The following is a 72089-nucleotide window of genomic DNA, read 5'->3' as shown; positions in this document are numbered from 1 at the left end:
GGAATCCAACTAAATGCAAGACAGTCCTGGTCCACGTGGAACTTAAAAAAAATCACGTGAGGAGACCAACCACAGATAAAGAAAAAGTTAAATAACACAACACATACACCCATAAATCACACACAAGAGCGGTTATAAGTGGTACATGACTAATTGGCAAATGAAAGACACGTTCATTCTCGGTTTGCTCCCACACTGACATTTCACTGAACGACCGGAACTAAAGGATAAAACGCCACTGCTGCTGGGGGAGGCAAAGAGAGGAGGTGCTCATGGTAGAGCAGCTTGTCATGGCTGGGGCTACCTGGACATGTCCCCTGTTCTACTGTCGGGAAGACTTGTTTTCTGAAACGGACTAAGGCCAACTTTGCCGTGCTCTCAGAAGGCCCTGGTTGCGTCTTCTTACAAGCCATCAATCATACCTGCTCATGTTGGCCCTTTTTCTCTCCTGCCCCACCACAGGAGGCTTTCTCCCTTGTTCACTGTAACACCCTTTGATATGCACCAGCAGCAGCTTTTCTGTTAGCACCTTGGCTGGGTCCCTCTGTTTTCAGGCCCATAGGATGGATTTCTGTTGAACTCTCAATAGAAATGCATTGAATTTAAAGCAAATTAGTTTGGGAACAAATCCTAGCTCTCCCACTCATTAGGTATGTGACCGTGACTGTGGGCCTCAATTTCCTCATCTGTGAAGTGGGTACAAAAAGAATATCTTTATTGTATGATGAGTATAGGATCAAAAGGATCATGAATGTGAAGCGCCTGGTGCATGTCTGGAGTCCATTGCTGTGTGGAAATTCACCAAAGTCTGTGCTGAAGCAGAGCTTCTCGAACCTGCGTGGGCATGCAAATCCCCTGAGGATCTTGTTAAAAATGCAGATTCGGATTCAGTAGAACTCAATGGGGCCTGAAATTCTATATTTCTGGCAAGTTCCCAGGTGATGCAGATGCTGCTGGTCCTAGGACAGCACTCTGAATAACAAAGTACAAAGGACTTTATGATCAAAATCCTGCATTTCCAGGATTTTCTTGGGTGTCTACCCTATTGTGTATCTATTGCTTACGCTGACTCTTGCCTTCTCTGTTTGAAACCTCCTGCCTCATCCTTCTAGTCTCTATTTTGCCCCACCCCCATTGCCGACCTTTTGGGCACCTCGTCTACTTTCCTTTCTGGCTTCTGACTCTACACCTGTCTCTGTTTGACTTTGCTCTCTAGAGTGACATTGTTCACACTGACTGTTCCTCTAACGTTTCTCCTTTAGTCTCATAAGACTCTCTTACAATTTGCTAGAGGGCACCTTTGGCTTAAACCCATCCCATTTTCCTTTCCTCTTAGGCTGCTAGGAAGCTTATAGTTAAATTTGTGGTGAGTTTTAGCAGTGGTCTCTCCTCAAGTTTTCTGATAAAGTTAGTTTCTTCCTACATGCTGTCCTTCTCTTCTTTTACTACTTTGTTCTTAAAGAATTTATTTTTTGTGTTATTGTGTATATTGCCAATTGCCAGCTATGTAGTCTTGGACAAGTCACTTAACCTTCCTGGGATTCTGCTTTCTCTCCTATAAAGTGGGAATAAAAATGGTACCTATCTCATAAGATTTTTGGGAGGATGAAAGGAGTTAACGTTTGGAAAGTCCTTAGAGCAGTGCTTGGCACATGATAAATACCACGTGAGTGTTATTTATTGTTGTTATTTTATAAAATACCTCAAGTCCTTTTGAAAAGCAAGATGGGTATAATCATCATCACCATCATGGTCAGAAAAACCATGTTGACATTAAAGTGGTGTACAATATACCATGAAATTATCATGTTATACTGGAATACTTGAGTTATGGGACAACTTTTAAGCTAGAAAGAAAGAAACTTAGAACAAATTAAATCAAATACAGTGAATAGCGAACTTTAGGGCACATTTTTTTTATACTTTAAAGTCAGGTTGTTCCAAGGTGGGTTAAAATGAAATGGAATCTGTCCTTTCCAACTCTGTGCCTTTAAACCAGAGCAGTCCACTGAGGGAACCACATAACCCCCACGTCTTCAGGTGGCCTTTGAGCATCGCAGTCACTACTGCAGCAAGGTTCTTGAACCCACTCACATCTCTTTTGCTGTTGTTCTAGCTTTCTGGTCCATTCTAGATCCTGACTCTTGGACCTCGCGTCCCACAGCTGGCCAAACTCGTTTATTAATGACATTAATGACTATTAAGGACCTAATGACTGGATTCACCTGAACTGATTTGGCCCTGTCATCTCCTCTGGTTTTATTGCATTTCTGTCTGCTTCAAGAATCCCACTGGATTCCACTCCAGCTTCTAGAACTTTACTCAATAGCTTTCTGGGGTTCTGTCCATGCCTACTCCCTACCTTCATTGGTTCCCACTTTCACTCATTCAGGGAAATTTATTTCCTGTCTATTCTATGTCAATTACTGATCTAAGTGCTAGGGAAAACAGAAGTAATAAAACAGACAAAGTTCTGGCCTCCATGGGCTTACATTTTAGTTGGGGGAGACAGACAATAAACAAATTAATTCATGCTCTATACTCTACATTCTTGCTTCTCAAAGTGTAATTCATGGGCCAGCAGCATGTTAAGTTGGCAAATGCTTACTAGAAAATCAAGTAGATATATCAGGGAGACAGTTGCTGGTATGAGTCAAAGTTTAGGGGCTGGCCTGTGGCTGAGTGATTAGGTTTACGCGCTCCGCTTCGGCGGCCTGGGGTTTCACCGGTTCAGATCCTGGGCGCGGACATGGCACTGCTCATCAGGCCATGATGAGGTGGCATCCCACGTTGCACAACCAGAGGCACTCACAGCTAGACTATACAACCATATACTGGGAGGTTTGGGGAGAAAAAAAAGAAAGAAGGTTGGCAACAGTTGTTAGCTCAGGTGCCAATCTTTTAAAAAAAAAAAAGATTTTACAGGAGACATTTAAAGTGTGATGGACTTTAATGATCATCCGTTCTAACCAGCTCATTTCACACATGAACAAAATGAGTCTGTGTGAGGTGAAAAGGCTTTGACCAAGGGCGCACAACTCCGTTGGTTGTACAGCTTATTTTTCGTCTTTTCTGCTCATTACACACCATTTTTTCTTGCATGGATTCTAGGTCAATGAATTATTAAGTAAACTTTGTTTATTTAGGGGAATTCTCAAACCTTATGGTGTTGTGGAAATGTAGGAAAATCATTTCTGATATTTCCTGTCAAAGCCTCGTTTTCGGACCAGAAGGCTCTTGGGCTGGCTCCCACGTGGCAATTCTTGACTCTCTAATTATATCTGCTCGAAACAAGGAACACTTAGGGCTGAGGGAGAGCAATGGTGCAAGTTCCTGTCTAAGACCCTGATAGAAGGCTCTGTGCAAACTGAGATTACGAGAGGGTTTCAGAAAGACTCGTAGATTCATTTGCAAATAAGGAAATTGAGGCTGAGAGAAGTGAAGTGACTAATTCAAGATCCCGTTGAAGGTATAGTAGCAGAGCTGAGACCAGAGCTAAGTCTCCTGATTCACGGCGCAAAACTTAAGATTCGGAGCTGGAAGATCTCCATTTGACTCCCAGCGTTTCCGTTAGCCACGCATGTCCCTTACCTTCTTTAGGTCTCCATTTCTGCAGACGTGTGGCACGGTGCAAGTCGCTTATCTCCTGGCTCCCTCAGCATCTTCATTTGTAAGGTGAGGTTGATCAAATGAAATAATTTACACACAATTGCTTTGCAAAACTGCTTTTTTCTTACCATAACTCACAGCATTTTTTTATGCCAAAACCATCCAAAAGAGAGGAAACAATCAGAATCCAATCTGAGTTCTGCATTAGGAAGGGGACACTGACGTGGGAGAGTTGCACGCACCTCCCTAACTATCTGGTCAGCTCCTTTTCCAGTTCCCCTCATCTCCTAAAGGGGTGATTTTTAAACCTTGCTCTCTTCCACCGCCTCTTCCATCACTCTCACAGAAAATACTGGCCGTCAAATGGGAATTTCTTCAACTTCCTGTCACTTCAATGGACAAACATCTGCACAAACCCTTCTCTCCTCCTTTTCCTCCTTCTGATATGGCGTCAGCTGCTGCTTCCCTTTGTTAGCTGGAATTCCCACTTACTCTTCACAAGTCAACTCAGGGGTCACTGCTCCCTCCCTTACCCACCATCCTTTGGCTGATGGGGTGCTCCTCTTCTGTTCTCCCATTGCACCCCGTGTCTCCTCCCTCAAGCATGAATCCCATTTGTCTTCCATATTTGTTTACTCAAAAGCCTCCCTCACTAAAATATAGGGATTCTATTTACCTCTTTTCTACCTAGTGCCTGGCATATAAGATGTTCTTAATAAATGCTTTCTGATAAATGCATGCACACATGATGCTTACTTGGCTTGCCCTGAAGATGACTTTACTAGCTTCTGTTTTATCATCTCTAGTGGGTCTGAATTTCCCAGTTAGAGGAGTCTCCGGGTTGTCCAGGCTTTCTTTGCACCTCCCAGCCTCAGGCGGAGACAAATGAAAGCAGACCTGCTCTGTTGTGACTGTGCCCTAGCTGTGCGTCTGTCCCCTGTTTGTCTGAAATCATTTCTTGGTGGAGGTGAGGATGTCAAGAACAGCTTCCGGAGGAGGCAGGCCTGGCCTAGCCGTTGGCTAGACTCTCCTGGTTCTCTCAGCAGTAAGCCTGCTTCTTCACTCACTTCTGCTGGAAACCTTCCCCGAGGTGCTGCAGCAGCCTCTGCCCACAGAGTCTTTCCCGGGGGCAGTGAGTCAGGCTCACAGACTCTGAGTAGGTCGTGGTATTGGGTATCTCACCAACAAAGAGACAAGAGGAAGTGGAGAGTGTAGGAGAGATAGAAGAGAAGAAAGGAATGGCTTCCTCCCTCCCACTGCCCCATCAACCAAGCATGGTTCCCAGCTCCAGTGACTCGGCATGAACATTTCCACTCGTCCTCTGAGACTCACGTCTGGTCTACAACATGAACTTGGAGGCCTAGGATGGGGAAGGCTAAGTATTATATGAGCCTGGCGCCAATGTATGTGAGACTGTGCAGTGTGGAGGGGGCGTTCTTCCACGTGCCCTGAGAGAGTCCCTTCACCCTGGCGCTGTTTCCTGGCTGTAGAGGCCTCCACACCCCTCCCCATGCCTTTCCCACACACTACACGTTTCCTGCCCTTCTGATCTGCATCAAAAGTCACGCGTCCTGGGGAATAAGAACTTATACTTTGGAGGCAGTCTGACCCACGTGCAACTCCTGGCCCCACCATGGACTGTTGCACAAGTTACTTACCCTCTGAGGATTAGCTTTCCTCATCCAAAATATGGCCGATATTATAACTCATGGGGTTTGTGAGGATTATATTAGATAATGCTTATGAAGGGCTTAGCATATTTTGAGCCCTCAACAAGTGGTGACTATTATGCTCTTTTAAAACTACACTTTCTCTGACCTTCCTTCTCAGAAATAATCACTCTTTCCTTAGTGTTACTGTAGAACATTGTAATAATCATATATAGTTATTTTAATAATAGTTTATATAATAGTATGTTATATATAGACTATATAATACATGCATATTATATACTTGTATGGTATAACTATATATAGTTTATATTCTGTATACTATATGTAGTATATACCAGGCATATACTATGTATCTAATAGCATATAAAATATATAATATAACGTCACATCAATAATAATAGTAATAATGATAACTAACTTTTATTAAATGCTTACCACGTGTAGACATTGTCCTATGAGCTTTATATGCATTAATTCACTGAATTCTGACAAGGTAGGTATAATTGTTGTCTAAATTTTGTAGACGAGAAACTGAGGCACAGAAAAATTAAGCAAGTTGCCCAAGGATATGAAGTTAGTAGAGGGAGAGCAGGCTGTGGAAGGAGGTAGGCTGGTTTGGGTATTAGAGTGTGCTGTGCACGGGCTTTGCACCTGTCCCGGGGCTGTGGGTCTCACGGTGCATTGCCTGTGTGTGGTTCATCCCGTAACCTCCCCAGCAACTTGCTCCAGGTTGGCAGTGGTCTTGGAATGCCTGCACAAAGCAGACGCCATCAGCAAACATGCCATCAGGAGCTAATAGCCTGGGCAGGGAGGACACTGGCTTCCTGGAGCCCAGGTGCCCGCAGTCCAGTGCCCAGAGCCCAAAGCCCCAGCCTCCTGCTCATTTCTGGCCCTGGTAATTAAGCTATATCAGAGCCCAATAGCAGGTGGCAGAAGTTTTTATCCCAGGGAAAAGTACTTAGAGTACAAGGCATACTGTAATGGGACAAAATGACCACCAAGCTAATCAGAATAAGAAAACTACAAGTTCATTTTGCAGTTTGGGACTGAATTTGAGGAGTGAGTAGAGGTGAGTTGTTGGGCACAAGCATAGACTTAATCACGTGGTGGTCAGCTGATAAAGAGAGACGATCTTCAGTATCAGCCGATTGGGCCAGGAGGGCCATGCTGCGCCATCTGCTCTGCCCCATGCCAGGCCTGGCAGGACTGGACTGTCATCTGAAGATCACTATCAGCACCATCATCAAAAGACAAGAACGGTGCAGTGAAATGAACACAGGATGGTTAACAAGTCACTTAAGCCTTCTGATCCTATTTTTCTATTATTTAAAGTGAGGATAATAAAATCTGTCTCAAGAGTTTTTTGGGAGAAAGTGAAACATACATTGTGAAGAGAAGTAAAGATACCTCATATCTGCAGAATGCTTTAATAATAATAATAAATAAAAATCATAGCAATAATAACATCTAACCCATATTACAGCACTTGCTATGTGTCAGGAAGTTTTCTAAGTGCTTTTTGTATATTTAATCCTCACAACAGTCTTATGAGATTAGTAGTACTATTATACCCATTTTACCGATGAAAAACTGAGGCACAGAGAGCTTAAGTAAATTATCCAAAGTCGCACAGCTAGTAAGTAGAACAGCTGGCATTCAAAGGCAGGCAATCTGGCTCCAAGTCTGTGTTCTTAACTGCCGTGCGGTTAAGATGAATGTGAGCACGAGCATTTATAAAGCATGCCTACATCCATCAGCTCAGGTAATTGCTCTTGCTCCCTGAACAAGGGAACTCCTCGGTGAGGGGAACTTGGGCCATTCTTCACAGTGAGTTGAATTTACCTCTTGGAAAAGGGTCTTGAGTCTTCCCAAGATCCCAAACCTTGGGAAAGCTTGTCTGATGCTTGCACAAAAATATTAAGAGCATCATCTTTGTTCTTACAGGGAGGCCAGATTATCTTTATAAACTTTCTGTGTTCTCATTGTTCTGACATCTCAGTGTCCATAAGAGTCCCCAGTAGCTGACCCTGACTACAGTGGAGATGCCTCAATAAATCAGATGACAAACATTCATTAGGCACCTACACCACGCCCAGCACAGTGCAGGAGCATGGGGGCACGATGTATAAAAGAAGCAGGATTATGGTCTCCATCCACCAACAGTTAGGAGCCTATCTGGGAAGATCAAACAGATTGAAACAGTAGATTAAGATAACAAGACAATACTACTAGGCAATAATGTGAAAACACATGAAATTGTTGAATACTGACAACGACACTGTTGGAGATGAATGCAACATGTCACTAATTGTGTTCCATTCGTCTCCTGGTCTTTTTCTCAAAGTTCTAAGTTTTCTTAGGGACACTGTACCCAGCATGGGTGACCTGTATACCCTTTCCAGGGAAGAAAAGAAAATTCCATTTAGAAGAACATTCTTCACCCAGCAGCTCCTGCCATGTTCATCAAGACATGTGTTTGTCTTTTCCTATGTATTTCTTCATTAGAAGTGGTAGAGAAGTCAATTTGAGGTCTGTTATGCCTGCGTAATAATAGTCACGTGATCAGAGGCGACTTGAGGCCAGGGGTTAATTCAGAAGATGTCTCGCCTTCTACTCCTTTCATGGTGTGCTCTTACGTCCCCAGGGACCTTGAAATTGCTTCCTAACCCTGGAAGCTTGGGGTGCTTCAGCTAGGGCACCATCTTAAGTCTTTGGTGGGCTTCAGTCCTTCTCTCCTGGCTAGGTGACCTTGGGCAAGTTGCTTAAATCTCTTTTAGCTTAAGTTTTTCTCATGTATAAAATGACTATATAAAAGTGAATGGGAGGACTGAAATAGTTAATATAGAGTCTTCTCAAAGTGACTGGGACATAATACATTTTCCTAAAATGGTATTTTCCTGCTATTATTAGCTCTACTACCAATAACCTCACATCACTATCCCCACCATCATCATTGTCATCAGTAACATCGTCACTCTAATCATCAACACCACCACCAAACTTATGGACACCGTCATCACCACCATCACCATCATCACCACCACCATCATCATCTAACCAGTACATCCCATATCCCATCCCCTTAGGACCTTTTTAAATGACTGGTTGGCTAATCTGATAAATACCAAGCTTTCCCAGTGTGACAATGGCTTAATTTGTCACCCCATTTAGATAATACCTTTATTCAAGTTTTCAGAGGCAAGGGAGTGACTTGCTGAGAATTAATGCTGACAACTTAGTCCTATGGTGGGAGAGAAAGGAAGTTAGTTTTGGTTGGATGGACTCTTGGATGCTCCTCAGATTGCCTCCTCTGCAGCTGTGAGGTCTGTCCCAGAGGTAAATGCTTTCACTGAGTTCTCTCCATTCTCCCGTGACAGGTAAAGGAGATCTCAGTCTACTAAAATCATTTCCCTATTTCCCATTAACAATAGTATCATGGTGAAGAGAAGATGCTTCATGTCAATTTTAGTCCCTAATAATGGGAGTACTTGGAGGAGAACAACAGAAACGTTTGAGGTTGTGATTCTGAGGCATAAAAAGGACAGAGTTAATTACCCCTGGCTTCCCAGACAGATTTCTATGTACACAATCGTGTTGCATCTTTGTAACCTGCGGTTATACTTTGAGGGTTTCTGGAGGAGAGAAATTATCCATGCTGTGTCCAGAGTCATGCCCAGTTAAGAGCTCATAGGAAGATGGACATAAATATCACTTGGGGACCCCACAAGAGAAGCCTTTCTCTGGAGAGATGCTCATTTGGTGATTCAGGAGGGTAAGGGACTCATTCTGCAATTTTTGCTTGGGGCTGTCCTGTAAAGTTCCAGTTTGCAAAAGGGCATTCAGTTCCGCTGAATTTCTTCACCAAGTCGACACAAATTGCAATGTGGAAATGAGTGTGTGGAGACATTTCCGATGTGGCGTTCTTTTTTTACCTTTGGATAAAAACACAGTCAGACCTTTGTACCCAATGAGGATACTGAAAGACTGTGGAAGGCAGAGTGGGAAGATCTCTCCAAGGCATCTCAGAGGAACATTTAGCACAAACACAGCACATGCCAACTTGCCTCAAGGCTGGGAGACCGAGGGCTTCGCTGCACAGCCCCACTCTTCCTACACGCTTACCTGAAAGGAACTGGAAGGCATCCCCTTGGCTTGTACATGAGGCTTGATCTATTCATCCATTGAACAAATATTCATTGAGAGTCAGCTAACGCCAAATCTATTCTAGGTGCTGAGCATACAGCAGTGAACAAAAATAGGCAAATATCCCTACTGACGTAAATTCACTTTTTCTTAGATGGGCTTAATGTTATTATTGTGCTCACTGTGATTATATATATGTGTGTATATTTTTTGTACGTACTCACTGTGATTATATATATGTGTGTATATTTTTTGTATGTAACTTCTTAGATTTTATGTATAAATCTTGGACGTCTCAGATTTATATATAAATAATATAATAAAAATAAAACTATATTTATATGTAAATAAAAAATTTAAATGTCTTCTTAGATTGTATGTTCCAAGAATTCAAGGATTGAGTTTATCTAATTATCTATGTACAAAGCCCAGAATGGCATCATTCATTCATCCATTCATTCACTCAACACATACTTCCTGAGTGTCTACTCTGAGTTAGGTGATGGGGATACAGTGACGAGTAAGACAGAAAATCTCTCATACAGATCATAGTGTCATTTAATGAATACAGAGACAAAAATAGTGATGCTATGGTTTTTTGACATTTAATTCAGGTTTAATGATGTACAAATTTCAAATCTTACATTTGAAAAGATATATCTTACATCCAAAGAGAAATGCCATATTCATTGCTAGTTGACACATTTTTAGCATTAATGATTTTGCCCACCCCATGTATAGTCTTTTTTATTTTGAAATAATTTTAGGTTTACAGAAGAATTGAAACAACAAAGTACAGAGAATTCCTGGATACCCTTCACCCAGCTTCCCCCAATGTTAAGGAATTATATAACTACGGTACATTTTTCAAAACTAAGAAATTAACATTGGTGTAATACTATTAACTAGATTACAGACTTTATTTAGATTTCACCAGTTTTACCATTCATGCCTTTTTTTTGTTGTTCCAGGATGCAATCCAGGACACCTCTTGCCTTTAGACATCATGTCTCAGTCTCCTCTGATCTGTGAAAGTTTCTTAGTCTTTGCTTGTTTTTGTGACTTGGACAGTTTTGAAGAGTACCAGTGAGGTATCTTGTAGAGAGTCTTGAAGACTGATGGTGTTTTCTTGTGACTACGCTGGAGTTGTGGATTTTGAGGGAAGAATGTCACAGAGGTGAGGTGCTCTTCTCATAGCATCATTTAAGGGATACACGACATCGACATGACTTCTCGCTGGTCATGTTGACCTTGGTCTCTTGGTTAAGATGCTGTCTGAGGGTTTCTCCACTGTGGTTATTTTTCCCCTTTATATACTCTGTATGTTGGAAGCTAGTCCCTAAGTCTACCCTCAAGGGAAGGGGGGATTCAACTCTAACCCCTGGAAGAAGGCTTTCTTTCTTCTTGAGTTTTCCTCACTTATACGTCCTGTGTTTGGGATTAAGGACTTTAGGGATCATAGTGTTATTTCCCCTTTAAGTGATGTTAAAGTTCATGAATCTAATCTGTTTGTACAGCACCTTGCTTAGAAAATCCTTCATAATTTAACACGAACTTTTATCCGAGAGAGAGAGGGAGTGCTTTCATTGGAGAGATCTGAAGTTCTTGTCACTTGTAAATTAACTCCAGTACTGCAGATGAAATACCTTTTCTTCAGTTTAATGCAGTTTTAGCAACTGTTTATTGTATTTTAAAGTAAATGACTCAGTAACAGTTCCATTCTCATGACTGTGGAATCATAGAACATTGGGCCTGGGTAAAATACAAGAATCATTCAGTCCAGCCTCCTTAGTCCACAGATGAGGAAATTGAGGCCCAGGGAGGACGCAGCACTTTTTAGAGGTTGTTAAGCCAGTCAGAGGGAGCCTAGGCTTCCTACTTCTCAGGGTTCTTTTCCTGTAAATTCGTCTGTCTGATCTCCCTAGCCACTGAGGGAATCTGTGCCATCTCCCTTCCACCCTATCCCCATTCTTTCCCACAGGGCAGGACCTTCCATTCCTTCCCACAGGTCAGGAATAAGGCCCGTATCCAGGCCATCCTTAGGACAACATAGGATGAAGGACAACATAGGGTGAAGGGATGGGTTGAATGGACAACTCATTTTGCAAAAACCTTCATGTTCCCCTCCCTCACAGCTCATATCTGTCACTCTGGGGGTGAGAAGATCTCAAATCCTGCAGCTACTTTCCTGCGTCCCCAGTCTCAAGAGCCTCGGATGAAGAGGGAAGCCTCGCTCCCAGTTTAGCCAGGCTCTGCCTCTTGCTGGAGATGCTGTAGTTTGAAAGTGGAAACTGCATTAAATTTGGAGTTTATTCTTAGGGGCTGTGGTTCCAGGAATCATGAGAGCAATTCCTTTAGAGAACTGAGCCGGCTTAAAGCCACGAAAGCACTAAGCCAATAGGTCTTACCTTCTCAAGAGACAGCGAGAATTCAAAGCTTGCATTTGGGAGAAGAAACTGGAAAATCATCGTCCCTTTCCCCCGTCACCCACTTCAACTGGGGTCAAAGGCAACGAGATAAACATCTGATTGAACATACTCAGCTAAAGGGATATGCAATTTCTTCTAGTAAAAGGAATAAAGCTTAAAGTCCCACTCAATTTCTATGCACAAGGGGAGTAGCAGTGATCAAGTCCATGTGGAATTCATCTACTGTAACTCGCTGAACGATGGAGTGTGCAAGAGGCCAGGAGCAGGGCTGTCCCATGTCCAGAGACTCAGTGGAATCCAGGGCTTCAGTCAGGGTGTCTGGGCAGCTGGCTTTTGGATGTTGCCCTTTTTGACAGTCTTGGCCACAGCCGGTGAGCCTGAGACACAGTGTCAAAGGTAGTGGGAGCGTCTGAGGAAGTGGCTACAATTGTAGCACCAAGGGCTCCTCCTGCAAAGGGCTTTCGCAGGCTGGACAACCCTCTTGGCGAAGTGAGTAAAGACAGTTTTTGGCTGCCTCAATTTCCCTCCCCTTCATGTTCCTCATCCACATGTCCCCTTTGGTCTAAGGTCTTCAGTACTACCTCCCTTTCTCTTCATTAAAATCTCTCAGGGAAGCTCAGGAACTCCTAGCATGTAAATCACTGATTCCACTTCAAAGGGTTAGCCCTTTTGAAGGACCATTGCCTTTAAACAGGGATAAACACTTACAGGGAGTTCTCAGCTTTGGCCTTGCGTCAGCATCACCGGTGGTATATTGATAAATACGGAAGCCTGGGCCCCACTCAAACTCTGCAACAGTAAAAAGCTCCACAGCTGATTCTCATGCACAAGCAGAGCTGAAAACCATTCCTCATTTAAGTGAGAGGATCTCAGTGTGTGGTCCCTGGACCAGCAGCATCAGCATTGCCTGGGAACTTAGCAATGCAAATTTTGGGGCCTGAATCAGACCTTCTGAATCAGAAACTCTGGTGGTGGTGGTGGGGGCAGCATCTGTGTTTTATTAAGTGTTCCAGGTGATTCTGATGCACACTGTAGTTTGAGAACCAGGGCTTTAAGCGAAAGGACCAATGTCTAACTGGTGCATTTTGGTCGGGAGTTGGGGAAATGTGGATGGAGGGCAGAGGTGCCCTCTGAAACCACAGTCCATAAGTGTTGGCTAGCCTGTGTATACACAAAGCCAGCTCTGGTTACTTGTCGATCCTCTGAAGCTGTCTCAGATTCCCAGACCATCAGTGTGTTAGAAACTTTTCTTCCAGTAGGAAGGACAGTTTTACTTAAAGTGGCAACAACATGCTGGGAAGTAGTATCAATTGGTGGTGGTTATGTTGGTGGTCACAACTACCCTCCTTCCTTCCCCTCATGCCCCACAAGCCACAGACCACAAGTGAGGCTGGTGGACAGAGTAGAGGCAGAGAATAAGGTTGTGGTAGGGGAAGTAAATGTTTGATTCGTTAAGCTAAATTGGACTGAATTAGAGGCCACGGAACTCTTCTGCACAGTAAATATTTCTTTAATTGTAGATTTTAGCTCAAAAAAAATGACCCCAAAGCACTCAATTGGAGGGTAATGTCTTCATGGCCCAAGGCATTGTACGTGAGGAAGATGTCCTGAACATTTGACTGAAATGCGGGAACGTTTCAATTCTATTCAACCAGCACTATCCTGGGTGCTAGGGCTATATCAATGAGTAAGAGGGACACTGTCCCTAATCTTAGGATCTAGGAGGGAAAACAAACAGGTGAGAAGACTGCTAATGAAGAGGAGAGACAGGAAGGATGCTGTGTGAGCATCTGGCAGTTTCTCTGATCTTAGTTCTGCGGCTCAGGTAAGTCCTCTCTGGGTATGTGATGTTTAATCTGAAAACTGAAAGTTAAACTTGAATCAGCCATGTGAAGAGATGCAGGAAAGGGAAGAAAAGAGGGGAGAAGAACATTCTAGACAGAAGATGAGCTTGGGTAAGTCCTAGAGTGGAGAGAGAGCTTGGTATGGAAGTTTTAAGAACTTCAAGCTGAATATGCAGGATCCTAGAGAGCACGGGGGCATGTGATAGAAGATGAGGTTAGGAAGGCAGCAAGTCCAGATCCCCGAGGGCCTAGGAAGTTAGATGAACGATTTGGACCAGGGTCTAAAGGCAATTGGAAACCACTAAAGGGTTTAAAGAAGTGGAAGAAGATGACAGATTTGCATGAAAATAAATCTCTTGGCTGCATTTTGGAAAGTGGACTGGAGAGGGGAAGAACGAATATAGGGAGACAGTTAGGAGATGTGTGTTATACAGACTAAACTTAGGAATGTTTGCTTAGGAAAAATATAAAATGAACTAAGAAATTATGAAATCAGAATGTATGTTTCCTCTGATTTTCTTTTCAGCCCTAATTTTGTTTCTTTGGATGAGTGCTCTATGGCAGCCATCTTCAAAGTGTGTATATGTATTTGATGTATGGATTACCTAGCCAATTTGCTAATGCTAAATGAATACTAGCCATTTGCAAATCACAAAATAAAACATAATGCTGGACACCATAGGGGAACTCCAGGAAGGCCTGGTCCTTGCCCACAAGAAACTAAAAATTGAGTCATGGAAATAAGCAAAAACACTAAATGTTCATTGGAATTTTGAGCAGTATGTGATTAATCATCAAAAAGTGAGAACGGAATCATGAGCACTCTAAAGGAGTAGTAGGGAAGTAGTTTCACGGAAGAAGTAGGTCTCGGGCATCCTTTGAAGGATCCTGGAAGATGGGTAGATAGACGAGCATGGAGAGGACAATGCAGGTAGGGGAGTGGTCTGAGCAATGGGCATTGTGGTTGAAACATTTGTGGTTTCAATTTGTCCTGATTTTCAGGAAGAGTCCACCGAACCTCAGACATAATAGAAAAGCACGCTAGCTTTTGGCAAGGAATGAGGGAGTAGTAAATACTCCCATCTTAGTTAGTGGTCACTTTTCTGCAGCACTGCCTGGAACTGCGGCAGGATTGGGGCGTGCCAGTGGACTTGGCTGGAAAGGCCTGGAAAGGGTGGAAGCAGCCCAGCCACTGGCGCAGGGGAGCACAGCGGGCTATCTATAACTCCGACTGGTCACCCAGGAAATCAGCCTGCTCTGTTTTTCAGAACATTACCTAGTGCCAAGGCAATTTAGAAGTTACACATAACAGATGGGCCATTTCTAAAGTCACATCCACCAGAAGCCCCAACACTTTGTCCCTTACCACTGAGACAGACTGCTCTTGTTCTGAAGGATAGATTTGGCTCTGAATTGCCCTCAAGTCCCAGGTACAAGCTGCCACTTGATGGCCACTTGCCACCATCCCAGGAAAAGGGTGGGAAGGAGGTTAAAGGGCAGAGGGACTGAAACTGGACCCTGCCACAGTAGAGTCAGGTCTGGGCCAGGCTGAGAGAAGAGAGGCTTAGTCTGGCCAGAAGACATTACTCTGCAAGGTGAGTTCAAAGGGGAATGTCACAGGGCAGAGCATTTCCAACTGTGTGTTCTCTGCAGATACTTGTGGGTTGCCTGGACTGAGGGCTGGAGAAGCCAAAGGAGGGGGGAGACCCCAAAGATAGCTTACAGACCCCACCCTATTTTCACTGGAGATTGTCCTCGTCTATCTGTTTTATATTTTGGGGATGTGCTTAATAATTCATTTGGAAAGAAAAAAAAAGGATTTTGATGATAGAAATCAGTTGATACCAAATGAATCAGGCATCCAATTGAACATGTTCCTTTTAAAATTGTCACCCTGGAAGGTTATAAAATGATTTCAGAGAGGCTACCCTTGACCAGGAGTGTGTTAGAATGCCCCTTTGAGCCTGTGGACCATTTTTTCCTGAAATGCCTCTGCAATGGCAAATCCTCCATACTTGATTTCTGAATTGGTGGAAGTGTATCCAGATCCATATCTCTCTCACGAATAAAGCGATTAATGGAGCTGGATGACGTTTTTGAGTCAGAATGTCAAAGGGATCAGAATGTCAAAGTCAAAATGAAGGTGGTACTATGAATTTTGAGATGGAGCCATTTAGGTGATTTCTAAAAGCAATTCTTGCTGAGAGGCCCCCAAAGGCCTCCTTAACCCTACTAACCAACTTGGGGACTAGAGGGTCAGCTACTCATCTAAGCAGGAAAGATTTTCAGTATATTCTTCTCTCATGGCTCAAACCAAAAACAGAACCAAAGAACACAGTGTCACATGCCAGAGATGCTCTAGGAGCTTCCAGGAATAGAAAGAGGGGAAATGTGTCAACTGGACCTGGATTCAAACCATGGCTCTGCTCCCACCAGCTGGGTCCCAGGGACACGTGAGGTAACCTCTCGGAGTCTCTGTTTCCTCACCTGTAAATTTAGAATGATTACAAATTCCTCAAAGGGTTGTTGGGAGAATTTAAATATATAAACAGGTATCACGTAGTGCTGGGCACATATTAAGTTCTCCATACATTGTCACTGCTGTCATTACTATTAGTGTTGTTATTGTTGTTTTCACTCTGAATCACCCTTCTCGTTCCACTTCCTCACTTCATCCATTCTGCATTGCCTAATTTTAAAATTAGTTTGCGTAAAACACATTTTAATGACCCTACGGATTTCCAGCCCCCTATAATCCTTTTAAGGGACTTTGTCAAATTACGTGTGACAGCATTTTTAAACACAACATGAAGCTTAGAAAATAAAGCAGTTTTTAAAACAAGTTTTACCATCCAATTATAGAGACTATGTGGAGTTTTCAGTACTACACACTGAACAAGCTAATACAAATTTATAGATAAATTTTTTAAAGATTTGGGATAAGATTGTTGGGTTTGCTGTGAACACAAAAGTGTGGACACTGGAGTAGACTGCCTGGGACAAAACCCTCCTACTCACTCTCTAAAAAATCAAAAAAAAGGAAAAGAAATCAGTAGAAAATCTTTGTCAATTGAATGACCTTTTCACAACATGCTGTTTTGGTCCCTGCTACCAGGATTGAAGGTGTGTCCCCAACATAGGGATGATACTTGTTGAGCACCCTGATTCTGTGGTGTCCCCTAGGGTGGCAGTGCTGAGCCCCAGGACCTGCTCCGTGTGTCCAGATCAGGCAAGGCTTTACTGGGGTCGCTGGGGGCAGAGATGGGGAGCAAGAGCCAGGGAGCTGCCAGCGGGAGGAAGAACAATGGGCTAGTGTGAGTGCTGCCTGAGGGGCCCAGCGGAGGTGACAGTCCACCGGGGCTGCGGAGGCGTGTTTGTCCAGGCAGGAAGCCACAGGGGACCACGAGCCAGCCTCCCCTGGCACATCTCCTGACTGCACCTGCAGCGGAGCCTGTGGGCACCTTGAGGATGGCAGGAGCCGTTGCTGGGAAGCCTGCCCCAGCCCACCTGGCCAGGCCAATATCTTCCTTATTTCCTGGTTGTGCTGGAGGACTGCCCTCCTGCTCAAGGAAAGATTCTCCACTGTGCTTAGGTTGCTCAGCTTTCTCCCTTAGTCTTCTTATGGCCTCACTATCCGGTGGACATTCCCTGAGCTGAGGTCGGGGAGGGATGTTGTAGAGGGTGGGGGGAATGACTAAAATCTTGTGAAATAGCTGCTAAGGTGGAAGGGTCCAATAGGGAAGAGACACTTCATGGGCTCTCACTGACATATGTGGGATGAATGATTTTATGAGTGTGCTGGAACTCTTCTGTGTTCAGACTGTTGGGCCAACACAGGTATAGTGGTATTTCGGTGGGGGGGAGTAACTGTAAGACAACACCATTCCTGGTGTCAGTCACCTAGGGACTGCCTCTCAGACCAGGCAAGGGGCTGGGCACAAGTGTCTGAGGAGGGCGTGCAGGTGGGCCCACGTGGAGATAAATAGTAGAAATGAGGAGGCAGTGGAGGTGGGCCACGCTGCTGGCGTTAATTTGAACATTGCGTATGGAAAAGGCAGGACTTGCAAGCTATGAGCCTGAGCTGGTTAGAGCAAGTTCTGAAAGCTGGACTTTGTTGGCTTAACTTTTTTACCACGCGTGGTGTTCTCTGGGCTTATTCCTATGCAGTCTGTCTCACTCAGGGTTTAGCGACGTAATGGCCAACAATTTTGCTGGCGTTGTGGTGCTCCTCTTCATGCAATATTTCATTTGATCCTCACAACAGTCTGGTGAGGAATTATTGTCTGTATTGTACAGATGGGGAAATTGAGACGCAGAGCATTAAGTGACCTGCTCAAGGTAACATAGTTTTAAGTGGTAGAGTCAGGATTTGAATCCAGGTCTATCTAATTCCAGAGATCAAATTCTTCCCTGCTTTTTGATATGGAGTCTTTTCGAAAGCGTTACCCTGTCGCTATTGTGCTGCATGTTACTCAGGGCAGTGTTCAAGTTCAGGCTTGGAGGAAGCTTTTCAAGGAAGGACAGAGTTGCCATGGGAGGTGGGACTTGGTGGATGGGTCATATTAATTGGTCAATTGTCCTTCCTTCTTAGAGCATTTCCTTCCCATGCTGGACCTTAGATACTCTGGTCTTACTTTAATACTTTGTGAGCCATCTCTCATGGCTTCTTTCTGTAACCTCTGCCCAATTGTCTCCCAAAGATGGGAGTGCTAATAAGGTTCTCTTAGGAGTCTGATGGTGCATCTGAAATTCAGGGCTAAGGTAGAAGATCTCCAGATGTGCAGTTCTCTGGGTGACCAGCATCCAAGGGACTCATACTCAGCTACCACCTGCTTTCAGCATGTTCTGCTCAGGCATCCAGGGAGACTGAGATCCATAGTCAGTGCTGGTGCTGCCTGAGGGCATATGCAGGGCTGGACAGGAATAGATGTTCAAATGTTGATGTCTGCCATTTTCTCTAGTTGATCTAATCTGTCCAAGCTGGCATCACAGCCTGTGGCAGACGGAAGCAAATGGCTGTCTAGATTAGATGGTGTGACTCATCATCATCTATAAACTGTAATTTAGTAACTTGGTTCCTTGACCCAAGGAAATAACAGAAGAGCTCCATGATAACAGTGGACTTGGAAGAGGCCTGGAGAAGATCTGGACAGCATCAGCCCATGGTCATCTCTCTGTTCTTCTAGCAATCTTTTCGTATTCAGTGGTATGTATGTTTACGAATCTAGGCGACTATATCATGTAATCTATCATCGCTCTGTTCCATGTTCTCTCTGTGGTCCAGGCAGAACCACAGGACTCCCACTGGGGCCTAGGCTCAAGACCATCCATGTATTGTAATAGTAATAGCCATTCCTTTTAGATGCTTACTATTTGCCAGGCACTGTTGTAGTGTTTTACATATAACTAACCTAATCCTTACAAAAATTTTATAATATACGCACCCAGTAGCTTGGCCAAGGTTGGTGGAGGCAGGATCAAACTCAGGCATTTAGCTTGTGAGCCTGGGCTCTCAAACATCAAGCTATATTACCATCGTACAGGCTGAAATGCCTATTCTCCTGAAGGCTCAGAGCCAAGAAATGAGGGATGAAAGAGCCAGAAAAAGCCCTTGTTTTCTGAAAAAGCCAGCTGGGTGTTATAGAGGGAGAACTGGATGAGACAGGTATTCTCAAATGTGATCCCTGGACCAGCAGCATCAGCATCACCCCTGGGAACTTGGTAGAAATGCAAATTCTCTAGCCCCATCTTGGACCTACCAAATCAGAAACTCTGGGAGACATGATTCTGATGCATGGTAAAGTTTGAAAATCTCTGGAATAGGGAGTCAGGAGGCTAGATTCCAGGCCGACCTCTGCCCTTGCCTACCTAGATGACCATGTGTGGGTAATTTCATCTATCTGATGCTGCTTTCCTCATCTTTAAAACAGAGGGCTCACTCCAGATTCACTCACTTTTTGTTAATCCAAAAAACATTTCTTGAATGCCTACCATGTGACAGATTCTGAAAATACTATGACTTCAGGATGGAAGACAATGACATCAGGCAGCTTGGGATCCTCTATGGTCACCATTTTAGGTTCAATCCTAGCTAATTGTTGCTGGAACAATTGTTAGAAAGACTCTTTCTCTACCTTTCTTTTCTCCGAACTCCAGGATATCTCCACACTATAGCCAAAACCCCACTTAAAGGGAGCGTGACTCTGAGCCTACTGCTCCTCAGTTAAAAACCTCCAATGGCTCTCTTTTGGCTATGCTTTCCAAATGGATCATGATGAAGGACCAGGCTGCTTGTGATCCTTAGAAATGGCAGAGGCCTCAGACACAAGTCTGCTCAGGACACGCAGGCCTATAGGATGGTTAGGAGGAAGGAGTCCTGGCCAGCAGAGGTCCTAGGTTCTACAAAACATGAGTCCAGTGACTGAAAGAAGAAAAGAAAGGGTAAGATTCTCATGCAGCATTTGGCAAAACTCTTCTTTTCTTCGGGGCTCACGTCACATTTCCCTAGACAGACCTGGTTAAATTTCATGCCTGCATTTCAAAACCTATAAAACATTTGGAGCAACAGGAAATGGATGTGTTGGCTCAAGACTTGAGACTGTCAACAGCATGAGTTTGAATCTATTGTAGAAACCGGAGCCATTATACTCATCAATCAGCATCCTGAATAAGATCCCTGGGGCCTAGTGACTGCAGCTAATGTTGATGGGCTGGGGAAGTTGCTTTCCAACTTCAGATGCAGTCATCGATGTCTACATGGTTGTCTTGCCCTCTGACGAAGAATAAAGGATCAGTGATCAACACATCCATGAGACTTTATTGAGCACATATTCTACAACTGGCTTTGTGTCAAAGTTTCTGTATAGAAAAGAAACTCATACTTCTTGCACCAGAAGAGGGTGTCTGCCAAGGTTTCTGCATTCCATGCCTTGGTGTCATCTATACATTGGGCAATCCAAACTCAAGCTGAGGTGGGTCTGGGACTGCTTAGAGATTTGTCTGGAGCTTTGCTCTGGAGTCTGTGCATCTGCCTGTGAAGGCCACCTCATTGGTGCAAAATGGTTGCCTTGTTTTAGGAAGATAAGGGGTCTGAATTGCATCCTAGGCTGTGCATGTGGGACTGGAAACCTTTGGAGAAAGAGGGAAGGCAAGGATGTTTGGGTCCTATTAGACTCTTAGCTTTCGGGCTCAGCATCCTGTGGTAAAACCTTCCTAGGCACTTGCGGCAGAGTGGAAATCCTATCAGAGCCCTGGCCCTATTTACTGATATCTGACAGTTTGGGCCTCCCTAAGCTCAGCTTGGTCTCTACTTTGCCATTGTGAGGACAGTGGCTGGTGCTCTTGTTGGCCTTTTTTGAATTTGTTGAAGGTGGAATACCCAGATTTAGCACCATTGATGATTTTTCTCTATATCCCTTAGCAGAGTTTTTAGAAATGCTTTTCTGAATGTGCCCTGTGGAAATACAAGGCTGGAGGCCTCGAGATGGTTACTTGGAGAGACACTATCTGATCCATTGCTTTCCTTGTCCTGGTGGGAAGATATTTGCGCTGGCTGTCTCTCCCCGTGTCCCCCTGATCCCACCAGAATGTAAGCTCTTTGAAGTCAGGGACCTTACTTTCCTTGTTCACTGCTATATCGTCAGTGCCCACACAGATTGGATGACAGTAGGATGACAGTCAGCAAATATTTGCTGAATGAATGAATGGTTGCATGAATGGAGGAATGAACGATTGATTGTCTGGGACTTAACTCCCTTGTGGGGTGGTAGTGTTATGTGGTGATTAAGAGCTGTGGAATTAGATTGCCCAGGTTGGATCCCTGGCTCTTCTTATGTGCTGTGTGTTTTAGCCAAGTTTCTTAACCTCATTCTGTCTATGTATTTCCTCATCTGTAAGATGAGGCTAATACTTCAGAGCATTGTTATGAGGATTAAATGAAATAATACATACAAAGTATTTAGAACAGTTCCCAGCATATAATAAATGTCCAGAAATCTTGGCTATCACTGGCTTTGCAAACTGGAAGATACATGTGGAGCTCTTGGTATTGTTTCATCTCTGTCCCCCTCCCCCAGCTTTCTTCATGATGTGACTGTGTCTATTTTTGGGATGCGTTAACAAAAGGAGATTTGGTTTTTCTTAGAGAAAAGTACGCATTCCAATCAATTTATAGTTATTGTGTGCCTGTTACATTTCTCACCTTGTTTTTGTTTTTTTTGTATTTGCTTCCAAACGTAATGGTAGAGACACTGGACTCAAGTCAAAAGCTTTCATATTAATTAAAATATTTCATATTAATAAAAATAACACTAATAACAATAATGGCTACCATTTACGGCATCTTTACCATGTGCTGGGCATTGGACAATCTGATGCCTAAACAACCTTCTGGACGAGGGGATCATGGATACCCAAGTATTGACTGACTGTCAGTGTCTGACTCTGGGTTCTCTGAGGACAGGCTTAGCTTACTTCATTCACCAGTCTCTCCGGTGTTACTGTGGCCACACACACCTCACACAGAGTTACTGCTTGATTGAATTAACTGCTCTGTCTTGGAGGCAGGTCTTTTTTCCCTTTGGACCTTCGAGATGTCTAAAATTCTGAGTTGTCTTTCATTCTTCCTGGCCTTTTTACTTTTTTTCTTCTTCTTCCACTTACATTTATATTTCTATCTCCTTTTTATCTTCTCCGTATCTTCATTCATTCATTCAAGTTGTTCTCCCACCAAATTAGAGAAGTGGCAGTTCAAAAAAAACAGCACAGCTGCCCGTGCTACAGCTCCACCCATGACCAAAAGCTGCCTAGGAGCATGGCACGCATGCAAATAGACTTGTTTTGACGTGCCGGAGCCTTTTCCTTTTTGTAGTAAACTAAACCTTTGATTCACAAGGAAATGAACTTTGGCTTTATTGTAATTGCTGTGTCCATAGTGTTTGGGCACAAATCATGAGCTACACCTGGTAAAAATCCTGAGTCACCAGAGGGCTTGGTGTTTCAGGAAGAGGAAGAGGAGGAGATTCTTTGTTGCGTTTTCAGAAGGAAGGATGATTGGCAAGCGTTACCACAATCGTTGGACAAACTCCCTTCACTTTACTCCTTTGAGCCTTTAGCTCAAGGGGAACAGGGGCCAACAACATCCCTAATGTCTGTTGTTTTGGGGGCTCTGGTCACTTGGGGGCCTTTTAACACTACTCAGAGAAGCAGTGAGACTGAGCAGTCTGAGGCATGGGCATGCAGAGTGGGTGCCAGGTCACCTGATCTCTATTTCTTGGTGGGGGACCTACAGGGAAGGGACTGTCTCTGGGTGCAGAGCTTTCATGGTGCCAAGCTCCCTCCTATGTGTGGGAAACGATATGCTTAGCTAGACAAAGGATCTTCCACGCTACACTTAAGCTGGAGATTTTTGTTTTTTCTTCTTAATCAGGGCTTTCTAGGGGCATTCCAATGAATAAGAGTTAAAAAAGGATAGATAGAAAAAGAGATCTTGCGAAAAAAGGAAGAACTAGATTTTTATTGCTTAGGTTAGTGCTTCCTAAATCCCAAAGTAATGTCACTTGAATTTTTTTTTTTTTTTTTTTTTAACAAAAACAACCATCCAACAAACAGAGTCATGGACCACTCCAGACCTACTGAGTCAGGTTTTCTGAGGGTAGGGCCCAGGAATATCTCTTTACAATAATTATCCCATCTAATTTGGATGGGAATCACTCCCTAGGAATTCTTGTGGGACTTTCTATTATAAAAAATCAGGTTTTTCACTCTAAGGATATTGGCTGAGCACAGGGACTGTATCTTCTTCACCTTGAAATCCCTAATCTAGCGTAATTCCCAGCACAGAGTGAGTGCTCCAAAAGCACTAACTAAGAAGTATCATGGAAGACATTTCACAAAGGTGACCATCAACTGTGCAGACTGTGGGAGAATGTACTATTGGTGACATGGAGGTGAAACTATAAAATTAAGCTTATTATTCAGCACGTGGTGCCAAATAATGCTAAACCAGAAAAAAAAAAAAAAAGAAAAAATCCCTTTGCCTTGGAGGGACCACATGTTGGAGAATAGCCTGGAGACTTTTCCTTTGGCAAAGGCTATTTTCCAAAGCCATCTGGTCCTTGTTTTTCTCATCTGCAAAATGGGAGCATGGACACTTGCCAGCTGCCTGTGTTGAAGAGACTTTGTCAGTATGACTGGAGGCCATCTGTCTGGAATCAGAAGGGATTCAACAATAGCCGTAAAGAGAGTTGGGCGTCCTCCATCCTGCCATGGAGGCCAGGCTGTTACGTACAATAATGCCCTAGGTTCTGAACAGTGGCACCCATCCAGGCCACTTTGACTTGGGTCTGTGCAGTGTCTATTTGATCAGAATGAATGTGATTTCCTTTTTAATTGTTCCTGGTCATAACATCTAATTTAAGGCACAATAAAACTGGGATACCAATCATTAAGGCCATTCCTAGATAAGGACCTGTGATGCAGTTGTCAGCCATATTTGTAGATGGTGGCTGGGAACTGGGGATGATAAGATGTGGTCTGAATTCCACTATTTCTTTGGCAGGGGTAGTGGGAACTGCTTTTGTCTTAGAAAAGTACAAATTGGTGAAACTTAAATGGGTCCCTAGTGTGCATGAATATGTAGTCTTTTGATTGGAATGAAACAACGAAAATTAGTGTATGTAGAGGACTCTACACTAGGCTATTGCATTTAACCATTGCAACAATTATTATTATCATTATTATTATTATTTTGATTTGGAAGAGAAGGAAACTAAAGCTAAGAGAGTCTAAACAACTTACCCAAGGCCACACTGCTAGCAGTGCAGCCGGATTCCAAACAATGCTCTGTGACTCTGAATTAAATAATCTCTTCAGTATGCTCCCCTGTCTTGCCCGGAGGCAAATTCTGTGGAAGAACGAAATGATATTCGTTAGCAGGAGAAATGAGAAATGGTCTTAGCCAACTCCGTGTGTAAAGGAAACATGGGAGATTGACTATAGGCAGCAATGGAGACTGATATTATCCCCATAGATTTACCCATATCACTTGGGAGCCCATTATTTTTCTAGTTGGACTTAGGCAATTTATCTTTTATATACCTAAAAATTTGATATCATAGTATTTCCCTAAAATAAACAGTGGCTCTTAACCTTGGAATTCTCATGAGCTTTATGGACTGTCTCCCAAGGAAAATGTATATGTGCACATAGGACTCCCCTTTAAAATCACCCAGATCCTCCCCTCCTCTCCCACCCCATCTCTAAGGTCAAGAAATATTTCTCTAGATATGTGACTTTACAAGCTGCCCTGAATTTCTGGGCTGCAGACAATCTGTATAGTCTAGGAGTTGTTCAACCTGTACGCCATCAATTTTTCTATGTTCTAGTCTGTCCGTAGCTGCTTTGATGGTAAATCATTCACTGGAGAGTCATATGGATTTTCCTTCTATCCAACACCAAATATCTGGCTATATGATGCTAACAATTTCTCTGTTTTTCCTATTGCTGTGTCTCTAAAAGTCTAGAATAGTACTTGGCACAATTATATGAGGTAATCTATATATTTTGTTTTTTGCATTCAATATATATTTCTGAAAATTGTTGTGTGTAAAAATGTTTGGAAATTAATCACATAAATGCAGTTGGACAACTTGTTCTTAAAGGGAGTTTATAATTTCTCCATTATATATACCACTATAGATCTTTGGTATATAAACTTTACCAAGCTAAGGAAGCTTTCTTCTAGTCCTAATTTTCTAAGAGTTGTTGTTTTAAAATTACAAATAGATGTTGGATTTTTATCAAGGGTTTAGACATTGACTGAGGTAATTTCATTATTTTTCTCAAACAGTTTATTAATGTAGTGAATTACATTGATAAAATTTCTAAGAATAAACCATCCTTGCCTTACTATGACAAATCCTACTTTATTATGGTGCATTATTACTGTTATATCATCATCGTACCCTATTTCTTAATACACTGTTGAATTCAGCAAACTAATATTTTATTTAGGATTTTTGAATCTATGATCACAAATTAAATGGGCCTATAATTTTCTTTTTTTTCTTCTTCTTCTTCCTAAAGCCCTCCAGTACATAGTGGTATATTCTAGTTGTGGGTCCTTCTGGTTGTGCTATGTGGGACACCACCTCAGCATGGCTTGATGAGTGGTGCCATGTCCTTGCCCAGGACCTGAAGCCGTGAAACCCTGGGCTGCCGAAGCGGAGTGTGCAACTCAACCAATTGGCCACGGGGCCAGCCCCAAGATTGAAGTGGTTTTTTTTGAGGAAGATTAGCACTGAGCTAACATCTACTGCCAACCCTCCTCTTTTTGCTGAGGAAGATTGGCCCTGAGCTAACATCCATGCCATCTTCCTCTGTTTTATATGTGGGACACCTGCCACAACATGGCTTGATAAGCCGTGTGTATGTCCACATCCAGGATCTGAACTGGCGAACCCCAGGCCAGCAAAGAGGAATGTGTGAACTTAACCACTGCGCCAACGGGCTGGTCCCTATAATTTTCTTTTCTTGTATTGACCTATCTAGTTTTAAAATCAAGAATCATTAGTCTTTTATTTGAAAACTACCTCTAATTTCTGTTGTTTTAGCAATATCCGAGAGACAAAATATTGTTGGATATCTTTTAAAATTTAAATTTAATCCAGGAATCCGTCTTTTAATTGGTGAGTTTGATAGTTTTTATATTTATCGTGGTTACCATAATGTTAAAACTTATCCCGTTACTTTATTTCTATTTTCCACTCACTGTATTTTTTTAATACCCCCTTCTTGTTTTCCATGGAAAGATCCAGTTTTCTTTAGCTGGTTTAAAAATTAAGCATTCTATTTCTGTTCTTATAGTAAGAACAAAAGTGGCAGTTGCCTCTTAGCTCAGATCCATACTTATGCTTATTTTCCCCTATTGACTTCTTAAATTTATCAATAGCTATATTTTCCCCTTTGTATAGAAAAACAATAGTACATTTTAATTTCTCTTTCATGTCCTCCAGGGCCACGCATTTCATGCCTCCACAAATTACATAAAACATAACGTGAATGGTGCCCCTTGGACTTGTGCAGTCATGTTGATATTTTCCAGATATTTTGTTCTGGGTTCTTATGGATCTATTTTCTTTTTTTTTCCAGCTTTATACAAATTCCTATAATAAACTTTATCCAGGTATTTGACCACCTTTTGCTCCCATATTTTTTGTAGCATCCTCCTGTGTTGCACTTTTCATTAAAGTACTTCCTTCAAGAGGAATTTTACTGTGAGGCTTTGTATGCTTGAGGATATTTTTGTTATGCTACAATATTTGAATGACAATTTGGCTGGATTTAAAATTATAGCTTCAATGTTCTTTTCTTCAATACTTTAAAAATATTTCTTCATTGTCTGTTTGCATCTAGTTTTGCTGTTGAGAAGTGTACTGTCAATATGATTCTTGTTCCTCAACTGCCTATATACCCTCTCTCAGCAAGCTTTTTGAATTTACTCTTTGTATTAGCTGTTTTTAAGTTGCATTATAATGTGTCCTGGTGTTACTTTTTCCTTACTTCTACTATTTGACCGTTCATGAGCCCTTTTAATCTTAGATATTTCATAATTTTTAAAAATTTTATGAATTTATCTTCATCATATTTTCAAGACAAGGACAAGACAAGAAGAACCACTATCAGCATTGCTGTTTATCATCTCATGGCCAACACTATAAAGAAAGGGAAGAAATAGAGATGTAGGGATTGGAAGAGAAAGGATAAAACTGCCATTATTTTCAGAAGAGATGATGCTCTGTCTCGAAAGATCATCATAATCAACAGACTATTAGAACTAATAAGAGAATTCAGCACGTTTGCCAAAAATAAGATAAACTCATAAACATTATTAGAACTTTTCTACACCAACAATAATCCATTAGTAAATATATTAAAAACATGCTATTCACAATGTCAAAAGAAACTATAAAGCAATTAAGAATTAGCTTATCTAAGAATACACTAGACTCTGTGGAAAAATTTTAGAACTCTAATCATAAAGAACATAAAATACGATCTCAATAGATGGAGAACTATCCCGTGCTCAGCTGGGCCAAATTACTCTTATAATGATATCAGTCCTCCTCAAAGCAATCAATAAATTATATGAAAACAACCCAAAATTCCAGTTGGATTTTTTTGAGAGCCTTGATAAACTTATTCTAAAATTTTAAGATGTACTGTAATAAACAATAATGAAAACTGTAAAGTGTGAGTACAAGAACAGAAAATAAGATCAATGAAATAAAATAGAGTTCAAAGGCAGACCCACCTATAGAATGTAAGTATTTCTATTCAAAAAAAGGACACCATGGTTAAAGTTAACAGATGACTGATTAGGAGAAGAAATCTGTATTAAGTAAAACTGATAATATCTAAAATTGTATGTGTAGAATATACAAAGAACTCCTGCTAATCAACAAGAAAAAGACAGCAACCCCAGTAGAGAAATTGGCAAAGGAATGAAGACATCTTAGAGAAGAGGAAATCCAGAAGGTTAACAAGCACGTGAAGAGATGCTCAAATTTATTAGTGTTAGCAATGTAAGATAAAATCACAAGGAACTATCACTACATCTGTTAGGTTGGCAAAAATTGGAAAGCTGGATGATGCCAAGTTCGGTGGTGAAATGGAAATATGTAAAGCTTCGTGAACTGCTGGTGGGAGTCCTGGAGAGCAATCTGGTTGTATTTAGTCAACTTAAATGAACGCATATTCCTTGACCTAGTAATTCTCCCTCTGGGCATGTAACCCCAAGGAAATTTTCACATGCCTCTGTGAAAAAAATGCATATCAGAATGTTTATTGATGCTTTGTTTGTGGAAGGAGAGGTTGGAGACAATATGGTTAAGTAAAATGCAGTGCTTGCATTCCATGGGATGCTTTCAAGACATTAGAAGTGACAGATGGAATGTATACATACCAGTGCGGATGGATCTTACAACATAGTGCCGAATTAAAAAATAAGAAACAGTATAAGCTCTATAATACACCACCACCTACATGAATTAAAAACCCGTGTGTGCAGAACAACATACGTTTTGTAAAAACAGGTACAAATGTTTAAAAATAAAAGGATTGACAGAAGAAAACAGTTTCTTTGTTTGGAACAGTGGGTATCTGATGGAAGTAAGGGAAGCCAGGAAAAAGAATAAACATGGAAGGTGGAGAGAGAATTGAATGAATGGATGAATGACTCCACAAAAGAGTGAATGAATAAATAAATAAGAAAGGAAACTTTCATGGACCTCTGATGATAAAGTTCCATGGATGAAGACGATGATTAAAGCCCAAAGGAAAAGGCAAAAATAAGGCCTACTCTAGATGATGGCAGACAATGAACACAGTAAAAATTTGTTGAATGAAGGAAGAAATGAAGTCTGTGGTGAATTCTTTCTGCAAAACTAAGAGTTCTTTTGCAATATGAATCAGTGCTCTTTACTGAATTATTTTAGGAGTTTTGATTTTGGTATATCAAATTTTAAAAAAATGAGAGCACACCTGTATTTGGAGACATCTGGACGGCGTTAACAGAATCTTTTACTTTTCCTCCACTTCTTGAGGTATTGCGTAAACACGGACACCTCATCCTCTTTTGAACTATGCTGTGTAGTTTGACTTTTGATTCTGAGTTACAGAAAATATCTTCCCAGAAAATCTTTGACATTTTGATCAAGCCTTGGTTCCCAAATACCTGCCTACATGTAGTCACTGATATCCCGAGTCTTTGCTGGAAGCACTGAGCTTGGAGGCTGTCAGAGGTGGCAGGGTTTATAGCTGGCCATGATGGTGGGCTTGCCTACTGACAACTTTTGCTTTTCTCTGCTACTGTACAAGATCTGATTTGTCAGAGCACCTCTGGATTTGTCCTCCTTCCCTCTAGAGAACAAGGATTTATCCCAGGGGATGTAATCTACTGATCTGCCCCAGGTTAAACATGGCCGACATTTGGCTTCCACTGATTTCAAGTTAACCAATATCTATTAGTATACTTCTTTAAAGCTCTGGCTCTAGTAGGATGAATTCGGGTCTGACCCCCAGCCTATCACCTAATAGCCCTGTGACACCGGGCAAATGAAATTTCTTAAGCGCTTGTTTCTCTGAAGAATATGAATAGAAGTTTCCTCACAGAGTTGTGGTTAGATCAGATAATGTAGTTAAGACTTAACCTGGAGCTTGATGTACAGTAAGTGGTTATTATTATTACTTCACGGAAATTATTATGCTAGTTTTGTAAGGAGAGACAAACATAAGAAAAAGTTCTTAATTTCATGGAACTTGGAGAAATAAGACATGCCGCCAAAACAGAGCAACGTGAGAGAAGACCAGGGAGGTCACCCATCCTCCTGAGAACCCTGTGAGACATTCAGAGAACTGCTTCTTCATTTCATAAACAAGGAAACTGGATCTCAGGAGGGTTGCGTGACTTGGTTAAGGGGACATGGCCAGTGAATGGCAGAGTCTTGATGGGAGCCCACCTCTCCCATGACTGAGCTAGGCATGACGGATGTGCCTCTGTTTCCAGTGGACACTTCTCAGTGTGGCCTGAGGCCTTGTGACACTGTTACTTGCCAGGCCACTGACAGCATGGGGCCCTCCATGTCCTACAGTCCAGAGGCTTTGGGGTGAGGGCTCATAACCCAGCCAGGATGTTTCTCTGCAAGACCTGCCCTCAAATCAACAACCCATTAGAGACAGTAATTCATGACTTTTTTTGTGTGTGAGTAAGACTGTTGCTGAGCTAACATCTGTTGCCAATCTTCCTCTTTTTGCTTGAGGAAGACTGTTGCTGAGCTAACATCTGTGCCAATCTTCCTCTTCTTTGTGTGGGATGCTGCCGCAGTGTGGCTTGACAAGTGGTCCTATGTCCACGCCCGGGATCCAAACCTGCAAACCCAGGGCTGCTGAAGCAGAACGCGCAAACTTGACCGCTACATCACTGGGCCGGCTCCAGTAATTCATTACTTAATTAAATGAACTTTTATTGAGGGTCAGGTATGCTCCAGGTCCTGTATGAGGCACTGGGGAGACAAAGGCGACACCTCCTTGAGGAACCTACAGAATCATGCAACAATTTACCATCATACAATGAACAAAGTGCTCCAGGAGCTGGGAGAAGGGGACTAACATTTTCTGGGCTAGAAGGTTTGGTGGGTCAGAACATTTTTCACCACAAAAAGGTGCTATTTGAGCTGGATCTTGAAAAATGAAGAGACGATTTTCAGGTGAGGAACTGGAGTAAAGGAACCCAGCAAGAGAAGACAGTAAGGTCAAAGGCAAGGAATTGGGTGGATGTGCAGAGTGGTGCTTAGAACACATTGAGGAACAAAGGTGAGGGGGCACAGGGGGCGATGAGGCTGGAAAGGTAAGCAAGGACCAGATTGTGAGGGGCCTTCTGTGCTACCAGGTCTGTGGCTGAAGGGAGGAGGGGAAGGCTTTTTAAGGTAGAGAATGGATTTGATCTAGATTGTGTAAGATGGCTCTGAGGCAGTGTGGAGAACAGAGCAGCAAGACTCCAGACCTGCCCCAGGGGGCGTGAATCAGGTGGTCTTGACCCCAAACCGATTGGGTCGTTGGGGCCTGAGCATGTGGATTTCAGATACACAGTGGCAGAAAGCTGCCAAACCTGTAAGAGGTCACTGGCCTAACACCCCATATAATCAGGTGGTGAACCCCATTTCGTTTCCCTTGAGAAGCTTCGTGTTAACAGATGGATGGGCTCTAGGAGAGAGGCCTGTGCATAAAGTGCCTGCAAGGCCCCTTTGAGTAACTACCTCAGTTGAAGAGCTTGAGTGTCTTCTCCTTTCTTCCCCGATTGAGTTGGCCTCTTCCTCCATGGGTATGTGTACCGTCAGAACCAGAGTCCCCATATTTAAGCATGATTAAGCTGTGCCATTTTGGTAGTAGCTGGGGGGCAAGGGGAGGGGCTAACGTGTTTTAAAATGGAATAAACAGACAAGCAATATTAAAAGAATGAGGAGTTGTTTAGTGAGGCTTGAAGAGACTACAGGTGTTTCCTCCTGTGTTGAGAACCAGTGACCCCTGGGAATCACATTTCCCGTTGAGCGGGGCCCACGGCGGACTGAGTCCTGCTGACACCCTGGTGGTGTAGAAGCCTGAATGGGTGCCATAGAAAACCCAGAGTTTTCCAGGGAGCCTTTTGGACTCCTCACTGGTGTGGAGAGGTACAAGACTTGACCCACATGCTCACACAGTTCACACTCACACACACTTTCACACTCACCATGCATCATATCACACTCTTTTGGCCACGTCCGAATGATTGCGAACTTCTGTGCTATGTTGTTGTTCAGATCCAGCTGGCTGGCTCTGCGAGCGAAGCTGTCTGCAGCCGGTGGGCCTCTGAGGGTGCGCACAGTGGGGTGACAGGCAGACTTGTGAAGAAAAAGTGCACGGGCGCCTGAGGTGGGAGGATGTGATGACGCTGTGCCCCCACACAGCGGGAACTTGGGCCTTTAAAAAGCTGAGGAAACAGCCTCTGAGCAAGCAGTGGCTACACTGGAGGAAAGCACACCCAGGTCTCACATTAAAGAAGCCAAACTGTCTGCTTCAAAGAGAAAAGGCAACATCCTGTCACAGGCCATGCTCTGGCAAAAACGTAAGTGGTTCGGCCGTGGCTGTCAGAGCCATGTAAGCACCGGTAGGGGCTGGGAGTTCACCGCTCAGCCTGTAACCGGGGAGTTGGTGGCAGTGATGGGGGCAACGGGGGCCTGGGTTCCCAGGCAGGAGAGTGAGGAGGGGTGAGGTGGGCGAGATGGAGCCTGGTGGAGAAACCAGCCTGTCAGAGGTGATGCTGATTTTCCAGGCTGGAGGGGAACGAACTAGTGTTCCAAGGTGGGACAGCTCATCGCATCTCCGCTGCAGAGGATGAATCACTGTGGTGAAGAAAAGGCAGTTTATGATTCACAAAACAAAAGCAAATGTGATATTGGTTTTGGGCTGGGAGGGGAAAGGTGTGGAGTTCTTTACATGAGTGGCTTTATTTTTATAAACAGCTACTCTTTAGCCTGTGGTTCAATTCTGTGGGCCTGTTTCTGCCAAAGGTGTGTTTTGTTTCTGTGAATGCGTTGGGACAATGCGGAAACTTGGCTTCATCAAGCATGTCTTCACTTGCTTCACTGTCTTTCCTCTTGTCATTCTTTTTCCCATTCCGTGGCAAGGCTTGTGTGTCCCAGGGCAGGGGGGCAGTGGGTTTACTTTTAACCTTAATGTGTATCCCTGGGCTTGGATGGAACTACTGTGTACTTTATTTTCCACTATGTGGGACCGGAGACTCGTGTTATTAATAATTGAAGTCATACAGAGATTATCTACAACATTCCTTTCTTGAAATAACAAAGTCAACTTAATGGTCTCATGAGAGTTGAACCTTATTGGGGCTCAGTTCTGTACTTCCTCAAGAAAGAAGCATTACCAAAAAATTGCTCTGTCTGTCTTTTTAAAGGTGCTTAGGTCTTTAAAACGCCTTTTAATTAATTCCGGCACCCCCGACTTCAAGCAAATGTAATATAAGAGAATCTAGATTTACAGTAAATGACAAATTAGGGAGTGTTTATTTTACAGAAGGATATTCTATTGGAGCCCTTAAAGTTCTGAAAGTATACCTTCATTAATTAGAACAAACTTACAATCACTTTATCACCAATTCATTGTTTCCTTTAGTTCTTGTGTAAATTCTCTGGAACCGAGCTTGTTAATGTGTAATGTGGAGAAGTGATTTCAAAATTTCTCAGATTGTGGAGTCTCACCATTGCTTGACGTTGACAAGATGCAACTTTTTTTCAATAAGAAGAAATGAACTTTAATCCAGTCTTGGGAGTTATGGAGTCCTTCCAAGATAATTAAGGACAGTCCAGTATGGGTGGTGTGCAATGCTACCTGAAGGAGGATAGAGCAAGACCCCCACCTGTGGGAGACAATGGCGCCAGCCCTGTGGGAGTGCTATGTGGCCGAGGGCAGGTGGGCATTCATGTCTTTACTGGAAGCTGTTGAGCGTTCATATGCTCTTATACTTAGAGCTAAATCAGTGGGTTTTATATGAGTCCCTGGAGGGATTTATACCTTGGTTCCTACCTGTTCAGAGCAAGTCACTTAACTTTTTAAAAAATCTTTAGGTTTCTGATATGTAAAAGGAGTAAAAATAATGCCCACTCCACCCAGCTACCCTTAGTAAGCCGAGATGCCACTGAAATGATGTTGATTGCTCTGGTTTTGCTTTGGTGTCTGAGATACGGGTTGCTTCCCTGAATTCATGAGCCGCCATATTTCCCCTTCTTGGTTTTGCACTACAATTTTTCCTTCTTTAATTCCTCCTAAGAGATTAGCAGTTTCTTTAAAGGACATGCTGGAGGCATGTTTCCTGCTCATACCCTGGAGGTCAGTTAGGTGCAGCAAAACTCCATCCTTGGGGAAACCACACTGTAAGTCCATCAGTGGAATAACTGGGGTTAACTGGTTCTACATATTCAGATGCACACAATCAAAATTCTCTTTAATTGTCCTTTAGTACCTTAAAGGAATTTAGGAAAAGCCCTGGGCACTGGACCCATCCCTTTACCCTGGATCCAAGTAAAGGCCCATGTCTAGGGCACAGAGGGCACTCGAGTGACTAAACTCTGTGGGAAAACTAGTAAAAACAGGGCAGCATCGTCAGCCCACTTAGAAGCACCTGATGGAAGGGCAGGGTTTGAAATCAGACACCAAGAGTGCTGAGAAGGCACTTTCTTTTTTCAGAAAACACCCTCGAGGCATGAGCTGAAATGACTGTACTCTGGGGTTCTGGAAAGGGTTAAGAAAACATTCACTTTGTAAATGTTGCCTCCTCCCTCCCTGGCCCATGACCCCTGTTTGTGGACTAAATGTGAACATGGGCTTTGGCTCAGATCAGCTCAGAACTGCCGGCACATGAAAGTGGGAATCTTCAAGCCCCAACCACGGATTCCAGATTTGCTTGAACGGCTGATCAGATAGAGAAGCCACTTCACCTGCACATTGTCTCCCTGGGTTCTGCCCTTAGTCCTGCAGGTCCCACGTGGATGTAAAGAACTAACATCCACCCCAACAAGAGAAAGCCTTGTTAAGGTTAACGGTGCAGTAGAAACAGCAGGAGCGATGGAGTAAGATAGATCTGGGTTTGAAAGTTGGCTTTGCAACTTAATTATTTAATCTTATCATGCTCTTAAAAATCTAGAAAATGGGGGTTCTAATGCCTGTCTTACAATGTTTTTGTCAGAGCCAAAGTAGAGAACGTAGGTGGTGTCAATAAGTCTCCCGATAGCGGTAAGAGAGTACCTTCCCTCCTGTAACACCTCCCGTGGGCCCACCTTGAGGGATCAGGGTTATGTGAAATTCCTTCCTGTTTATCCTTTCCCACACTTTGATTAGAATAGTTAAAAAGACACAATCAAGATATTATCGAGTGATAGGATCTTACCAACAGTTTTCCAAGGGTCTAAATCAGGGGTCTTTAAACTATAACTTAAGTGCCAAATCAGTCCTGTCACCTGTTTTTATAAGTAAAATTTTATTGGAGCATAGCCATGTCTGTTTGTTTACAATTGTCTGGGGCCGCTTTTGCTACAGCGGAAGAGTTGAGTAGGTGCCACAGAAACCATATGGCCTGCAGAGCCTGAAATATTTACTAACCAGCCCTTTATGGAAAAAGTTTGCTGATCTCTGGTCTAAAATGATTTGATTTGTACTTTAGGTGTTCATTTCTTAGGTTACTCAGTATCCTGGGGGTCCACAATACCAACACCAAAGGGAGATAAAGCTTGCAGTCAATTGATTAAATGATATACACAAGGCAAAAATTTGATTTGACTTCTTCCTTAAAAGCAATGAGAATGTGTGTAATAAACTCAACACGACTTGTTAGAAAATGAATGAACAACTGCTTTTTATTGTTATTTGTGTTAGGGAAAGATCAGCATGACAACCAAAGGCAGGCTTGACTGATTTTCTTTGAATGGCTAGTTGCCTTGATGTCCCATAGACTTGGCCTTGGTGTGTCTTTGCTGTTGTGCCTAAGGCGGCACCTTAGGAACAGGAAATAGTTATTATCAAGTTATTGCTTTCAGATAACTGGAAGAGAGCAGAGATTCACCAAACAGATAAATTAGGTTCTCAAAATTCTCATTAACACAGAACTCTGGATTTACTCCAGGGTTCCACTATATAGTCAAGCTTTTTAGAGCAGTCAAAAATGCACTTAAAGATAAGGAAAACTTGTAACATACATATTATTTTTGGAACTCTATCTCCTACCTAAATTCAGGGAAACTTATAACAAGAAGTAACTTAGCTCTGTGGACTGCCTCTAATGTTCTCTTCTGTGTTATAACCTTTGCTTACTTAATAAGCACCTTTAATTCTTACCAAGTTTGTCTATAGGATAAGTGGTTCTTGTTGATAAGGACCAGTAGAATCCAAAAGAAAGACACAAATTCATGTGCACAGAAGGAGGTGAAAGAAGTGACACACATGTACTAAGCCACAGGTTCATTGGTAAAAGAGCAGATGATTTTCAAGGTGGACACTTCCTTCTCCCTAAAGAGAAATGCCAACTTTGTCTCCCTTTATACCCAAAAAGTTTCTGAGTCAGAGGTTTTGAAATCCCTCTTCCAGTTCAGATCTGCAAATGTGTTCTGTTGTGAGGAACAAAAAGAACCAAGATAGTCTACACTTAGTAGCTAAATATCTGGACATTTAATTCACTTAGAAGTTCTTTAAATTTTTGCTTTTAAACTTTCCCATTACAAAGTAAAGGTATTAGGGTTTTTTTTTCCCCCTCTGACTTCTTTCTAAAGAAGTTTATTTTCCTACTAATAAAGATGTCCACAAATTTCTCACTTTGAGCCAACCAAACCAAAGTTGGCTAATGGATTATGATCATTAACATGGTTTTCACTTTTATGAAATACTTAGCAATATTCTAGTTTTCTCATTTTTGCAGAATAACTGCTTGATAAAAGTGGCCTGCCTGGGATGGAGAGGCCTTCCCTGAAACCTTGTTGTCCTGGTTATATGATGCTATGGACAGAGCATTGTTCTTGCAGGCAAGAGACATGGATTCTACTTTCCAATCTACGGGTAATTAGGTATGGGGCCTAAGGCAAGCCACCTAACCACTCTGGGTCTTAAGTGTTTTGGCTGTAAAATGGGACTTGCCTTTTCCTGGCTAAGGACAAGGAGACTGAACTTGACTGAAATCCTTTTCCAGCTCTAATTGCTGAGCTTTCATGAGTGCTTATAAAACATAAATACATGTTTTCAGACATGAGTCCTTAATTTAACAGAAGAGATTTTTGCATCTGCCTTGAGCAGTGCTTTTCAACCTTGGCTACACATTGGAACACTCTGGGAGATTTAAGAAATGCTGATGCCTAGGTTCCAACCCAGAGGTTGGTTGTCATTAAATTGCCCTGGGCATTAGACTTTCAAATGCTTCCCAGGTGATTCTAATGCGCAGTGAAGGTGAAAACTTGGAGATTGAAAGGTATATTTGAAATTGAAGGTATATTGAAATCCCAACATGCCTTGGGATATTACATTATTATGAACAGAACATGTTTAATCCTTTTCATAGGGATAAATATCAACTATGGGGTATTGGGTACATGTTTGGTGCCATGCATTGAACCAAATGTTCTGTTGAATTAGTTTGGATTAAATTTGGTTGCTAGTGAAGAGATCTGAAACAACATGGATTTAAATAAGACTGTTATATGTTCTCTCATGTACAGGAAGTCCATAGTAGGCTGTGCAGGACAGTGTGGATGTTCTACAGAGCCACAACATTCTAGGCTACTTCTGTCTTTCTGGTCTGCTGTCCTTGGCGTATGGCTTTTGTCCTCAAGGTTGCTTCATAGTTGCCACTGTAGCTGCAGCCATCACATCTGTGTTTTGGACAGGGAAGAAGAAGAAAAGGAACAGGCAAAAAGAACGTGCCTCTCTGTCATTGCCCCTCCCCGCAACACACAACTTCTGACGACATCTAATGGCCACTCCTATCTGCAAGGCAGAATAGTGTGATTGTTTAGTTGGGCACGTTGCCATGGCCCCATAGCGTAGGGATTGTTAGTAAAGAAGGAGAGGGCAGCTGTTGGGCATGGCAACCGCCAGTCTGCCATACTTTGAATGTATTATCTCATTTAATCCTCATAAAAACTCCATGAGGTAGATTCTGTGTTAAGCTCCATTTCAGAGATGAGAAAACTGAAGCCTAAAGATTAGGTTATTAATTCAGCCACACAGCTAACGCCATCTGAACCAGACTTTGAATATTGTCTTGCTAAGCTGTCTTGTTCTTGTCTCCCTGCCACAGGGCTTGTCTCACTCACAGGGCTTCGGAGGATGCTCTTGGTGAAAGCACAGGCCTTCCATGTTAGATGAAGGACCGGTGGCAAAACGAAATGCACCAGCTGGTAGATGTTTATTCAAACCTTGAAAACTCACGGGTTTGATGCATGTGTTTCAGCTTACTGATTGAAAACAAGGTCTTTGCTTTCTTGCTATTCCTCCTCCACTGGGCTCTTTGAAGATATTTTAGCTGCAATGGAAGGCTCAAAGGGGAGAGAGGGACCTAGAATCTCCCCAAAATAACCAGCCCATCTGTTTTCTGGGCAGTACTAATCGAGAGCTCTGTATGTCAGCCTGTGCTGGGAGCCAAGGCTTCTGCCTCCTCGGCACTTCCTTCGTTCTGAACTGTCGAGACTTTGGAAGAGTCAGGCTATCCCTTCACCTGTGTGTGTTTGTGTGTGTATGTGTGTGTGTGTGTGTGTGTGTGTGTGTGTGTGTATGTGTGTAGGTAAGTAGGTAGGGGTGTGGAAGGCAAGATATGGAGAGCAGGGTTTTATTTTGAATTAGAGTGACATCTCTATTCTTTCTTTGCCTTTAGTGGTTTAAAGCTTAGCCTCTGGGGCAGGCAGATCTGAATTTGAATCCTAGATTTCTACTTCCCTGGCTGTATGATGCTAGCAATTCTCTTTGCCTTGCTCTGCTGCCATTTCCTTATGCATACGATGGGAACGTAGTTCTTACTTCACAGAGTTGTGGAATGTGTTTACTACTGTGCTTGACATTAACTCAACACTCAGTAAATATTAGTTACTATTATTATTTTCCCGCTCTGTCTCACTCTACCTCTGAGGACAAAGGTTATGCAGCTAATTTTAGATTACAAATGGTATGGCCTCTGAGTTCTGCATTTCTGGTGAAATAGCAGGACATACATTTCCAGTCACGTAACTCATGGTTGGTTTGTGATCGGGGCTAATGCTGATGGTTAAGCTGGCCATTCTATGACCAAACTTGGAGCTTGGGCTACAATTTCCTACCAACCTCCTAAGCTGGGATGGCAGCAGGCTTGTAGTGACGGGTAAGCTTGTATTTGTTTTTTTAATTCACAAGATTGGATTGAGATGTTTATAACCTAGCTGTGGGGAATGACACTTGAGTATGCAAGAAATAGCACAAATGATACCGAAAACTGAAACAGCAATGTGCTGCCTCCTTTTCTTAGTAATGGTTTCATTGGTATCACTTTCTGGGAAGAGCAGGTAGCCAAAGAATTATAAACCAGAGTCATTCTAAGACCAGGTGTGGGGACCAAAATGGATTTGACCATACTTAAGAAAAGCTGAATTACTTTTTAATCCTCTAGAAAGAACCGTAAATTTAATTGGAAGAGAGAAGAGTACAAAGATTGTTATAATTTTCCAGGACTGAGAAATACTGGGGAGATAGAAAAGAAAGGAAAAAAGAGAGACAAGTGAGTTGAAAATAGGAGCAAATTTTAAGGCTAGATGAAAGCAACACTAATTCAAGAAAGAAAGGTATAGAAGAAAAATCAACCATCCATTTATCATCTCATGCATGCATGCATTCATCCAGTTATGGAATTATTTACAGCTAGGGAAATCAACCAATGAAATCAATTATCTCCAGTAGGAGGGAGGAGAAGATGGAATCAGAGAAGCTGTCATGGAACATATGGCATTAGCTGTGGATCCTCAAGAATAAATTACAATCAGACTTTTTGCTTAGATCCTGGGGGATGAAGATGCATCTAAAGAAATAAAATGAGTACTTGGAGGAAAATCCAAGGATATCTAGGCTTATGTCTACAACATTTTTGTTAAAAATTCCTTTATTCAAACCAAATCTATTGCAGAACTGCAATACAAAAATAAAAATGGAGCAGTTCGGGAAGGCTATCCATAGCTCTGATTGCTCATTCACCCACAGACCCTTGACTTCCTTCCCTTTATTGGTAGCTACAGATGCCTTCATTGTATTTCATGGTTCTTTAGATCACAGCTTGACAACTCTGACTTGTACAAATCCTCTACTCCTTCAGCAAGATCCCTGATTGCTAGTCAGAGGTCCTTGGTTTAAATACTTCCAGGGTAAAGGACCTCACTCCTAGAGAAAAGTGAGTCATTGTGTAGCATGTCGTATTGGACCCCATGAAGATCTGAAGCTGTGAAGGTCATGTTTTCAGCCTACGTGGGTATCTTGTGAATAAGAAAGAGGGTACATTTCTCAAAGATTGACCTAATAGTGACTTCTTTCCTTTGCTTGATATTCTAACAACTTCTCTAGTGTCCGTCACAAGGGGCTCCCCCCACATCTTGAGGCCATTGATTAGTAAACCAGAGACTTAGCGAAAAAAAGCTCATCTTGACTGGCAGTTATATCTCACATCACAAATCAATTATCAGGGCTACTTTCACTCATGTAGGCTGTACCGCAGACCACTGTGAGCACTGGGGCTTCGAAAGTTGGATTTGACTCCAAAAGCACACTGATGTTGGGTCTAAAGAGTACTTCCTCCAAGGAAGTGGTCCACACCTGAGGGTCTCAGGAAAAGTTTATTTCTTTTATAAGAATCTCTTTGGTCTTGAAAATCTTAAACTAGATATTGCTTAAGTAAACTAAAAACAGATTTTCTCTCCTCCAGCTGCCTAACCATAGGCTTTCCCTGTCCTAAATCAGACTGGCAATTCTAGATTCAGGCTATGGGTTTTGATCTAATAAGGAAAGATGTATTTGTCTCCTTGGCTCCATCTCCTCACTCAGGTGCTGCCTTGCTATAGAATTTGGATGGGCATCTTGGGTTGGTTCATCCCCTGATATGTTCTTGTGCTCTCACATTTCCATCCTATATGCAATAGGTGCTCCTAGGTTCCCAGCCCTTTGAAGAAATATCCATGACTATGGCCTTAGTCGTGGCTGTGTCCCTGTCCTTTTGAGGGGCCACATCTGAGCTCAGGACAAGGCCATGCCATCCTACTCTGCCCGCCACTCAAAAATCTTCAAGGTGCTCTTTCCTGGGGTTATCCTTTAAAAACTCAATTCTGCCACAAACCTAATCCTCCGATGGCTTCTGAAGAAAGAAGCTCTTCTGCTTAGCTGATGGTATCTCTCTATACGAGGCCAATACCAGGATTTTGATGTCTCTTGTCCAGGCTTGTTCTGTTTGCAAGTGAGGTATTTGATCAGTCCCTGCAGCACCATTGCTTTCCCTGTCTATTAGACAGGGCTGTCCCGACACTTGGGGACACCGTGGGATGACTTCCAGCAGCACAAGGAAGGCAGATTGAGATGGTCCTTGCCAGCAGCAGAGGGTCCTGAGTGTATTGAGCATAGAGAGCATAGAGACATTCAGTATTAGGATGCAGCAGGACAGGGAGAAAGAAGGACCAAGGGCTACTTCTCTGATGAGTGACAGGCTATGGATTGTTGGCTGAGATCAAAGGAGAGACAGCCAATTGTTGAGCATCTATTACATACTAGATGCTTAACTGTGTTAATTTCATATGTTCTTCACGATAATCCCATGAAATGGATATTATTATTCTCATATTACAAATGGGGAAACTAAGGTACACACAGGTTAAGTGATTTGCCACAGTGATAACCTACATAGTAGGCTTTCCAAACTAGGTCTGTTTGAGTTCCAAAGTACACCACCCGACTTCTCAATGCCAAGGATTTTAGGATTGCATTAGATGCTTCTTCTCTTCCCAACTGAAATATGTCCCCCCTTAGATGGAGGTGGGTTCTGACTTCTGAGGGTAGTTGTAGCCTGACTCAAAAGCACCTGAATCTCAGGAAGGTAGATTTGAGATTCAGTATAGAAACTATGAAGCCAGCTGATTTCCATCTTAGAATCAGAGTTCCTAGAACTAGTCTTCCCCTGGTGGGCTAATAAGCCAAAATAGGATAGATGAAACATCTTTGAGGTTCATCCAGGGTCCCTAGGCTGGGGAAGAACCCGGAACATCTGGGGCTACTTTGTATGTCTTGGGCAAGGCTTACATTCATGGTGTGGGCTGAGCCTGACCCTAGAGCCGTCTCTGCCTTGGGGACAGAACAATCATGGCTCTGGCCACTGTCCTCTTTATACAGCCCCTATAGACTGGGGCCCCAGCTCGCTGCTCATTCAAGCCCTGCTGAATCGAGCAGAGGTGGAAATCAGCCAAATAAGCCAGAACACATCAACTATGAGGCAGATGCAACTCTGTCACAGTTTGTAATTCTACGTTTGCTTGTTCAATTATTTGATTAAGTCTATATTCCCTACTAGACTAGACAGGAAGCTGCATGGTGGCAGCGACCTGGTTTACTCTGTTCAGCAAGTACTTGTTCAATGAATGCTCTGTTTGGGGTCTCCTAGTCTTGTCCCCTACGCTGTGACATGGTGTATCTGAGCTGGAAGCTCTTTCTGCTCTGGTGACCCCAGTTTCTGTAAAAGGCGGGCAGATGCAGCTGGTTTCTCAGGTGGACCTATCCACTGTCATTTCAGCCGAAAATACCAAAAATAAAACTTTGTGGGGAATTGTTTAGGTCTCTCAGTTCTCGTCACTCCTCATGTGAGCAGACTGCTGGTAAACTTCTCATGGACTTCTCTCCTCTCTCAGTTGGGAAACACCATTTCTTGGGGGAATTGGCAATCAAGAGAGATGGGACCAGGGTGCTCCAAGCCCAAACTCCAACTGGAGGAAGGAGAGTTAGAACTGGGCGGTCATTTGATGCCTGACCTCCAGTGTTACCAAGAGAAATAAACAGGACTTGCCCAGGCAAGGAGGAGACAGATGGTGAGGCAGAAATGTACTGCATTTGGAATCAGAGGTCCCGGGTTTAGTTTAGTTTAGTTTAGTTGATGGGTTTAGTTGATGACACTGATATTTATAAGAACAGTCCTTGGGCAAGTCACTTCACTTCTTTGAGCATCACCTTCCTCATCAGTGAAAAGGAGGTGAACTTCTGCCTGTTTCAGAAGTTGTTGTGAAGTCTCACATGAAATCATTTGTGTCAAAGGCTTTGTGAGTCACAGAACATCATGCAAAGGTGACCTTAGTTATTTCTGAGTTCCTGGGGGTTAAGGTTGTGACCGGGAAAGACATGGATCTTTGGCACACATTCAATCAATACACCTGAGTCTCCACAAAGAAGAGGGATTACACTGACACTGTCTCTGGGAGTAGAGAGTGGAATCCGAGAACCGTCCACACTCGGCTTGTTCTGCAGGAGGTTTGGAGGGAGGATGGATGTGTGGTAGGAAAGGTGCTGAGAGCATCTGTGGGAAGGATCCCTCAGCAGCAGGGCTTGCGAGGGAAGAGTCTGAAGGCTCTGGTTCTAGAGGCCTTCTAGCTGACCCTGCCCAAGGTCATGGGGCAGGACATACAGAACTTTTGGGACAGTCCAGGTAATCCTGAGGCTTCAGAGCGGGAACACTTCAGGCTGGAGCTTGGTGGGTGAGAGTGGGCTGTGGTAAATGGGTTCTTTATTTAACCTTATGTAATTTGAGAGGAGTGTGATTGCCCTGGGTATGCATGCCAGGCTGGCTGGAGCTTCCTTTAAGTAGGGATCACTCAGCTCCTAGACCCCTTTGGTCTGGGGCTTCGTGGTTCTAAGGACTGAACAACCCTCTGCAGTCACCCTAAATGTACTTGAGGAATTCCCCTGGCTCTTCTTGATCAGGATGTTCCCTCCTGGTCCCTTTGGCCTGCCTAGGTCTGGGGAAATTCTACGTGACTGTGGCCCTCCTTTGATCTTTCCCTGTGGACATGCCTATGGTTGATGAGTGAGCTCTGTGGGGACTGATGGGAATATGCCTCTTAGAATGGAGACAGGGAGGAGAAATGTCACTGATTGTTCCCTTGCCTTCTCTAACCGGACCAGAGAACATGGGGTCAGCCGCCATCTTTGAGATCTCTTGGTAGAGACATTCCAATCTATATATGAAGACATCATGACTTATTCCTTTTTGGCTGCCCCCAGTAGCCTTACAAGCAACATCAAATTGTAATTCAGTTGAGATTCCACTTTCTTATAACTTCTGAACACCTTCTTTAAAGTCAATTTTTTGTCTATTTATCTTTTTCTCCTCTGCCCTGGATGTTATCCAAATTGCTAGAATATATGAGTGATGTGTTGATATTTCCTGGCTACAAGATCCTCTCCGTTCAAACATTAGTGAATAGAAAGCCCACATTTACATGCATATGAAATCTCTTTGTTGGCGTACATCAAAAAAAAAAAAAAAGTAAACTACAATCTAGTGTAAATTGGGCCGGGAAAGCCTTTCCATAGCATGTCAAGTCCAATCTTTGGCCAAAGCCCAAGTTCTTTCTTCCTGTTTGGAAAAAAATCAGCCATTGTCCATGAATGGAAAGAACAAATTTGAAAACTTTGACTCAGACCTTCACCGTAAGAAGAACACTCGCATCAGTGTTTAGGTTAAGGATGTGAATAATCCTTTAGCCAACCTGAGCTAAACTTTCCCAGGAGTCCTCAGCTGTCTTAGGCCGAGAAGGCAAACAACCTTCTTTACATTAAAGTAGAAAGTGTCAGCAACTTTTGTGACTTTGTTTTCAGTTAGAAGCTAGGGTAAGTTTATTGGCCCTAGGCTTGAATTCCTATTGTTGAATTATTTGTTTTTGGTTTTGCTACAAGTAAGGAGAAAATTATTTGCATTTCTCCTTAGTGGGGTTTTTTTTTTCAATAATGTCAAAGATTCAGCAGCCAAAGAGAATCACTTACTGTGGTTTTGTGGAGTAATCAATAGTGTGTCACATGTCCTTCTGGGCTAGGAAGGTTTTATTTTTCAAAATGGCCTTGCGTGGCTGCAGCTTCTAGGTCCAACGAGTCAGTGGTAAATGGAAAGCACTCTCAGAGAGTTTCGATTGTCAGGATGGGTGGGCTGAGTTCTTATTCCTGGCTCCCTGGTGATGGAAGTTTGGGCTCATCCGGGATCCCATCTGGCCCTTAGAGCAGCAATCCCAACTTTTGTCCAACTTACTGCCTGGCCCTGGAGGCTCATGGGAGAGCTGTAATAGGACAGTGGCTGGGAGAAGAGTCTTCATTCAAGAACATCTTGGAGAGTGTTCCAGGGAACAGTCATCTGGAGAGCCCTCTCTTAAAGTCGCCCAGAGGAGAAGTTACAGTGACCACTGCCCGGGTGTTGGTTAGGAGGGACCTACCTCCTTGGCTGAGTAGCTTTCTCACTGTGGCGTGAATGTGGTTTGCATGGGGTTATTAAATAAACAAGTGATGACAATTTTGCATATTTCCTCGGTGATGCTTATTATACCTTTATCAAGGAATTGGAGGGCCATGTTTATTTAAATCAGTAGACTCCATGTGTTCCCTAAGCTTGGGGCAAAGCAAGCACAATGCCCACATGCAGCCAGAGCACTGTCTGAGGTGACCAGACGGCTTGAATCTGTCATGGTCTGTGCTCTCCAGCAGAACAGCAGCTGCGCGACTCTTATTTTTGTGATGCGGAGCATGTCTGGTTGTGTGGCAGGCGGAACTGAAATGTCCTCTGCTGACTTTTTATACCTTCAGATTTTTTCATTGCTCATTTTGGAAAAGGGAAGCCCTCACTGGGGCCAAATTTGTAGGTTTTTCTGTAAGTGAGTTTTGTTTTTTCCCAACCCCATTGGTGACTGACTTCCAGGGGTATGGAAAAACAATATGGCTGAACTTCTCAGTCTGAAAAAGGAGATTCCAATGAAGGCCAAGAGGCTGGTGTTTAGGTCGAAAGATTTTTCTCAGTGACGGACACTTGGATGCCCACAGGAGACGAAAAGGGCCTTCAGACCACAGGATAAATGGTGAGAAAGCTTCGGGCTTTGAGGGCATGCTGCCCGGAGCTGCAATTTGATCAAGGGGTTATTAAAATCTCTGGCCAAAGGGTGTAGTGGTTAAGTTCATGTGCTCTGCTTCAGCAGCCCAGGGTTGGTGGGTTTGGGTTCTGGGTGCAGGCCCACATACTGCTCATCAAGCCATGCTGTGGCGGCATCCCACATATAAAATAGAGGAAGATTGGCACAGATGTTAGCTCAGGGACAATCTTGCTGAAGCAAAAAGAGGAAGATTGGCAACAGATGTTAGCTCAGGGCCAACCTTCCTCACTAAAAAAAAAAAAATCTCTGACCAACTCTACTTTGGGAAATGGGGCTTTCATCTTCTCTGCTTGTGTATTATTATTTCCATCAACTGTTTTGTTTTCTTTGGTTATTCTTCTATTTATTATTCTTTTAAGAAATTATTTTAATAATTTAAAATTTTTTCTTTTAAATATTCCAGTTCAGTCATTTTAAAGCTAGCTCATTTTAGGGATCCAGGAGCCCCAAGGTGAAACAGTCAGGATTTCAGACAAACTTCTTTTCCTCTTCCAGATTTGTATGTGTGGGCTCTTTTCCCATGCTGGTGGCAGGAGGGAGTACAGTGTTTACTGTGGGATTAGTAATGTTTATTGTTGCTTCACAAAGGTTGGTGTGAAAGGCACCAAGTGCAAGTGCTCACCTTGCAAGTGCACTTGGCCGTTAGGCTCCTTTGGGAATTGTCCTGAGGCTTCAGAGTCTGATATTTCACGGGCACTTTGCAAAGACACTATCAGAAGCACCCTCACTCTCGCTTAGTCACCTGGAGTCAGTTACAGGATTCCTTGGCAGCTGGTTGTGGACTGGACTCGTGGGTGGGCAGTCAGGAGATCCTTGGGAGATTTGGGAGTTTTGTGACTGCAAGAGGAAGAGGTGGGGACTTAGAAACTGCTTTCCATATGGTCGTTGTGCCAGGGCACACCTATTGACACTGTGGGTTCCGAGGAAGTCCAGACAGTGGAGGGTGATACCCTCTGCTCACAGCACCTCCCCCAGCCCTCTGTTCACTGATTCGAAAACAACAGGAGGCAGGAAGCCCTCGCTTGACAAGACCCTGGAAATGCCCAGCTGGCCTCTTTGCAGTCAAGTGTTCGATGTGTCCACTTCCCGAGGATGGGGAGTCCTCTGGGCCCTTCCCCAGAAATGCACATGCACATCAGAGCAGGATTAGCCATATACAGGTCTTTGATCTGGTCTGAGACGTGTGCATGTGGGATTAAGCCTTTCTTGTCCCCAACTTATTTAAAACTGTGACCAAAGTGCTCACACCCCCAAATAACTCTGTCCCCCAAGTTTCTGCCAAGTGCACAATGCCTCAGGCTGCTCTTTGTGCCTAAAAATAGCTGGAAACCCAACCGAAGAAAAGCGTAGGCTGAGTAATACGGGTGTGAACTAAGCTGATGTGGCCATGGGTGACCCTGAGAACGAGGGAGCAGAGTGTGAGAGGACAGGTGCCCTTGTTTCTCTGCCATATCAGGTCACCCCTGGGGTCTGTGGTCAACACTGGACATCGTCCATTATAAGGGGACGTGGCAAATGGAACTTGTGCAGGAGTGAGTCTCTTAGAAGGAAGGTTAGAGGGATTCAAACATGTCATTAAGAAGTGGCTGAAGGAACAGGATGTTCATTCACTCTACAGGGGACCTGGTATCTGTCTTCAGACGCTAAAAAGGGATGCTACTGCTAGTACTACTAATAACATTACTTCACATTTATTCGCTGCTTATCAGTGCAAGCTCTGTTTTAAGCATTTACATGTAATTCTCAAATTACCCTACCAGGTACCTACCATTATGATCATCATTTTTTAGATGAGAAAGATGTAAGTGGACTATGAATTGTGAGTTTCATTAGAAGGAAATGCAAGGAAAAATGGTGCTTATAACCATGAGGTAGGTCCAGTAGGAGGAAGAGCTTTCTGACATTACAGCTCTCCAGAGAAAGGTAGAAGTGGGTGGAAAATAACATGTATTGAACATCTACCATATGCTGGATGTGGCTTTGGGAGCTTCCCATGTATTATCTCAGTTAATCCTCACGACAATTGTGTGAGACAGGAATTATTATCCCCATTTTACAGATGAGGAAATTGAGGCCCAGGAATGTTAGATAAATCGTCTGAGAGCTTTCCACCAGTAAGTGACAGCCCAGACTTGAATACAGGTATTTTGGCTCTCAAGTCCATTGTCATTGTTGCTTAAGCAAAGGTGATGGTGCACAGGTGGGCCTGGGGCAGAGGTACCTGGCTGGATCTCTGCTGTATACTTCTGTTTCAGCCTGAATTTCACAAGTTGTAACTGTTTTATTGCTTGTCTCTCCCCCAAGGCTGCAAGATGCACATGGGCAGGGACCACATCTATCTCGTTCAGTGCTGTATTCCTAGGGCCCGGGGATATTTGAAAGAATGAATGAATACTAGTAGAGATCTCTTGTTATGACAGCAGAAGTTAAAAAGAGGATAATTAATCTCCTATTGGGATTTTAGAGGGAGATTCTTATATTAGATCTGGGATGAATTATCAGTGGTTCTAATCCCAATGGAGCTTCAGAATCACCTGAGGGATTTTTATAAACATAGATTCCTAGGCCTCCATCAGACCCCCAGAATCAGCTGGGAGCAGGGCCTGGGTATCTGTATTTGCATCACTCCCTGGTCCATTTTGCTACTTGGCCAGGCCAGGAGGCCCCTGCGGGTGCATCTGAGTCTGGGGTTCTCTGACTCTGCGGCCTGTCTTCCTGGGGCTCTTGGACACCTTCTCCCTCTTCCTGCTCCTCTCTCTGCCTGACGGTCTTCGAGGGCAGGCTGTGTGTTTGCCCGGAGCATGGATGGAGGTCTGGTGCTGAGTGAGGCATAGGTTCTTATCAGCTGGGTATTTGCTGAGCAAAGTCCAGCCAGGGCAGCACTGCAGATCCGGGTTTAATAGATACCTAGGCTTCCGGGCTTTTGATTCAGAACCCAGGTCCCTGGGGCCCTTATCGGTGGATGACAATGGACTCCCTGTGTGAGTCCTAAGGGCCAGTGCTACTCGCCTCTCTTGGCTGACCCTGACCTGCCCTTCAAGGGCCCAGGGCCCCAGGCCGTGAGCTGTCTGGGTGGGCAGATTGTCTGCCCGGCCATGGCTGCTTTTGGCTTGCTCTCCTGGCCAGGAAGAGCCCTGTGTTCCAGCTTGGTGCTTTGGTTTCCTGGCTTTGGTGACAAAAGGCAGAGGGAACCTTCTCTCAGCAGCAAGCCTGGACACCCTCTGGCCCCAGGGCACACGGATCACGCTAGGTATTTGCCTTTGTCTTGGGAGCCACAAAGAACCTGGGAACCATTCTCTGCAGCCCATTCTAAAGGTCCAGGAGAGGTAAAGGGAAGATGGATGGCAGCGCATTTTAAACAATCATCCAACCAATTAATCAACAAATAACTTACTGAGCTTATTATGAACATGCTATGTGGGAAGATACAGAGAAATAGGGTACAATATCTCACCTTGAGAAGTTTGTAATCCAATTAGGGGCATATGAAATTTACACCAAAAAGGATTACTAGTTATTATATAGCAGGCTACACAATTTTTGAATGCTTACTCTGTAGCTGATTTTATACTAAGCATATACTGTGCTTCCTATTTACCACGTCAGCGACTCCTTACAACACGCCTTTGATAACAAGATGCAGGTTAAGAGGCACAGAGAGGTTTAGTAACTTGCCCAGAATTGCACAGCTAGAGTGTGGCAGGGGCAGGTTTTGAGGCCTGTGCCATCTGACTCAGAGTGCACGCTCTTACGCCGTTCTCTGCTGCCCCCTGTGATGAACACTAACCAGATGTGGAAGTGTTTGAGATGTTGTAGGAGGAATCAAATGCTGTGGCTGCAGTGGTCAAGGCCCAGGAGGGTTGCACTAGTCTCGGATCAGGAAGAATCAAGAGGTTGAGAATAGTGAGAGGGAAGCCTGACCATGGGAAATCTCAAATGAGATGAGAAGGTCAGACATGCAAGGAACATGGAGGGAAGTCTAGATAGAGCTTCTGGCCGGAGTCAGGATGTTCATAGCGGTTAGTGTGCAAAGTGGTTGGAAAAATGGGTTGAGATCACAGTGTGGGGGACTTTCACTTCTAGACTAGGTGTGGGTATTAACCGTCTGGGTGAAGGGGAGCCGTAGAAGGTTTGAGGCGGGAAGAGTGGCAATACTGGGAGAAATAGTTTAGGAAGTCTCATGTGTTCCTCCGTGTCCAGGCACAGCTTAGGTGAGCAGGCAGACCCCTAAGGAGACGGGGTTCATTGGGGTGGGGGCTTGTCTGAGAAGGGAAATGAGCACCAGTGACATTGCTTTTCACAGCTACAGCTCCAGAGCAAGCCCCGGCCCAACCCCGGCCGTACCAGGGTGTCCGTGTGAAGGAGCCAGTGAAGGAGCTGCTGAGGAGGAAACGCGGTCATGCCAGCAGTGGGACGGCGGTTGCACCTACTGCGGTGAGGGGGCCACTGTGGCCAGAGAGTGTGTGCGTGTGTGGCAGGGAGGGTGGCCCAAGGGGTCAGATAGGATGTACTTCCTTGCTCCATGGGATACCTATTGAGGGTACGAAGGCAACACGTTGCCATGGTGTGGCTGCTGGGGAATGGACCTAGGGTAGAACAAGTCAATGGTCCGGTGAAGTGGGGTGAGTGATATGGGCTGGCCGGCTTGGCCCACTGAACAAAGCTATGGCCAGGGCCTGGGGAGCAAGTGACTCACACATTCTGGTGTGAGTTGGGGGTTCCCCATGGGAAGAGGACAATGCCAGTTCCCCAAGTGCACAGCCTCCTTGCTAAATGGAAACACGAATCCCTCAAAAATGTAGGTGGTGATAGTTGGGACCTGGGCTGGGTGTTTCGTTCTAACAAGGGAGATTCCCACTATCTCTCCTGCCCTGGGGCCCTCTGGGCTAGTTTCCTACAGAGGGCTAGTTGGACACGGCTGAACACTGATCCTGGTCTTCTCTTCTCCCCTCTAGGTGGTGCTGCCCCACCAGCCTCTGGCGACCTACACCACAGTGGGTAAGAGCCCCCACAGCCCTGGCCTCCTCCAGGCGCCTCATCTGGGTGACACTCACAGCTCTGTGATTTCCTTCTTCCCACAGGTCCTTCCTGCCTTGACATGGAGGTCTCTGCTTCCACAGTGACAGAGGAGGGGGCCCTGTGTACCGGTTGGCTCTCCCAGCCTGCCCCGGCCACCCTCCAGCCCCTAGCCCCATGGACGCCCTACACTGAGTATGTGTCCCATGAAGCTGTCAGCTGCCCCTACTCAGCTGACATGTATGTGCAGCCTGTGTGCCCAAGCTACACGGTTGTGGGACCCTCCTCCGTGCTGACCTATGCCTCCCAGCCGCTCATCACTAATGTCACGGTATGTCACACAAAGGCAATGCTGCGCCATCCCACGCTGAGGGCACCCTGTAGACTCTGGGCTGACTTCCTGACCCCTGACCCTCCTTGCTATTGCTATTCCCGGGATAATTGGGTCATCTAAACCCACCCCGTCCTCCAGGGAGGCCCGCTTTTTTCCCATTGACCTAAAATATCTTCCACAAAGAAGGCCTCGGGACTCCCTTGTCCTGCCTCATGCTCCTCAGGGTTGGGATGTTCTCCTGCCTCTCTCCCCCACCACCCTAAAAGCAGTGAGTCCTGGTTACGAGTCTGAGTTTTTAGTGAATGGGCTACCAGGTGAGATCTGCGTGGAGTTTTGGGCCAGAGACTGTTTCCTTTCTATTCAGATAACTTAGGGGTTGATCGTTCACTAAACAATGGGATATTCCAGAAGATTTTTAGGCTGAGAAACAGGCGACACAACTTTTCAGAAAACTACTTTTGATAGGGTCACACCCACCTGCAGGGCAACTTTTTGAGTTCTGCCTCTAGTGTCAGATTGCCTGCGTTCAAATCCCCACCCTTTCATTTACTAGCTGTGTGACCCTGGGATGAATGACTTAATTTCTCTGAGCCTCAGTGTCCTCATCTATAAAACGAGAATATTAACGAGGGAGCTGATGTCAGGAACAAATGGGGTGATGCATGTAGAGGGCTTAGTATAGTTCCTGGCATACAGAAACCACTCAATAAACATTAGTTATATTGTCTCAAAGTCAACCAACGACATTAACCAAGGGCTGCCTTCAAGTGTCAGATGGGAGAGGAAGGGTCTGCTCCCTCAGGAATGGAGGAAGGAGGAGAAATAGTTTCATGTGAATGGCACTTGTTTGACCAAAGGAGTGGGAATCCTCCAAGTGTTCAGAGGAGAAAAGGCACAGGTGATCCAGCTCCGTCCAAGGAAAACTGTGCAAGGTAGGGTTAGCATCTCATGAGTTGCTGCAGAGCCGACCCTTGATGGTGGAGCTTGCGTTGGCTCCCCATGTCCCCTCCGTTTCCATCAAGGGTCCAGTGTCATGATGCACCTGCTCTTCAAGCACCATTCAGGCATGGCCTGCAGGAGCCCTCCCACCCGGTGCCCACCTGTCTACCAGGGCAAACCAGCTGTAGGGCCTGGATGATGGTAGATAGGAAGGAGTTAATGCAACACCTCTCCCAGGCAACTCATTTCCATATCAGGGAGCCTGGGGTGGGGGTGGGGGTGGGGTGAGGGTGGACACAATGGTTCCCAACCATTTCAATCCCAAGAATTCCTTTTGTTATTTATCCTTTCATCATTCCCACCTTCTGCTTTGAAAGGTTCTGTGTATCAAACAAACTGTATTTATTAAGAAATAATTTATTTGTTTTGCCATTTTGTAAATTAACTCATCAAAGCTGGCTAGAGCCACCAATCGGCACTCCTGATCAGCAGGAGATAAGATTATGGCTGGGCTCATACAATTCTACCCCTGAGCAAAGAAACCTGCAGTTGCACTTGACCTGCACAGGTGTAGGACTTGAGAAAGTAAGATTTCCACTTGGAGTTTTGAAGTACTAGAGATGATAAGGCTTTGTTGGGAGGCTGAAAGGCCTCTGAGACCCTTTCCACCTCCATCATTCGGTAGAAAAATGCTCTGAAGCCTTGCTACTCGAACTGTGGTCCCTGGATTAGCCACACTGGCATCACCTGGGATCTGATCTGACATGCAGAATCCCAGGCCCCAGCCCAGACCCCCTGTCCCAGAATCTGCCCTGCAACAAGATCCTCAGGAGATTGAAATAAACCCTTACCTAAACGACTCTAATGGTTTACTCTCAAGACACAGTGGCAACTGGAGAAAGATATGATGGGGGAGGTAGGGGCCGTAGGGGAAGATTTTTGTCCACTCTTACATCATTCCATTCAAGGATCTTCCTCTTCCGCCTGCTTCCTCTGCTGTGGAATATAGTAAGAATCCAGGCCCTGCCTCTTTTGTAGGCTTGACCTCACGTTTGTAGGGGGGGTCACTGCGCAGGTGCGTATTGTTTGAAGAGCATCTGAGAGAATGGCCCTGATCTTTGGAGGTCCCTGGGACGCCCTTGGGGACCCAACTCAGAGACAGGAGGATGAGGACCTGGAAGGTTCCGGGCAGCTGTAGGAAAAGCCAAGGTCACTAACAAAGCAGGGCTTCCCCAGCCTCCAGGTGTGGCCTAGCCTCCCTGTGCTGATCACCAGCAGGGCAGGTGGCAGGTGAGTGGAGCTATGTTGGCCCAAGTGGACCTCAGGATTTTGAAGCTGCTGTGTGGAGCCAGGACTCTCTTTGTGTCTGGGCAGGAAGCGGCCACCTTTCTGATACAGCTACTGTGCTATGAGACAGGCTTGCTGTCAGTCCTATTTGTAGCCTATGTTATAGGTGAGACAATGGAGGCTTGGGGAAGCAGCTTGAGCAAGGACATATAGCTAGTGAGTGACAGAGTCAGGGATACAGCTGAAGTGTGTCTGGGTTCTCCCTTGGGGAAGACTTTGAGCAGGTGGTAGGGGAGCCCTCTGGCGTGAGAAAGCAGGAAAGGGCCAAGTTGAGGGGGGAATAGAGGTTCCCACGAGGACACAGATGGGCAGTGGATACCGCAGGGATGCTAACGCTCGATCCTGTGTCTTCCCCATCACAGACGAGAAGTGCTGGCACGCCCACAGTGGGACCCCAACTGGAGGGCCCAGAGCACCAGGCACCCCTCACCTATTTCCCGTGGCCTCAGCCCCTGTCCACATTGCCCACCTCCACTCTGCAGTACCAGCCTCCGGCCCCAGCCCTGCCTGGGCCCCAGTTTGTCCAGCTGCCCATCTCTATCCCTGAGCCAGTCCTTCCGGACATGGAAGACCCCAGGAGAGCCATCAGTTCCCTGACCATCGACAAGCTGCTTTTGGAGGAGGAGGATAGCGATGCCTACGCGCTCAACCACACGCTTTCCGTGGAAGGCTTTTAGGGCTGGCTCCCACCACAGAATCCTGTTCCCTGAAACTGGGGTTTAAAAATGAGCCTGGATTCAGCCTCTGGTTCATGTTTGTTTGGAGTAGCCATTTCATAACTACACTTTCTATGCAAAACTAGAATTGTAGACTTTCCTTCCTTCCTTCCTCCTTTGACCCCTCCCTCCCTCCCTCCTGCTCCCTCCTTTCTTTCCTCCCTTCCTTCCTCTTCCTTTCTCATTTCTTGTTTAATTTCTGTTCTTTTGGGGAGGGAATTATAGGGATATTAGAAATAATATTGATGCCAAATGGTGACAAATCTGTGGCCCAGGTGCTTTCATTTCTGCCACGTTTCGTTCCTGGAGAAGGTCCCTTCTCTCCAGAGCCCACTGCTTCGTGGGAGCCAGTGGTCCTGCTGAGCCATCTTCAGGCCAGTGATGCCCTGCCCTCTGTCATTTAGAGATGTGTAGGGTGCCCTGCGGGAAGACTGGCCCTGCCAGCACCTCCAAGGGCAGACTTAGTGCCAGAGTCCTTGAGCTGTCAGTTCTCACAGTTGTTCCTTTGTTTGCTGTTCTCAGAGCCAGCCAGATTTACAGTCTAGGCAGCTGAGTCTCAAGGCCTGGGGCTCAGCAAGGTGGTGGGTGGGGGAGAAAAAGGAACATCAGAGAGGGCAGTGGTGGGGTCAGAGGGACAGAGGAGCAATGGGAACACGGCATGTGTATATATGGTGGGGATGGGGTGGGAAAGTTTGGGTTTTCTGGGGAGAGCAGGAAGGCTGAGGAATGGTGGAACGGTTTAGCTCCAGATCACTTGGTTACCAAAGAGGAGAATAAACTTAAGAAAAATATGACTTTAATAGGTGGTTTTGCTGCTCTCCTTGAGGATACTTGCAAGGAAAGACGAACTTTTGTAAATAGGATCATTGCTGTGTCTGACTGCTTCTTCCCATGTCTGGATCCTCTGTGATGCTGTGTGTAGGCCAAGATCTTCAGAAGCCCAGTGGTGACTGGGTCCTTGCTTAGTGCTGTCACATGTACTTCTTTAGTGTCTTAAAAACCTCCATAAGCCATGATTATGTGGAACCAATTCCTCTTCCTCAAGCGCCATCCATGCTGGAGGCTTCTAGAGCCTCAGACAAAAGTACCATTAGCTGTCATTTCAATGTTTATTTTTTTGCTGGAGAAACTTCAGATTTGCAGGAGCCTGAGCACAGTTGTCACCACCAGTGCTTAGCTCCTGACAGTGGTGTGTGCTTTGAGAACTGGCACATCTGTCTGCTAATGACACGACTGCCACTAGTAGGCAGACACAGTAGTTGATGGAATCCACGTAGATGTCATGGACTTTTCTGGGAAATGATCATTTCTTTGACATTGATGGTCAAATAATGGTTTCTTAGCCATTATAAATAAAAACTGGAGAAAGTTGCCTTTTTTTGGATTTTTTCTGCTTTGGATTTATTTTGACTCAAATTGCTCAGTATCTGTCTAAAATCCCAATACAAATATCTTATTTTTATTGACTTAATTTTTAGATTTAAAATCTTAGAAAAGATTTTAGGTATAAATTTACATCTTCATTGGTGGCAGTGATGAAGAGGCAAGGATGAGGAGATCTCAGACTTTGATTAAAAGCCCTGGTTTCCTATAAGAAATACTATGCAAGAGTTTCAGCTTACTATATGAAGATATGAGAGGATGCAAAAGCCACCTCCATAAGGGAGTTTAAGCTGGCAACACCCAGCAAATAAATAAAGTACTTTAAGTATTTGCTAAGATTTAAATGGTGTCTTTTTTCTTCTTATCTTGAGACAAAATGTCTTGGTATTCCCTCTAGAGATCTTCCTGTTTTTTTCTGCTAAGATGGAAACATTTTCAATAAAGATTTGCCCAGACTTTTCTGTGCCGAAGGTGTTTTATTTCTTATCAAATTAATCCCCACCAGCTTGCATCCCATGTCAGGCAGTGTCCTTATAGGAAGGGCTTACACTGGTCTTGTTAATTTTGCAACTTGATCTGCTGCAGGAGAGGATAAAACCAGCCCCACTAGGCCTGCATCCAGTTCTCCTAAGCAGAACACGTGAGGCCAGTAGGCTTGGTCTCCAGGAGAGCAGGGAGCTGAGGAGAGAAAGGAATTCTTTTTAACCCTATTGCTCATCCAGTTATTCTTGTTACGTGAGTAAATTTTTATGATGCTAGGTGTCCAGAGATAAGTTCAACCATTAGCATTTCCATCAGTCAGAGCCCAGGGATACGTAAGACGATGCCGAACACTATGCCCACAAGAAGCCATCTCTTAGACATCACAATGAAATGGAAATTCAAGAAGTCAGCTGGTCCCCTTTAACTCCAGTCCCTGGAGGGAGTAACAGTTTGGAGGGGTCTCCTCTTCCTAGTGGTTTTCTGAGTTACTAAGTGTCTGAGCCCACTGCCTTCCTTATTGTTTTTTATGCTCCACCCTGTTCTGCCATATGTCTTGCTTCCATATTTTTGGAGATAATAGTACGCTCAATTATTTAGCTCACCTTAGATTATCACCACTCTTTTTTTTTTTTTTAAATTGTCTATGTAGATCATAATCCAGAAAAAAGACACGGAAAGAAAGGGATTTAAGGGGTTTTTCCCCCAGCTTTATTGATACTCAACTGTAGGGGAAGATCTTTTAAAAATGTACTTTGCGTGACTCACCCTTGTTTGTGATGGAATTGTGAACCACTTGATCAGCAATGTGAAGAGTGTGGCCAGCTCAGTGTAGATTGGTTCTTTACAAGATTCTGATCCATGAGGCTGTCCATTTCCAGTATGAAACAGGGGAGCAAGGAGAAGATGAGCTATGTGGCAAGATGAAGAAGGTGGGCATCTATAAAATGATGAAATCACCGACCAAGTGGCTCAAATCCTTTGAACATTAGTCTACTCTCTTCTCTAGTAGAGGTTTGAAGACATATTCTAAAGCTAAACATGAATTTCTTGAAATCAGAAATCATAGATAACTTATTTTGTAGTAACTTACTTTATTTGTGAGTCAAATACATGGCACTCAACAATTCCTTATTGAATTGAATTAATTTGGGAGATTCTTTTATTACGTTCCATTTAGGAAATATTGATACAGATGTTTGCCGCTGATTATAGTGAAGTCTCCTTTATTAGACTTATAGACACATGACGCTTCTTGTTTTTTCTGAATGCTTGGGTACAAATTTCCATAAGCTAGTGTTCTTAATCTGTTTGTCAGTTTTTCCATGTACAGCCATGGCTAATGTGGAAGGGTTAAAAAATTTTTTAATTAAGATTTAAAAAAAATTTTGGTAAGAACACTTAACATGAGGTCTTCCCTCTTAACGTATCCTTAAATACAGAGTACATTACTGTTGTCTATAGGTACAGTGTTGTACATCAGATCTCTAGAACTTCTTCTTATGTAACTTAAATGTCATACCCATTGAGTGGCAGGTTCCTCTAGCCCCTGGCAACCGCCATTCTATTCTTTGCTTCTATGACCTTGACTATTTTAGATACCTGGACTATTTTAGATACCTGGAAAATTTTTAAACAAGCTAAAAAATCCTGCTTCAACTTAAAAAAAAAAAAAGCTGTGAAGACAAGAGAGTTTTTATAGGTGACATGCATTTCAACATTGTCATTAGCAACAGCATCGCATGATGACAGAAACATTCCTAAACATCTAGATGAGGTATCTAAGTGGATCTAAGTGGAATCAAGCAGCACTTGTTCTTCTGTGAATGGCTTATTTCACTTAGCATAATGTCCTCATCGGATAAAGAAAATATGTTATATATGTACAATGGAATATTATTCAGCCTTTAAAAAGGAAATCCTGCAATTTGTGACAACATCGATGAACATTGAGAAGGGTTCATTCATTCAGAGAATATGTGTTATTGAGTGCCAACTCTGGGCTAGGCAGGCATCGTGAATTATTACAGATTTCTGCTTTGAAACAGTTTTCTAGCTCAGTGATCTCCTTTCAGTATGATTGTCCATTCTTATGCATGTATATTTAGTTATTTATAAATTGTATCCCTGAGCTGTTCTATGAATACAACATCTGTTATTAAACAATCACAATAATAGAAACTTAAAAGATGTAGTAAACATAAAATAGATAATATTTAACCATTTATTAATGATATAAAAGGGCTTTTGACCTCATTAACTATAAATAATATTTAGAAGGAGAAACGTTATTGAACATGTCTAAGTGCTTTTAAAAATCTTTGTGATATACAGTTAGATGTGGGTCTAAATTCAGTTGGTTTCAGTACTTGGTTTGAATGGATGTCACGGCTGAAAAAGATACCACACAAAGATATTTAGATCCAAATAAAAATAGTATACCATTGGCAGTGCCAAGTAAATTACAAAAATCCTTTCAGAAGTCCTTCTGTCAATCACACAAAGGTTTTATTTTTAAATTTGGCTAGTAAATTTCCATCTTAGCTGATGTCAACTAGTCTTGCAAACTCATTGAAAGTCTTGCCTTTTTATATTTTTAACACACTGAGTTAAAACCACTCAAATTCTTTATTTGGAAAATTTTTAAACAAGCTAAAAAATCCTACTTCTACTTAAAAAAAAGGTGTGAAGACAAGAGAGTTTTTATAGGTGGCTTACATTTAAACATTGCCATTAGCAACAGTATCGTATAATGACAGAAACATTCCTAAACATCTACTAAACTTCCTCTTTCTAAATGGTTTCCCCATTTCATGAGTTTCTAAAAGCATCATCAAAATGTCATCTTTACCTTGATGGGCCAGATTAAATGTAAATTGTGTTTGTTATTAAAAAAATTCTTCAGGGGTGCTGGCCTCAGGGCCGAGTGGTTAAGTTCACGTGCTCTGCTTTGGCGGCCCAGGGTTTTGACGGTTTGGATCCTGGGCGTGGACACGGCACCGCTCATCAAGCCATGCTGAGGCCACATGCCACAACTAGGAGGACTTACAACTAAAATACACAACTATGTAGTGGGGGAATTTAGGGAGTAAATAAAGCAGAGAAAAAAAAGATTGGCAACAGTTGTTAGCTCAGGTGTCAATCTAAAAAAAAAAAAATTTGGGGGCTGGCCCCGTGGCCGAGCGGTTAAATTCGCGCGCTCCGCTGCAGGCGGCCCGGTGTTTCGTTGGTTCGAATCCTGGGCGCGGACATGACACTGCTCGTCGAACCACGCTGAGGCAGCGTCCCACATACCACAACTAGAAGAACCCACAACAAAGAATATACAACTATGTACCGGGGGGCTTTGGGGAGAAAAAGGAAAAAATAAAATCTTTAAAAAAAAAAAAAAATTTTGCAGGTAGCATATTTTGGATAGTCAACTTATCAACTAAAAAAAATCAGCAAATTTACTATTTTAAAAAATCTATAATTCATTTTTAAATCTTTTTTTTCTCTCTTCTTTTCCTCAAAGCCCCACCCCAGTACACAGTTGTATATTCTAGTTGTAGGTCCTTCTGGTTGTGCTCTGTGGGACACCGCCTCAACATGGCCTGATGAGCAGTGCTGGGTCTGCGCCTAGGATCCGAACCAGTGAAACTCTGGGCCAACAAAGCAGAGCACACAAACGTAACCACTTGGTCGCTGGGCCGGCCCCTATAATTCATTTTTTTAAAAATATTTTTTATTTTTCCTTTTTCTCCCCAAAGCCCCCAGGCACATAGTTGTATATTATTTGTTTTAGTTGTGGGTCCTTCCAGTTGTGGCATGTGGGACTCTGCCCCGGCACAGCCTGGTGAGCGGTGCCATGTCCGCCCCCAGGATCCAAACCGGCAAAACCCTGGGCTGCTGAAGTGGACCGCAGGAACCCAAACCCTCGGCCACGGGGCCTGCCCCTATAATTCATTTTTAAGTTTGACAGCTCTTCGTAGCCTTTGCCATGAGACAATCAGTGATTCTCTCTGTGGTGTAAAAGAGTCTAATATCGATATAAAGATTGTATCACTGAAAGGTGTTGCGTCCATAATGTCAATCACACTGTAATCATCCGTAAACCTCAGTATGTTACAATGTGATGAAAGTGAATGAACTGAGCCAGGGCACCACCATCATCCCTCCTCCCATGCATAACTTCCTCTTGTCCCTGGGGACACTCTCAGAACCATGGGTCCCACATACCGAGTGGGGCCCCAACATTAGTCCACATTGGGGTGACAATTCATCCTGGTTTGCCTGGGATGGTCCTGGATTTAGCATTGAAAGTCCTGAGTTCCAGGAAATCCTCCAGTCTGCGGCAAACTGGGACATTTGGTCACTCCAGTCCACATATTAAATACAAGTACCTCTTCCGTTCTTTTTGTCTCTTTTTTTCCTTATAAATTAGTAGTTTCTTTCTGTACCCTACAGGATCGTTTCATGGGAAACCTAGGATACATGCACCCCACTTTGGAGCTTGTATTGGAGATGTTTGCTTGCTGGAGTTCTCACTAAAAGCTCCTTTGGGAACCACAGGAGGGAAGCTGGCTCTGGTCTGAAGAACCCTGCCACAAGGTGTGTGAGGTCTAGGAACCTCAGTGGTCCTTCCAGGGAGTGATCCTGGTCTTTCCCATTGAAATAAGAGACGGAGCAGCGTGGAACACATCGTCATTATGTGCTCCCTTAAAACTAAAATCAAGCTCTGGCAAAAGGATTTTTTTTTTTTTTTTTAATTCAGCCTGGTCCTAAAGGGACACTTGGATTAACATGACAATGTCAAATCAGCTGGGAAAATCCTAAGAGGAAGCACATTTTTCATAAGGTCAAGGTGCCAGCTTCTTCCACTCAGTTCAGTTAGGTGGGAAACCGTCTAACAGCTGTTCTCCAACTAGACTGCACGTTAGAATCACTTAGGGAATTAAAAAAATTCCTGTGTTCAGATGGAGACTTAGACCAACTAAAATAGAATTGCTGATAGAGAGAACTAGGGGTCAGGAGTTTTTAAAGCTTTGCTCCAAGTGATTCCAATGTGCAGCCACAGCTGAGAGCCAGGGCTCATGTACCCTTCTGCCTCCAGTGGCTTTGGGATTATTGTCATGTCTGAATGCTGAAAAAGAGGTCTCAGATGTAACTTGTGTGTGGCACATAGAACTGATGCTGTTCTGTTTAATTTGAGTTGTTTTCCAATCGAACCAGGCAGCGTTATAGTATTGCATAATCTTTTCCTTAGAGAGGGAAAGCCCAGTGGTCTTAGCTTTAGGAGGACTATAGGAGGACTCTATAGGAGGACTCTAGAGTGGATAGACTCAGTTGAGAAACAGCAGCTAAAGTCATTTTAAATGTCTATTATCTGACACCCGAGAATTTTCTTTTAATGTGTGTAGACCCACAAGCAAATGCAGGAACAAAACATAAAGGGAATAGCAGGGCATTTGGAGTCTTCTCCTCCTTGTCTCACCTGTGTACTTTAAACTTCAGTAATGGATTGACATATTCAAATATTGCATGGGTTGGGCCAGTGGAAAAGATAATGGAGCCAGCAGCTATGGTAGAATCCCACGTTTAAGCCTTTGCTTCTGATCAGCTCGGGGACCTCCCTGAGCAGAGGGCTTCATGACATTCAAGCCACACCAAACTGTAAAGAATGAACCATGTAGGACTAAAAAATCTGCTTATCCCAATGATAAGGTATAACTAAGCTTTGACTAATGTCCCTTTTTGATGTCTTAGAATTCTACCTATTTCAGTGGAGACAGATTTTGGCATCTGCAGTGATTCAGGAGGACCTGAGAAAGCAGAGGACTCAGAGCCCGGGAGCCTAAGGAAGGTTGTCACTAACTTCTGGTAAACGAGAATGGAGACTTTGCTTCATTTACCACAGGCAATAAATAGCATTTATGTGCTGGGTACTGTGCTACCCGTATTCAAAGAAAAGTCAGGCATAGCCCTTATCACAAGAAACTCAGAGTTAGTGGAGCAAATGAAGGTTATAATATGGTTAAATAAGAAGAGTGGTAAATACAGACACAGGTGCTTTATGTATCTCACGTTGACTAATGAAGATGTTACCAGTATCTCATTTAATCCTCACAAAAAGCAGACAAGGAATGTGCCATTTTAATTCCCATTTATAGAGAGGTGAAACAGACTTAAAGAGGTTAAGTAACCTGTCCAAATTCACATAGTCAGTAAATGTCCATGCGGGGTTCAAACCCAGCATGTTCAATGTCCTCTTTTTTAATCATTTTGTCGTACAGCCAACGTTATCGGTGACATCTGGATGGCTTCTACTTTTATTTTAAAAGGCTTAACCCCAGTTCACATCAATTCATCACGCAAGTATTTATTGTCTACCCTGTGCCAGACACTATGGCTGAAGATAACTGGATGGCTGGAACGTCCCCACCTGGAGTACCCTAGATTGCAGTAACTCAAGGGTGTACATATTGGGAGAATCCATTCCAAAGGGAGCAGAGAGGGAGAGGTGGATGTGAAGGTTTCATGGCTGTGCCCGAGGATACCCAGTCAGCCCTGGATCCAGAACGAATGTTCAGAGAGAAGGGTGACATTTTAGACCAGCCTGCTGGTTGCTCTGTGACCCTGAGATCTAGAATCTAGATGGTTAGGGTATTTCCCTTCAAAGTCATGTATGCTCTCTGGAAGCCCCATGGTATCCTAAACTTTCATCTCACAGTGCTGATTATCTATATGCTAATTTCAAACACTGTGGTTTTTGCTACTAAATGAGGTAATGTCATTTTGGACCTGCAGTATACACACAGTATAGATAGATAAATGAGTGGACATCCATATACATAACTAGATATATTTAACGGATTACACAGATTGTAGCTGGGATCTTGCCTTGTTGTAGTTTTGTGTTCTCCATGAAACTTAGTCCTTCAATTGATCTATATCCAGTGGGTGGCTCCACAGAGGCAGCAACATGGCTGTGTGCAGAGGCTGTTTTTCAGGTGTCTGGATCTTGAAAGTTGCCCTTAAGATTTTGAGCCTGCCATGCCACCTGTGGGCCAGAATTTTTTTTTCTTTATCAGTCAAAGGGAGTATCATTTGCCTATTTCTTAAGGGTGAGAAATTTTGAAGATTGGTAGATTGTGGTTGCAAAGTACTCCATGCAAGCTGAAGCCTGGGTGCTTTCAGAAATCAAGGGACACGATGGTGGTATCTTTATGTCCGTGGTGCTCCTTTTTGCATTTCTTTTAATATATTGTTCACCCATTCAACAAATGCTTCAGTGAGGCCAGCTCTACAATGCAATTCGGACACCATCTACCCCGATAACATCAGATTCCACAGGATAAGAGCTTAATCCCACGAGACTGCTCCACCTACTTCAGATGCCAATCACAAAGCCAGGTTGTCATCTGTGCTTCTGACCAGCTGGCTACAGATTGGAGGTTTCAAGGATGTCGTCCTTGGGTTCAATTAATTTGCTAGAGCAGCTCTCAGAACTCAGAGAAATATTTTACTTAGCCAGGTGGAAGAGACTCAGGACAAAGTACGGGGAAAGGGTGCAGAGCTTCCGTGCTCTCTCCCAGTGAACCAGTCTCCCCAAATCTCCACATGTACACCAATCAGAAAGCTCTCTGAAGCCCATTCTTTCGGGGTTTTATGGAGGCTTTAGTACACAGGCATGGTTGGTTAAACCATTGGCCATTGGCAGTGGAATCAACCTCTAGCCCCTCCCCACCCCCAGAAAGTTTCAGGGTACTTGGGTGAGGGGGGCTGAAAGCTCCAACCCTCCAATCAAATGGTTGGTTCCCCTGGCAACCAGCCCCCATCCTTTGGTTACCTAGGGGCTTTCCTAAATCACCTCATTAACATAACAAAAGACATCTTTACCATTCTCAACACTTAGGAAATTCCAAAGGTTTTAGGAGTTCTTTGCCAGGAACTGGATGAAGACCAAACATATATTTCTTATAAATCACAGTAGCACATTGAGCAGCTACTATGTCCCGCCATGGTGCTGGGACATTTTACAAATAAAAAATTGTTGTCTTACTTCTTTGTTTCCTGACATATTTAACGTAAATCAGAATATTTAAGGGGCTGAAATTAAATGTATTACATATTTTTGTCAATTTCAACACAAAATTCTGTTCTGCTAAATTATTCATTAGAGCCTCCTAATTTGTAGATTTGGTTAAAAATGTCTGTCAGAGGGAAAGGAAGATGTGATCAATATGAAGTTTTTGCAGAGAGAATTCAAAATAGGTATTTCTCTTTATTCTGAAAGGGATTCTCTTTTGTCTTTCCAAATGACTTAGACTTTCATATCCATGTTCCCTGCCCCCTCTCTTTTTTTTTTGGTGGGGAAGATTCCCCTTGAGCTAACATCTGTGGCCAATGTTCCTCTTTCTTTTTTTTGTGCTTGAGGAAGACTAGCCCTGAGCTAATATCCATGCCAGTCTTCCTGTATTTTGTATGTGGGACACTTCCACAGCATGGCTGATGAGTGGAGTAAGTCCATGCTGGGATTGGAACTCACGAACCCCGAGACTTGGGGTGCACTGAACTTGAACCATTTGGCCACTGGGTCAGCCCCCTCTATGTTTCCCCTTTTACACAGAAGTCTGAAAGCCATTTTACTAAACAGAAATAGCATAATCCTTTCTGCAGAAGCTGATAAAGGGTCCAAGGGCTTTGAGGGGTAAAGATGCACTAAAAATGCCTAAGTGCCGTGGCAGACTTGGATTTCTAGAGGTGCGCTTTCTTTCCTCCTAGGGAAGTAAGTCAGGATGAAGATTTCTCAGGGTTGCAGAATTTGGCCCCGTTCACCTCTGGGAACAGTGACTCTGCTCTGTGTACTTGCGGACAAAGAGGCAGACAGGAGATCCTCGTGATATTAAAGGGGCTTTTCAGCTGACCTGCCAGCTCACCGCAGTGACTCAGTATCAACTCACAGGGACGAGTTCAGACCGCTATGCCTTCACTGCTGTGTTCTATGTCCAAGTCTTGATTAGACGCACTTTTGAAATGGAATAACAAGCTCGTCCACGTATCAAAACGATTGCTACCTCATCTGAGGCAGTGGAGCGTAGTGGAAAGAATGGTTTGGAGCAGGCAAAACCAGGCTTGAATGGGGATAAATATAAGATAAAATAATTAAAGTGCCCACTGTAATGTCTGGTATATCACGAGCCTTCTATAAATGTTAGCTCCTCTTAAGTAGACGGTTAGAAGGTCTTCTTGCATCTTAAACTTTTAAAATTTAAAAACAGATCACAAGCGTGCTAGAAACACTTTATAAACAAAATTTAAAGGCATGTGAGCTTTTTATAGTTGATATTAAAATAAAATCTCCTGGCTGCAAAATAATTTACCTTCCTATTTACAGTAGTCATTTTTTTCTAATCAGTTTTAGGTCTAAAATAAGAGTGTCTTTTATATACTTAAATAATGTAGTTGTCATAAACGTTATCATACTAGTAACCACAATTATTAAAATTAGCATGTACACAAAGACTTACTGAAAGCCCTGCGTGTCGTTCTTCTGGGAAACTTCAGTGCAATGACGTGGGTTTATGAGAAGCCCGCGTGGTGGATAACCCACCCGTGGCGCAGGTGGGCTGGTGGGCTGGAAGAAAGAGGCACATCGACCAAGGGCTGAATTCCTCGGGGTTATGCCCTGAGCTTACCAGGGAGAGGTTTGATATTTCATATCAGTGTGACTTTTGTTTTTCTCTTCATCATTTTATTATTAAAATTTTAAAACGCACAAATTTAAATTTTTAAAAATTTAAAAAATTTAAAAATTTAAAATTCCACAAAAATTTAAAGAATTAGACAGCAAATTGTAGCATAGACTCGCCACCTAGGTACTACAATTAACATTTATCTCTAGTTTATCATAAACTTATCTAATCTGTCTATTTCTCCCTCAATCTGTCTTATATTTAGATACATTTCAAAGTGAGCTGCAGACAATAGTACATTCAACTCTAGATACTTCAGGATGCGTATATTAAATTGCTATTAGATTAGGTTTCTTGTTTTTTATTGCCAAGTCAAATTTACATACAGTGAAACAGAAATTCAATGAGTACACCTATGTAACTCAAATCTACATCAAGATACAAAATGTTGCTATCGACCCCCAGATTTCACCATGCCCGTTCTCAGTCAACCTCCACCTTCACCTCCTTAGAGGTAACCACCAATTTTTTTTTCACCATAGATGAGGGTTGCCTGTTGTAGAGTTAGCATGAATGGAATCACACAGTGTACACCTTCTTGTGTAACTCTTCTTTCACTCAGCATAATTTTTTTAAATATTCATCCATATTGTTGCATACGTAGGTAGTTTGTTCCTTTTGATTGCTGAGTAGTATGTCATTGCATGAATATACCACAGTTTGTGTATCCATTTTCTTTCTTTCTTTCTTTTTTTGAGGAAGACTAGCCCTGAGCTAACATCTACCACCAATCCTCCTGTTTTTGCTTTATATGTGGAGTGCCTACCACAGCCATGTCCGAATCAGCGAACCCCGGGCCACCGAAGCGGAACATGTGAACTTAACCACTGTGCCACCAGGGCCGCCCCTCCATTTTCTTGTTGATTGACACCTGGGCTATTTCCAGTTTGGGGCTGTTATGAATACAGTTGCTAAGAACATTCTTGTACTGGTTGGTTTACTTTGTGAGTGCGTACCTATGTTTTTATTTATCTTGAGTAAATACTTAAGAATGAAACTACTGGATCATACAGTAGGTATATATTTAGTTTTATAAGAAAACTGCTGGATCTTTTTCCAAAGTGGTTGTGTCATTTTACACTCCCATCAAAAAACATTGAGAGTTCCTGTTACTCCACATCCTTGCCAACATTTGGTGTATCTCACTTTGATGTTAATTTGCATTTCTTTGATGACTAATGATGTTGGGCACTTTGACCTACACTTATTTATTGTTCATTTATCTTCCTTTGTGAAATATCTGTTCAAATCTCTTGCCCATTTTTCATAGAGTAATTTGTCTCTTTTTTATTGAATTATAGGAGTTCTTTATATATTCTGAATACAATTTTTTTGGTCAGATATATGTTTTGTGATTGTTTTTCTCCAGGTTGCAGCTTGTCTGTTCACTTTTATAATAGTGTCTTATGATGAAGATTAGCTTTTAAATTTGATGCAGAACAATTCATCATTTTTTTCCTTTTATAGGTGTTTATATCTGTGTCCTAGCTAAGAAATCTTTGCCTACCACCCAAGTTGTGAAGACATTATCCTATTTTCTTCGAGAAGCTTGGTAGTTTTATGTTTTCCATTGAAATCAAAGATTATTTTTTGGTGTGGTATGAGATAGGAGTCAAGGTTCTTTGTTCTTTTTTCCTACATGGACATTCAGTTTTTCTAATACATTTGTTGAAAAAACCTTTCCTTTTGCCATTAGATTGGATTTCTCCCAATTAAATGATTATATAAGTATAGTTCTATTTCTGGACTTTCTTTTCGGATCTGTTGATACGTTTATCTATTCGTATGCCAGTACCATACTGCTTTAATTAATGTAGTTTTATAGTAAACCTTGAAATCAAATATCTAAGTCCTCCAAGTTTGTTCTCCTTTTTTCAAGAGTGTTTGTAAATTTAGGTCCTTATCATTTCCAGGTAAATTTTAGAATCAGCTTGTCAATTCCTATAAAAAAGACCTGGTGAAATTATGATTGGGATTGCACTAAATTTGTGGATCAATTTGTAGATAATTGGCATCTTAAAACATTGCATTTCAAATCCATGAGCATGATATATTTCTTCATATATTTAGATCTTTTAAAATTTTTCTTGGTAATGCTTTGTAGTTTTCAGTGTACAAGTCCTACATGTTTTAAAAGTTTATTCAGAAGTATTTTATGTTTTTGATGTTATTATGAAAGAAATATTTTAAAATTTCACTTTTTCTTTTCTTTTTTTTGCTGAAGAAGATTTGCCCTGAGCTAATATTTGTTGCCAATCTTCCTCTATTTTGTATGTGAGCCACTGTCACAGCATGGCCACTGATAGATGAGTGGTGTTAAGTCTGCTCCTGGGAACTGAACCTGGGCCGCTGAAGCAGAGCACGCCAAACTTAACCACTAGGCCACCAGGGCTGGCCCTAAATTTCGTTTTATAATTGCTGCTAGTATATACAAATACAACTAATATTTGTGGATTGACCTTGTATCCTGCAATCTTGCTAAACTCATTTATTTGTCCAAGTAGTTATTTTTTTGTAGATTCCTTAGGATTTCCTATGTAAGCATTCATGTCTACACAGAAGTTTTACTCCTTCCCTTTCAATCTGTTTGGATTATTTCTATTTCTTGTTTTTTCTTGCATTGGTTAGGACCCAGTAAAATGTTGAATAAAATTGGTGAGAGGCGGCAGCTTCCTTGCCTCATACCCCATCTTTAGGCAGAAACCATTCAATATTTCACCATTATGTGTGGTATTAGTCTAGGTTTTTTTTCTATGGATGCCCTTTATCAGGTTGAGGAAATACGCTTTTATTTCTAATTTTCTGAGTTAAAAAAAATCACAGTCATGCTTAGTTCGTCATTTCATTTTTTTTTTTTTTGATCCTTGGAGATAATCTTGCAGTTTTTCTCCTTCATTCTGTCAATATGGTCAACTACACTCATAGGCATTTTTTTGAAAGTTAGATTAACCTTGAATTTCTGGGATAAATCTCACTTGGCTATGATGTAATTTTTTTTTTTTTTTTTTTGGGGAGAAAAGCAATTTTATTTAATTTCATGCTTCAAATTCGTATATGTACGTTAAGTACTATATAAACTTGTCTTTAGGATATTGTTTGACTTGGGCAATATTATCTCATCTGAATTTATTTGGAGAAATACAGCTTATTAGCCATTCTGCATAAAAATAACAAAAAAACGCTGCCAAATTAGAAACGATCAAATTTTTAACTGATCCCACACACACATTCTTTTACTACTGGGTTGTTCACTGTTACACTTAGCATTTACCTTTAAGGTAGGTAAAACATTATCAAGGTAGCAAGGAAGAAATGACATCATGTGTATAAGTGGCCCCATGGGTTACACTTACTGGTGACAAAAATACACTGGCATTGTGCACTATACTTGTATCATAGGTTACAAAAATTGTTGACAGCCAAAATGAATCTTTGAAAGGACCCTTTAATAGTTAATCTTTGGGTTTAAGGAATAAAAAATAGTCCCATACTGCATTTCACATCTCTTAAAAATAGGAAGTGTTTTAGCAGCTTAAAACCTTTCAGTTATATAAAACTTATTACACTAGGATTTACTTTGTAATATAGTTTACAACCAAATCAATTATACATATCACTGGCACTTTAGCACATGGGCAAACTTTAAAAACAGATTATTTTGGACCTTTAAAATTAGGCCATAGTATAAAAAAGTCAATGGTCTTACATTCAGCGAATTCATACTAAAATATTCTATTTTTGTAGAATAAATGCCAACAAAACTTTACATATGCTACAAGTTTATTACATGTATTTACATGGCTCTTTCCTAGGTACTTTAAACTTTCACATTATACAGCTCCCTGCTTTAAGCGAGCTTCACAGGGATGATTTGCGGCCAGATCACTGTCAGAATAGCTTGTGCGGTGCTGTAATACAAAAATGTATTTTCAGAGCTACTCAGTGACCGCCAAATATTCTTTCTATAAAAATGGTTTTGGCGCATTTGTTGGCAAACACATACCCCACTGTATGTAAGAAACAGGGCCACTGGGGTATACTGTCTCATCTAAATAGCCCCTAGTGCCCTTTCCACATTCACCACGGTACAGTTTACTAAAATGTAACTAAGAAAAATTCACATTTTCTCTTAGCAGTGCATCAGATTGTTGGCATGGTACTGGTTTGGGTATTTCTAGGACATTAAACTTTCAAATACTCAACTAGTTTTCAATCCCTGTGTCTTAACTAGATGCTTATAATCAGACTGACTAGCTTTCAACAAATAATCTAGTGGTCCACGAATGGTAATCTTAAATTAGTATTTTCCCCCAACAAGCAGTAGAAAAAGTCGATTCCTTTATCATTCCCCAAATCTAAATTTGAATGGTTTCACTTGAGTTTCAAATTGAAAATACTTAATATCAAAATATCAAGTACAATTATCAATAATTCAGATATTTTAAGTTGCACTGATGCTACCATTAGATCACAGTGCACACAACACAACGAGATGAAGTCTAATTATATTTTTCTATGTTAATTAGCAGTTTTACACAAACAGATTAATTCCCTAGTGAATCTGGTCTGAAACAACTGACAACTACCCTTAAATGTAACTAAATTTAAACATTAGCACTTTATTTTATACCTGTACTTTAAGTAAGGTTTTAAGTTGAAATGTCATTATTTCCTTATCAGAAGGATTAAAAGAAACAGGAACCCAGTGGCTTGGTGGTTTAGGAAGAACACTTGGGGATGGCGGCTCACTAAATTTGGCTCCAGCATAGTTCTGATTAGTTTGAGACTTAAAAAGCAAGCTGGGACCTGATAAGCTAGAGTGGTTATTTGGAAAATTTTTGTTCTTTCCCCTATTTTGCATGGCCTGCCATGCAGCTGCTGATGAGTTATAAGTATGTCCTCTTTCTTTTTTCTTATGAACAATCTTCATCTGGGAATTCTGATCCTTGGTCTTCTGTCTATTAAGCTGTTGTTGGTTCTTACTAACATTTCTAGATTGAGGGGCTGGAATGTTATACCTCTCTCCGCCACCCATCTTCAGCTTCTTTGTCACCTTTCAGTCTGCTTTTCAGAGCGCAGGATTTCCACTACGTGTCCCCTTCCTTGCTGCCAAGCCCAGGATAACAGATGTTGCTTTCTGACAGATCCTCTCCTTTGTCTCAATCCAGAAGTTTTCATGGGCCGATCTGCCGAGTTCAGCCTAGGCGCTGAGGCCAACATCTGAGTCTCCTCAGCACACAAGTTTGAGAGAAGTCCTAGCGACTTCACGCTCGGGCCCCGGGCGCGGCGGCTCCTCTAGGCGGCGAAGCCCCCCTCCCCTCCCAGGGAGCGATGAGGCACGGAACGAACAAGGCCCACGAGCGCCGACGAGCTAGCTGCTAGCCACCTCACCGTCGCGACCCGACCTCCTCCTTCGGCCTCTACCGACCTGATGTAATTTTTTTGATAAAAACTGTTCCTCTATATTCATGAGGGCTATTTGTAAATTTCTTTTCATGTAGTGTCTTCATTAGGTTTTGGTATCAGGTTATGTTAGCCTCACAAAGTGAATTGGAAAGGGTTTTCTTTCCATTTTCTATAATAGTTTGTGTAGGATTGGTATTAATTTTTCCCTGAAATGTTTGATATAATTTACCAGTGACGTTATCTGCACCTATAGCTTTCTTTGTGGAAATGTTTTTGATGACATATTTAATTAGGGTTCCTCAACTGTGGCACTATTGACGTTTTAACCGGACAGTTCTTTGCTGTGGGAGGCTGTCCCACGCATCGCAGGATGTTTAGCATCAGCCCTGGCCTCCAGCCCCTAGACGCTAGTCATTCTCCCTCATGTTGCTGTGACATCCAAAATTGCCAAACGTCCCCTGGGGAACAAAGTCACTCCTGGCTGAGAATTATATTTGATATATACTTAATATATGTCCTAAGGTCATGATTTTTCTTTTAATACCTTTTCTAATATACATATTTAAATCTATAAATTTCCTTTTGACACTATCTTAGCTGCATTCCACAAATTTTGATATATTGTATTTTCATTATCATTTGCCTAGGAATATTTTCTAATTTCCCATGTGACTTCTTCTTTGGCCCATGGGTTATTTAAATGTGTTTTTAAAAACTTTCCAAATATTTTGGCATTTTCTAGATATTATAGTATTACTGGTTTGCAATTTAATTCCAT

At 42.9% G+C, this 72089-nt stretch overlaps 2 protein-coding genes across 2 annotated transcripts; one reads left to right on the top strand and one right to left on the bottom strand.

Annotated features, from left to right (window-relative positions):
• The first annotated feature begins 31994 nt into the window (after positions 1 to 31994).
• POU2AF1 (POU class 2 homeobox associating factor 1) lies at positions 31995 to 56146 on the top strand. Its single transcript, XM_001501588.7, has 5 exons — positions 31995 to 32356; positions 50260 to 50390; positions 50912 to 50954; positions 51038 to 51303; positions 53955 to 56146. Exons 1-5 carry the CDS (start codon positions 32341 to 32343, stop codon positions 54267 to 54269), a joined length of 771 nt encoding a protein of 256 aa, XP_001501638.3. The 5' UTR covers positions 31995 to 32340; the 3' UTR covers positions 54270 to 56146.
• Positions 56147 to 69016: 12870 nt separating this feature from the next.
• LOC106780976 (proline-rich nuclear receptor coactivator 2-like) lies at positions 69017 to 71328 on the bottom strand. The gene has a single exon (XM_070272759.1). The coding sequence runs from the start codon at positions 70938 to 70940 to the stop codon at positions 70530 to 70532; it is 411 nt and encodes a 136-aa protein (XP_070128860.1). The 5' UTR covers positions 70941 to 71328; the 3' UTR covers positions 69017 to 70529.
• Positions 71329 to 72089: the final 761 nt, after the last annotated feature.

Source organism: Equus caballus, chromosome 7 (genome assembly GCF_041296265.1).
Source record: "Equus caballus isolate H_3958 breed thoroughbred chromosome 7, TB-T2T, whole genome shotgun sequence".
Classification (NCBI taxonomy): domain Eukaryota; kingdom Metazoa; phylum Chordata; class Mammalia; order Perissodactyla; family Equidae; genus Equus; species Equus caballus.
The sequence above is the reverse complement of the archived record's forward strand: the minus strand, read 5'-3'. Positions and strand labels throughout refer to the sequence as shown.

Coding starts and splice junctions, on each gene's coding strand:
- POU2AF1 (XM_001501588.7), top strand. Junction 50,955..51,037: donor GGCGACCTACACCACAGTGG/GTAAGAGCCCCC, acceptor TTCTTCCCACAG/GTCCTTCCTGCCTTGACATG. Junction 51,304..53,954: donor CGCTCATCACTAATGTCACG/GTATGTCACACA, acceptor TCCCCATCACAG/ACGAGAAGTGCTGGCACGCC.
- LOC106780976 (XM_070272759.1), bottom strand. CDS start 70,940: ATGGGTGGCGGAGAGAGGTATAACATTCCAGCCCCTCAATCTAGAAAT.